The sequence below is a fragment of the Elaeis guineensis genome, chromosome 4, assembly GCF_000442705.2.
Source record: "Elaeis guineensis isolate ETL-2024a chromosome 4, EG11, whole genome shotgun sequence".
Lineage (NCBI taxonomy): Eukaryota > Viridiplantae > Streptophyta > Magnoliopsida > Arecales > Arecaceae > Elaeis > Elaeis guineensis.
Genome location: NC_025996.2, coordinates 23,911,802 through 23,983,890, shown reverse-complemented (window position 1 = coordinate 23,983,890; position 72,089 = coordinate 23,911,802). Strand labels below are relative to the sequence as shown.

The following is a 72,089-nucleotide window of genomic DNA, read 5'->3' as shown; positions in this document are numbered from 1 at the left end:
ATTGTCTAACATTCAAGCTCAATTGGCTCGGCAGGGCAGCTGACCAAACATCGAGGTCTGGTAGTGGGCCTGTGAGTGCAAGATAATTATCACTATCTTTTTCCGCCATTATCTTCCAGCTAAGCTGTAACAACAAACAAGTAGATCAGAAGTGCCTTGCATGCCAATAATAAATGCACAAACACGATCAGAAGGGATGATTATAGAAACAACAATCAACATGTACAGCTAGTTTACAAGCCACAGCTTCATATCCAGCTTTCTCCACAAGACAATTTATCTAACTCTAGTTTTGTTGCACTCAACAACAAGGAGAAGAACATGAAACTTGAAGTGAAAAGATGGGAAAAAAATAAAAAATATAGATATACTAATTCTAAAAAGATATTAGCGGTAGATGGAGTAGGTGGATGGATATGCCAATAATCAGAATGGGTTGATTGGTTGTTGTGACAGGTAGTAAATTGTAATACCAAGGGACCAGTTTGATAACATCAGTTTTTTTGGTTCCAAGGTTCTCGATTTACTATTTTCCTACATTATGACTCGAGTACAAAGTAAATAGATTAAAGCTACATGTCTGGTGCTTTGTAAGGACGAACTGTTTGATTCATTTGAGGGCTTACATAACCACTATCTGTACATATGACAAGGTTATGATGTGTTCATGCAGAATGGACATAGAAATAGTCTAATAGATCTGAAATCTGACCTGAGTGACTGGTTCATTCTTTTGTGCCAAATATCAAGAGGGATTAGGAAGGTGGTGCTGCATTGTAATCATTCAAGACACCAAGGATAGACCAGTCTAAGAAGCTACACCAAACATCTGATCAAACTGAAGTGATCCTCCTTAAATTCGTGATTTTTGTTCCACCATTTGAATCATCAACTTACCAAACTCTAATCGCATGAAAGCTAAATCATAGTGATTTTACTTTATCCACATATTTCAACAGTTCGCATACCTAGTTGACACGCATAATACTTTGTTTAAGGAACTCAAGAATATACTTCGCCATTCTCTTCTGCACTTTCTAAATAGCTAAAACAAAATTATATACACTATCATGTGACCATTTGTCCCAGTAATTCTTCATGTGTAACTATTGAGGAGGATACCCATTTGTTTACAAGGGCAATTTATCTTTCATTCATCTTGTAAGATCATTTTGAACACAAGTTATCCACCCTTTTCAGATTTCTGCAAGCCACTCTTAAAAATACTGCATACAATTTCTGTTCCAGCATTTATAAAATGAGATCTTGTGCCATACAGTGTGTTCCCATGAGGATTCCATGCAATGTGAATTAGTGAACTAGTCAGCTGTTCCAGCAATATTTTTTTTTTAGCCTTCAAGCATGAAAAAGACAAGTTATATCATCTATTTTTCTTATATGGATCCTTACAGGTGCCTGGCTTGACAATGTTGTTACTTTTATATCCAGTAGCTCAACAGCAACATGTTTCGATAAATCAAATCTAAAGAAAAGATGCAACAATATTTATTTGACAGCATAATAAAAAATCAATTTTGACCATCACATTTAGATTTTTGGAACGAACAATGAGCATAAAAATATTTTACAGCATTTTCCCCAATATCTAAAAAGGAACAGTGTATGACATTGGATATCTTGTAGTATGCCCAAAAGCAGACTGGACAGTGAGCGCAAGATTCACAATGTCTTGGAGTTTATAGGGATTACTTTTTTTGTAATGGTTGTACCTGGTAAGTGCTTGTCCTTTAGTGGTGTTAGTCCATGATTTCTCAATAATAGGATTCCTCTGAAAGTGTTTTAGCCAATGGTGACAGATTGCTGGAAGCAATGCAGCCACATGTTTCTATAACAAAGTATTCACACATCAGGATTGCCGGTAACTTTCTCCATTTCTAATTACTAATGAGAACTAGACATCAATATATTATAGTGGAAGCACCAAAATCTATTCCACATGACACTCAAGTCGAACAGAGGAATGAATTCAAGTGCCAGTGTGTACCTTTTGTATCTATGATACTTGTTATACCAGCAAATTATCAGTATAGTACAAAGGTATATGACTCTGTGTAATATGTATCATTATCCATGTTTATCACTTCATTAAACATCTGTATGGGCTGATACATAAAAGTACAGGTTTTTACCCTGCCTCTTCATTTTAGACATGTACCAGACCATCTTGAATAGCCTCTATTTACATTCTAACTACTCCCCATTTCTTTTCTTTATGATGATTTGAAGGTCCATCTTAAATTTAGCTTTACCATAACCATAACCATAAATATAGCCTTGTCCCAACTATTTGGGGTTTGCCCTACAGATCCTCAGTTACCAAGTATTCCTATTTAAGACCACTTTTGAGGTTATTCCAAATTTCACCATATCCCTCCTCACAAATCTCCGTTCATGTTATCTTAGAAGTTAGATTTTTCCCCCATTTCTTAAACCTTCAACAAAAACCAAAGTATCTCCTTACTGGAGCCTCATTAGATTTTTGTTATATATGTCCATACTATTTCAATTGATTTTTCATCAATTTATCCTTAATTTGTACAACTTCTACAACTCTCCTAATATATTCATTTTTTATTTTACCTGTTTTAGGTTTACCATACATCCACTTAACATTCCATTTTTGCCATATTCATTTGTTTTCATATTATTTTTTTTATTGCCCAGCATTCCAAACCATACAACATGAAAAGGCCTTACCGTCGTTCGGCAAAATTTGCCCTTAAGTCTCCAAGATATGTACACATTATATAATATTCCAAATCACCTCGAACGAAATTAGAATAATTGGTGGTACTTAGCTTCTAACAATATTTCCAAAATTTGCATATTTGCACAATTATGGCACAGAAAGCTGTGGATCAACGATTCTGCAAGCAATTAATAAGCCCATTAAAAATAATTTTGTTACCAAGAAAAATAAATTATTTGATGATTTCATGTTTGAGAAAACTCTCATGAATTATTTATATAACAAATGCAAATTATAGAATATGGTAATGTGAACTATCATCCATGAAAATGCCAAATTTAAGAATGGGAACCTCATAAATAAATAAATATAATATATATAAATATAATATATAATACATAAATATACACACACACACACATACATATATATATATATATATATATATATATATCATAAATCAATATTTTCTCATAAATGGCCTGAAAATATGGAAACAAAAATAGATGCATCTACAAAGGCATTATGAGCTCTTCCTATTTTTCTTATTGAAAAAAAATATCAGACAAAGGAACTCAATTACATAATAATCAAATAAAGATGTAGACCAGGAAGGATCAACTAATTCAGATAATAGCAAAATAATTGGCGGTAGTTGTAATATTGTCAGAATGAGCACTAAAGTACTGCAGTTATTCTGGATGGAGGTTGCCTAGAAATTGTTGCTGTTCTTCTGACCCCTAAAAGGTGCTTGTCACTCCCTTGGGCAATCATTCGGAGGTAAATGGGGAACATATGTATATGTATACCATCAGCTGAGATACACAGATAGGTGGTAATATACCTTTCCTGGAAATGCCTTGCATAGTGCCTTAATTGTAGAATTTTTCACCCAGGAATCAGTCGATAAAATCATTTCTGCCGTTTTATCTCCACTGCCAGATAGTTCAGAATGAGCCCCACCACAATTCACCATAATTCGACCATGGGGCATCAGCTTTCTTTCAATTTCGAACCAAGTGTCAACCTGTCGTGCACATAAGAAAATACCATTCAGAAATAGCTGATGCTACATGGATAAAAAATGAAATTGAATCAAATAGAGAGACCTAAAATGTAAAAAAATATAAAAGCAGTAATAACAGGGAAAAAAAGAAGAAAGGAATTGCACCGTACGACGATTCTAAGAAACAAGTATTTGCAAAAAAAAAAATCAACACAAGAAAAAATTTATAACAAATAAGAAGCAGACCAAGAAGTCATGCCTGAAATCATATAACTAATTTGAGCTACCACTTTCAGGACATGGTAATGTCCCATATATCTTGCAAATCTTGTTGCCATACCATCGTTGATTATTCATATGTAAGGATCCATGATAGAATGGCAAGAGTACCATAAAAAATAGAAATTACAGCTGCTCATTTAACCTCTAGGAGCCATACAAGGCCCTGACAATTTTTTTGGAGAAAATAAAAGGCATTGACATTAAATGCTGTAAATATGGAGTGTCGAAATAGATACTAGCAATTAGTCTTTTTCGGTGCATTTAATGGTTTAGAAGTGAAGATCTCAGCATTTGCATTAGAGTGTCCCGTGACATTTCTCTGGAACTATCTTCCATGTGTCAATACTCTTGTTATGTGACAAAGATGCACTATTGTCAAAGTACCCAAAAATATGCCTGTTGTGTCACATTTACTATCATACAGTGGCAAAAGGCCTGCCACTTTCTTGTATCCCGTGCTTCATTCCACTATGTTTTAAGTATTTTGGAAAGAATACCAAGTACATTTTGTTCCGCATGGCTGCCCAATTTTCCAAATGAATGTTTCTATCAAGAAGTTAAGCAAGCCACCATCATCTCTCCACTCCCACTGCTTGCATCCTCCAATCCATCCCTAACCTAACCTTTATGTAGCTGAAGGTCCACTATCCCAGTGTATAGTTTGGTCATTATGGCTTGTCCCCAAATACATCTCTGTGCTTACCACCTGCACCACATCTCCTCCATTCTCTCCAACTTGAACCACATTCACCAAGCCTTAACCTTCCCCAATGCTCACATCCATGCATGCATCACCCACTGCTGCCTCTCCCAGATCAGCAACTACACTACCACCTCTCCATTAATTCCTCTTGCCTCTTCAACCAACTCGCTATCAATGGCAAGCTCATGACTACCTACTCCAACGCACCACCTCTTGCCACCTGCAACATCAGCAGCAGCAGCAGCCCTGCAGTTGCTGGGCTGTTGCTCCAACTCTTTTGCCATTTGCAACAGCTACTCTAGTAATATTCTCCCTAAGCAGCCCCTCCTTGCTAAAATGCAATGTCTATCCATGCCTACTGCTCTGCTCTCTCTAGCAAACTAAAAACTCTGTTTTCAGCTGATTCAGCTTTACATGGGCTGCACTTTACATGCCATCCTATTCGAGAGAATCACAAAAATGCCTCAACAATATGCATGTTTAAAAATCACCAATCGATAGACTTATTCAGAGTGAATTGAGCCCCTACAGTGTTTATATGGTTGCAAATAGTTAACTTTCAGTTGGATCACTTAATAACGTTTGTGAAAAAAAAAAAAGTGCAATTATTGATGCTTTTCTATGTAGCTACTTGAGAACCTATCAAGCGAGAGATTTGAGAACCTACTTGAATTTCTAACCAACTATAATTTTATGTGTCAGGAGGCTATTATTGATGCTTTTCTATGTAGCTTGGCGTTAAAAAGTGCATCCCTGCCATCGACGCAGCTTTGAAAGCGCTATCTAATGACAAACTGTTGACGGTGTATCCTGTCAAGCTTTTGGTTCAAGCGGGCTTCTAGGAAATCAGGAATATGTTGGGGAGAAAAGTTGGTTCATCCTGGGCCATGCTGCTTTGGGATCTGCAGGAGGTGCAGCTTTGGGAACTTCTGGGCTTTTCCATCTCTACTTCTTCACATTCCTCACTCTACATTGCTCCTTCAGGCAAATGTAAAGGAGAATCTTCTCACTCAGACTCACTGGAGGAATTCTGGTTATAATTCCCACTGGACACAGAGAAAGACCACAGTTCCTTCAGTTTCAGAATAGGAAGATGAATCTCCCGACAGTGCTGCAAGTAAGGTTGTGGGCCGCCAGAAGCCAAGTCTTCGGGTGTGGGCAATGTGCCTGAAAGGTAGGACAGCTGGTCTCTGGGATGGTTCAGAAGATTAAGTAGTTGAAACTTCTAGAAGAGTTTCTCAATCTTTTGGCCTTTATGCTGTAACCATAGGCCCTTTAAAAAATTATGGACAATGGCTTGTTTATCTACTATCTGTTCCATTCCCTTCTACAGTCTGATTATTCTTCTTCTTTCATCTCTTTATCTTCTTTCATCTAGAAGCCTTCTAGTATAAGATTAAGTGGTTTAGAAGATTAAGCAGTTGAAAGTTCTAGTATAGGCTTTTGTCTTATGGCCTTTATGCCATAACAACAGGCCCTTAAAAAAATTATGGGATAACAGCTTATCGATCTAGAGATTGCATCTCCTTCTTTCTCTTGCTATCTTTTCCTTTCCCTCTTATAAAATGATGACTCTTCTTGTTTCATCTCTTTATCTCTTTCAATATATTATCAATCTACTGTTTCATTCGCCATTTCTTCTTTATCATGCCTCATAAGGGTTGTTTGTTAATTTATTTAGAACACAAAAAGCAAGGAGGATCAGAAGACTCCTTTGAAAGTATATCAGCATTAAATTTACTGAGATTTTTCCACATCTAGAAACCTAGCAGGAGGCCATCAAAAAGTAAACATAAAACTAAACACTAAACCAAATAAACTTGTTCAGAAAATATGCAGATTATCACAATGGAAGGTTAGAAAAGGGAACAAGCTACAAACCTCTTTCAATTGTGGTAAAATCTTTCCATCAGAAAACAAATCCACGATAATGCCTGTATTGCAACAAAAGAAACATATGATTTTGAGGGTGAGTAACTTACCAAAGTCATATGCTTTATTTTAATTTGCATTTACAAATAGAAATTAAATATTAAAGAAACTAATTATGTAACATGATTCTTCTCAATGCAAACACAAGATGGTGAGATCTACAATTTGATCCCTAGTCCAGCTAATTGTCAAGGCTTTTTGCAACATTAATGTCAGAAGATTTAGCCAAATTGATCCACTAAAAGAATTATCATCCTATGCCAGAAGAAATTCAGGAAACATGAAAGCTCAATAATGTGCATGGTTTAAGAAGCATTAGAAGATTACCTGCAAACCCTCCTTGAACTGTAGCAGATTCAGAAAGCGCATCACCAACGTGAACAGAAAGTGAACCACCAGCTTGTGTTGACTTCTCTAGTTCAGATAGACCAAAATACTCTCTCGCCATGTCGATCAGCTGCCAAGAAGTAGAGAAAAGTGATTTCCAAAAAAGTAAACTTCTATGCAAAAATGTAAGAAGTTAAGATCTTAGGAGTGCTTTGGATAATGACCAGATAATCTTGAAGAGCTGCTGCAAATATAGAGAGATGAAACGAAAAGTTCAAAGAATAAAAGGAACTACAGAGGCTTAAACAATGATATACTTGCATCAGAAAATGACATGCTTGCCACCAAAATTAGGGAGTACCTAAGATAGTTTGATGCAAAGTTTTAAATCTCATGGGATGAAGGTGTCCCGATTTCTCCATGGAATAGGATACCCCACTATCTCGTTCTGTCCTAACAGCAGTCCCAGTCATACATCTCAGTAGATATCCTCCATCTCTCTCCCCTTCTTTCTTTTCTTTCTTGTTTTTTCCTTTTATTTCTTTCTTTCCTTCTTTTCTTTCTTTTCTTCTACCCTCCTTCTTTCCTTTCTTTTTTTTTTTTCTCCTCTCTTTCTTTCTTTCTTTTATTTTTCTTCTTTTTCCTTTCACTTTTTTCTTTTCTTCATCTTTCCTTCCTTTTCTTCTTTCATCTTTCTTCTTCAATCCTGTGTGGATAGATTTCGGAGTCCCAAACCCATTCCAATCTCGTTTTCTCATAGAACAAGAGGGGACAGCTAGGATGCCCCCCATTCCGTCAGAACATAAAATCTTGATTTGACGTAATATAGAAGAAGTCCTTGCTTTTTTAGCATGGGCAATTTTGAGCAGATATCTTGCTGTTGTAAGAACCATACAGAAGTATGCACGCAAGACATGCAATTAAAAGAAGCTTTGGTCCTTTACATATAATACTCATATCTATTACATGATTTTACATGGGGCATACATACAAATGCGACAGCACAAAAAAGTCATGCACAAAAAAAAAAAACAAAAACAAAAACAAAACAAAGAATTTGCCAAGTAGATACTAAAGAAAAGTGGGTATGATGCAATCAAGTTTTAAATTGGAAAAAAGAGGGCAAAAGATTAGCTGCACGCCCTAAGTATAAGCAATCATCATGAACTAGGTATGATTTGCCAAACTATATCTAAAATAGATTAGCTGGATAGGCTGAAGTTTCTATTTTAAAGGATGAGCATCCTTCAGAAAGGGAGAAATCATCAAATGGGGATTTTAGAAGGGAAAGAAGAAAAGATAATTTCAGGAGAAAAAGTGGAAAGGGGGGTAGGCAAGTAATAAATTAAAGATGATATCAAAAGAAAAGGAAGTTATGATAAAATGGAGCATGGGACAATGTTTCATCATGTATTATGCAATTTGTCATTTGCAATATGATGACAGAAATCTTCAACCCTACTAAATATTACCTTCATACTTTAGGAAATCTAATCTTGGTTGGCATATATTGTATTTTCTTCAGATTCTAAGCCCTTTTGAGATAAGAAACCACTTTTGATAGTTCTTACATTAGATTGAATAAACTAGTACCATTGCTTTGCATCACAAAACAATGAATTTACATCTGTTGTTCAGTACAACAATAAGAACTTGATGAAAAACTATTACTCTTTTTTTGTGGCACAAATTTCCCTTGATTCCAATGATTTACATTTCATAATCTTTATAACAGGTTGTCTTATATTTAGAAAACTGAAACTGTGATTCTTTTCATTACTTGGCACAAAAGGTGCCTTAGGTTCCTGATCTGGCAAATAAAAATAATTCCTAATATTATGAAAACAAAAATAAGATGTTGAAGAGGAAGGATCATCCAATCCAGGAGAACAAAAAAATGGTAAGAATCTTTTATTGGGTTCATAATAACTTAAAAGGAATCAAATCAAAATATAAACAGGTATCATATAAAATTTAACTTAACAGAAGTTGGCAATGTCCCTTACTATCTCATCAATCTCCCAACCTTCAAGATGCAATGAAGGCCATAATTTAAGCAACAAGTGTGCTGCTGTGCCACCTCCCTGGAAAAGTTGCATCTTAAAATGTAAGTTTAATATATAGATCCTTCTAAAATGTCTAGTTAGAGACATAAGGGCCAAAGCAGAATTATTTTTAATATTTAGATTTTAGAGTGAATTACCAAACCTAGGATTGCTATGGGACCTTGCGGAACAATAGCAGGAAGACTTGCAAACTCATCCTGCAAAAGACATCAAGCAAATTGAGGTCAGAGGGAATAAAACTGTTAATTTGACAAAAATTGTGGTAATGGGCCAGGTGCTAATTAAAATGATTTGCCAAAAGAAAGCCATAAAATATGGAGGAAGAAAACTCAATATGTACATTATAACATTTACAGTCAAATAACAGTTTGGATTAAAAACATAGAAAAGAAACCATATTGTCAAAGGATTTTATAAAACAGCTCAACTGCATGCATCGATAAACACAACTATAATGTCTGAGGTGTGTATTGTAAGAGACCCTCAAGCAATTTTGGGATACTAAGAGTAGTCATGCAAAGCTCAGGAAATTGCTTCATACCCCATGCCAAATTTATCTACAACAACCAACTGGCCAAAAATGACATTGAGAACTAACATCTTATAGTTATATCACATTTTGAATTTATTATACTAGACCGTGCTATGCATGTAATTATCTCATGGTTTTCTCATGATGCAAAAAGCACATAAGAGGTAGCATGGATGGATCTGAACTTTACAATTATTTTTTCTGTTATTCATATATTTGATATACATACTCCCAGTTTTGGGAGCTGAACATATCTTGTTTCTCTCTTAGAGAACTGAATTTTGGGGGGATATATTTGGCTGGCATAGAAGTAGTCTTGCAGGGTGGAGACATGGAAACAAAAGCACATAAATTTCAGAGTTTTGGATATTAGTACAATAGATAACAACATGGCCTTTTAAAAAAGGATGGAACTTTCTAGGTTTCTAAGAATCAACAATAACTTCAAACCAAAAAAGGAGGGGGGGGGGACAAAAAATGCTTTGTTCAGCATTTCATGCTAGCAAAGGATAAAATTGGCCAATAATGTAGAGATAAAGAATGTAATTAGTTGGTTGGACAAATTCGAGGCAAGTCTTTGCAGAGTTGTATCTGGTAACGCCAGAAAAGATGTACTAAATTAAAGCATAGGTCCAACGGTTATCATTTCCACAATATCAAGCTGCCTTGCCTTTGACATAAGCTGTCATACATGAAAAGAATAATTGTAACCTCAGTTCGGATGATTATGTAAAATAAAAAAAAGGATTGACCAGTGAGCAGTTTCATACCCAATATGAACCAGTCCATATTTGATCCTTGTTAAGCATGCTATGGATATTATCTGTATAGAAAAAGAATGTTAAACTTAATTTAGAACAAAATCACAGTGTCAGTGTCCTAATTTTATATCAGGGTTTAAGCAACAAAAGATTGACAGCAAGAAGGATGGCAGAAGATATAAATTTGAACATATGCAATTCACTGATTTATGCCAACTATGCTAACAATGTTAGTTTGATATGCCTATTGGGCTTGGTATCCACCAGAAGATTATCTTGTATAATATTGTGGCAGCATGTATGGATGGATGAAGCCATACGGAACAGAAATATAGTTAGTGGATGAATTGGGGAGACTCTTTTAGTGCCTTATGCGACATGCATACCTTAATGGTTCAAAATGTTAAACAAATAAAGCAGGCCAAGCAAACAAGGTGAATGGAGCAGAGATTAGAATATGAGATGGATGGAATTAGAGTATGTTGAGTTTCAAGCAAGCACATCAAAGGAGAACTAGGACATTGGCTGAGCATGGCTAGTAAAAATCTGCACGATCCTAATAAGGCAAATTGTATTACTCTGTGTCAACTGGGGAAGGAAAAGGAGGAGACCACATAAAGTAACCTTCATACAAGTGAAAAAGATTTGTCAAAGAGAACAAGAAAACCAAAATGACTCTCTTCATAGAATGAGTAAGGATAAAAGATTATCAAAAGCAACCCATAATAGTTAGGAGAAGGTTTGGTGATTATGGTCAGCATTGGTTGTCCTCATTGAGTTTAGTCATTCACTTTAGTATCTTTCATGGCTTTTTATTGGTTGATGTTTCACCCATATTGCACCATGATTGAAACTTTCATAGCCTCTTTGCCATTAATTTTAGTCATGTTGTTCCTACCAGGTATGAAATACTCTCAAGCCTTATCCACACTTGAATCCATATTTCTGTACAAATCACTTCTTAAGCTCAGGTATCTACTAGTTAGCTAGATCCACATCAAGACCTGCAATTTTAGCCCATAGTGGTATCATTTAGCACTCCTATTGTTCATTTCTGCTCCTTCATGAAAAGATTAGTTAACTCTGTATGTCAAAAAGTAGAATTTTATAGAATCCACATCCAAGATAATAGGAAGCATGCCATTTTGCTGGAATTCGTTCGTTATAACCATATTGACATTCTACGTACTAGGATTATACTTAAATTTTGTGCATTTGACATCTGTGTGGTCAGTTTAGTTAGGACAAGAACATACTTTGGAAATTTATGTTTGCTTATTTAAAGTCAGCCATTTCTAACTGACTTACAACCTTGTGCCCAGAGCTTTCTCGTTATGAATCTTCTTGTTGCTCCATTGACTATAATATGGCCCAATATTCTTTCTCATGGTGAATCCAAAATTGCATCTTACTTTATATTTCGCTATGCATTGTTGACCTTTAATGCAATATAAGATGATGTATCAGCATCATTATACGTCTCAAGCCCTTTCCCATCAACTATGGCTCGACCGTGAAGCAGAATTTAGAGAGGTTTATAGAGGTACTGAATAGATTTGACTATCACCTGTCATTGTGGCATCAAACATCTGAAATTGTTACTACATCCATGGCCATGGCAAATTTAAGCAAAATGAACCAATCAAAAGGTAGAAAAATCTACCTTAATAGTCACAATTTATACTCATGCAACCAAGGAGCATGCCTCCAAAACATGCCTAATCTTGGAAAGAGACCAGGACCTTTGTTCATCTCAAAGGTATAAATAATCCAATATAGTGCCACCCCAAAAAATAAATGACCTTTCAAGATGAAAACTCACATTGTTAATCATAATGTACAAACCAAATACAATGTTCCCAGGAGGTTTCTTAACCATGCATTAGGTGAATACAAAACTCCCAAGTTTTATGGTACAACACCTTTCTTTAATTTGATTTATAGTTTTGAAGTATCTAAATCAGTTGTTCTGGTTTTGTGGATCACAAGATGCCCACATCAATATCATTAGATTGAATTTTAAATTATATCATGCAGTATTTTTAACTAACTAGATATGTTGCTACCATCCATTTTCCACTCACTTGATGCATGGGTAAGAGACCTCTAAAACACATGACTTTTGGTTTGTAGGAATTTAGAAATTTTTATGAGAAGCATTTGAAGCCAAAACTCTGGAATTCCAACTTTATTATGAATGTGGTGTGTGTCAGCATTCATGTTTATGTGCCACCTCTTATTTGCATAATGCATCACTGTTTACTTATCGGACAGCTTGCTAGTCTTGTAGCCTTGATATTTGATTTACTTTCTTTCTATTGGTTTTGCCCCACCAACTTACCAAATTTTGGAAGTCAAGAAACACAATTAGTCTCATCAACAACACCAAGTACTAAACCCTCTATGTCAGCACAATTTTTCTTATTATCCCATTAACACCCTTAACAGTTAAGCCTATTAGATCAACCATGCAATATAGACATAGTACATAACTTTGATCGTCAACAGGACATATAAGGGAATTGAAGTACTTTGATTAAGGAATTATCAACATGCCTCGCAACATATTCTAAAAACAACACCATCTAAAATTCTATAATTATAGTCTTAAATTCCTTTTCTTCTATGCCGTGGTTTAAAACTCATCCATTGCTCTGGTCTCACCATCCGTGCGTGCGTGCATGTCTGTCTGTCTGTATGTGTGTGGTGTGTGGTGTGTTGTGTATGTATCACAACACAGAACGAACAAAACCATTTCTTGGCCTCCCTACAATACTTCCAACCTATCCCCTACATACAATATGCTGTACTAATTTTATAACCAATTCAAGAATGTGCTCTATATGTACATGTATATATCACAGCACAGAACGAAGCGCATAACATCCAAGAATACCCTTTTCTTGGCCTCCGTACAATCTTCCAACCTATCCCCTACATACCACTTGTCTGGAATTGATTATAGAAGCATTTTCTTGTCAATCTACTAGAGATTTCTTCAATGAACACGAAATTCATGAACATATGCACCTTCTGTCCGATCAATTTCAAAACAAGATAACCAATTATGACACCGAATTTTGCGAAGAAAAACGGAAGAAGGAAGAAGACGAGGGAAATTCTTACGGGAGGAGTCGAGAAGAAGAAACCTCGATTTGGGAGTGTCTACAACCACGATATTGTTGTGCTGGCTCGTCATACAACTGAGGACCGAGTAGGACGAGTCGTCGTCCCCCTCCGGCGTCGCCGACGGCGACTTTTCCGTCTCCGCCGCCTCCGCCCGGGCGTTACGGTCGTCGTGGAGGGCTCTGGGAGGGCAAGAAGGGGAAGGGAGAAAGAATCGCATCCTCGGCCGGGATTTCCGCTGCATGACTTCGAATTCATGGAACCGGCCTGAAATTTATTGCCCCCTCGAGATTCGACGCCGAGAGAAGAGAAAGCCTTAGTTGCCACCGCTATCGCCGCTGCCATTCTCTCCCCCGCCTCTGTTTTTCAAGAACTGCTGTGGCGGGGTTCGAAAAATCCTTATCTTCAGTATCGTTTGGTAGCATCGGCCAACGATGGCTAGCTGCGGTTTTACGCCGTCAAGAATTCTGAAATTATTTTAAAAAAAATTAATATTTATAGATATTTTTTGAAACCAAATTTTTTTTGAGATTATGAAAATTAGGATAGCAAAAATTAATCCGATCTATCAATCCGATCTGCATTCGATTGATCTTAAATAAATTAAAATTAGATTAAATAATTTAGATTGTAAATAAATTGATCTATTTAATATATTTAATAATTAGATCGAATTCATATTTTACACAACTAATCTGTTTAATCTGTTTAATAAATGAGATGGAACAGATCGGATCAAATCGAATTATAACTCATAAACTCGTAATACTATGGTTTAAGGGCTAAAGCACTAAACGGTTTGAATTGACCGTCATTGATCCTCTTTCATTATCGATTCTTGAGAAAAGGTGACTGTATTCGTCAGTACTTGGCCGTCACTGAGGGAGCCCAGATCTACGTCATTTTTTTTCCCCTTTTCCTCCCCAACAGCCGTCGCTAAGGGGGCTTGTGCCACTTGGCACCTTAACTGCTCAAGATCTAAGATTTTTTTTCTCTTTTTCTCTTTTCGTGGTTGGTACTTTCTTTCCCAACAGCCATCGCTGAAGGAGTTAGCCGTTCGAAATCTAAGATTTTTTTTTTTCATTTTTCTCCTTCCGTGCTTTCTTAATCCTTTCTCAAGATATATTTTTTTATTTTTTTCCTCCTATTAGTTTTACTCACTGCTTGAGTCTAGGGTTTTTGAAATTTTTTTCTTGACGTCTGATGGAATTGAAAAGTTGAAGCAAATCAGTGCTTTCTTCCATATTTATTTCTTAATGTCGATGGAAATTAATTATTCTAATAACTAATTTTAATTTTTTTGATTAATTACTCTAATCGGCTGTCATTGTAGTTTCTATTTGGATTTGATGTGACATTGTATGGTAAATACCTAATTTTGGTGCTAGACATTTTCAACTATTGTATCGTTAAATCTTAGAGTCTTATATAAATAAATAATAATTATTTTTTATATTATATTATATTTGATTGTTGTTATTATTTAATTTTATTAATTTAAATTTATTTATTTTTGATTTTTGATTTTATATTTAAATTTGTTGTTAAAGTTAAACTAAATAGGTCAAAATTTAAATAGTATTAGTTAAAATAAATAATTTTTTTAAAAAACAGATTAAATGGTTCGAATCAGATTGGATTTAGTAAACAGATTATTTATTTTATAAACAGATTAAATGAATTAGATTGAATCAGTTAAATAAATTATTTATTTAATAAATAGATTAAATGGTCGAATTGGATGATTTATTTATTAGATAGATTAAGTTAAATTTAAAATTTTATTTATTTAATAAATAATTAAATTTAAATTTAATATTTTTTTATTTAATTTAATTTATTTATGATTCCAATCTAATCTGTTGTTACGCAAGAACGAGGGATATGATAGTTTCAAATAGCTCAAGACTAAAAGCAGTTGCCTTGCAGATTTCCTCCCAGAAACTCACGAATAATATTAAGTTCTGAACAATAGTGGCACTTGAAAAAGCCACCAAGATTGTACTGCTGTTGCAAGTTATTATACGTGTGCATTGTATAATGGAGGTGGTCTGAGACTATTTTAATCAACTTAATTTTATTAACAATCAGTATTTTTAGTCCATGTCGATTTTTTTTGCTTATTGAAATCGCTATGGTGATAGAGTTATTTTAGTCTGAATTAATTTCGTACCATTATAACATCAAGCAATACATGACACATCAATGTCATGTACTACCCTACACTATTGGGATCATCACATTCCCCTTGGCATGATCGCATACGAAGTCCATTTCGGATAATTGTATATGGGGCCATTTGTCCACAAAGAGTGTATATATATTGAAATTGGTGTGCTATAATGTGTGCTTGTGAAAAAAAGAACTTCACACGTGGAGCACCAGGAAGTTTAGTTGCATAATATAATAGATATTATCAATTTATCATAAAGACCATTATCTAAACAAATTTTTAATTATATTTTAGTTGTATTCTAATAATCACCCTTTTGAATAACATAATACTATGTAAAGTTTATAATATAATAGAAAAATATATTTAAATATTTTATAACATAATGAATGATGATGGTGATGATAATAAAGATGATGACAATTGTGTCATATATTTAATAAACTGTATATTCTCTAAAAAAAAATATTATTATTGTTATTGATGCCGATGTCATAACATATATGAAAATTATTATTTATAACACATATTATTGTCTAAAACATAATTGAAATGTCAACAAAATACTATAGTGGTTTTAGTAATAAAATAAAGACTATCATTTAATGATTGATAACTGCTTTAGTTGTTTTTGATATAAAGTTATCTTTTCACAATTTTGAAAACTAATTTTATGCAATTCAAACCTCAATATCCTATATCTTTTGTGTTGTTCTATTCCAAAAAAGTTTGCCTATTAATTCATTAATATTTGAACATGAACTTGTCAAATATTCTGATTCATCCTGGTTTGAGATATAATGGACTTAGTCACTGAGCATAATTAATCATCACCCTATATATATATATATATATAGAAGGATTTAGTTTATATTGTCAATATATTTTTGTAGTACTCACAATATTTATAATTTCAACTAATTAATGGTTGCATCATTAGCACATAGAGAATGTCAAAAATTGGTATTGAGAATAATAAAGCGAGATTGATCATGTGGTACGATAACTTTTTACATATAAAATCTTAGTTACCATCCTATGATCAAATCCTCGACAAAAGTATATGTTCCAAAAATTAGTCAAGACTGACAAATCTTTGTTGCATACTTTGGCTAATACTTCCGAATAATATTTCTCTCCTAGCTCTAGTTCTTAAATATCCATTTTGACGAAAAGTTTGAGTCATAATGGAAGTTTTTATTGAATAAAGGAAAGACTTCTATGCATCTCCATCAACCTTGCCTATCTAACATATCACTTTTCTAAATTAAATTGCCTAGGATTTCATACTTGCTACTTGAAGAAAGGAACAAGTTAACGCAATCACACATTGAACTTGATGAAAGAAGAAAGGAATCATGATATTCCTTGGAATATCTTTTCATGTGTAAAAAGAGATGATTTCACTCCATTATATCTATTGTTTCAATCCAATAATAATTTTAGAACAAAAGTTCTGCCAATAGGGCCTAGTCTATCATCATCCTTTCACTTAACAAAGTAGGAATCCTAATATTAACCTTCCAGAACAGAAAATATTTTTCAAATAGCAATTCAGCACCGAGAATTGTTTATCATATTTGACCCATTATAATGGTTTACTCTTTCATCAAACTTTTATTTAAAAGATCCACAAATAGATGCCTCTCTGCAAGACAAATCAAACAAGACTAGTACACGTTTACCCAAAAAAAAAAAAAAAAACAAGACCAGTACACCTTAGATGGATGACGTATAGATTAGACAGGCAAAAAAATATATACACATATCTGTATTACTAAAAATATCCAGATATTTAACTTTTTAAAAAGAGAAGAAAAGAATCATGCAGAGAAAATGCTAAATCCATTCCAAACTGATGCCACATGGTTCGGTGGTAATAGATGAAACATTGCAACAGCATTTCAGGCATCAGAACACGGACTCGATGGAATGAAAACAAACAACAAACAGCTAATGGGCATGGACATGGCCCATTTAATTCCGCACACAGGACCCAGCATCCACGATGATTCCCCAATTTGCAAGTCGTCCGAGTCCGCTTTGTCCTTTCTACCCCACGAGCACCACAGCAGTGCCATGCCATGCCAATTCCTTCCACCTCAACCGCTACGATACTTCAGAATTGCCAATGCTACCACCACATTCCCAAATACTACCCAATATTTCACTTCAGAATACGTACACAAAAAAAAAAATCAAAATAACAACTTCCGTTTATGGATTCATCCATGGCAGAAGAGTAGCAGAGAATGATTATTAGAAGTGCGGAGGTTGGGAGAAAGGGAGTAGGTGCGGCGAAAGAGGAGATCTGGGGTGTTCTCGTAGGCGGAGAAGACCTCCTCCCAGATCTCGGCGAAGGCCTGGAGGATGAGGTCGTGGTGGCAGGGAGAATTGAGGGAGAGGAAGCGGCGGAGGAGCTCCCGCAGCTCTTCCCCGTCAACGATCTCCTTCTCTACGATCATCTGCAGCATCGACCTCCTAAAATCCCCCAATGGGTCGGCTGATTCCTTCACCACCGCCACGCTCTCCTCTAGTCTTCGTCCTCCGCTGCTGCTCCTTCGATGATGAGGCCTTCGCCACTTTTCTGCTTCGCCTGGGGGAGGAGGAGGACTCGTTCCCCAGGCCAAAACTTTCTGCTCCAGCTCGTTGAGCTGGCGCAGAAGCCCGGAGAACCTCGGCGTGCTCGCCGAGCTATCGGGCTTCTCCCCCGCCTCCTCCCAGCAAGAGGAGGTGGAGGAGAAGGGGGAGGTCAGGGTCAGGGTGTCCGCCGATGATGGACCCCTGAACCTGCGACGGATTACGGTGGACTTGTCGGAGGCGTCGGACGCCAACACCGATTTGGAGTCCTTGCAACCGCATCCGAGGCCCAAAAACGAGCTGCTTCTCCTCCTCGCAACTGGAAACATTTTCTCTCCTAGATCTTCTCGGACGGCCGCATAGAGAGGCTCAATTAAATGACAAGCTTGGGAAAGGGAGAGTTACCAAATGGCCCTCTCTCTCTCTCTCTCTTATTGGTGGTTCAATGCTCTTCCATAAATTCTCATCCCTCGTACGCCGAGATGGTCCCTTCTCCTCGAGGTGCCATATTTGTTGCGGACGGCGGGCCTCCATGGTTCCAACGGTGCAGCTTATTCTTTCGATTATAATTTTTTAAAAGTTTTTCTTTGCTTAGTTAAGTTGTTTTCTTTTAATAAGTTTCGGTGATGATAAAATATGTGCAGGTTGGGATGAGGGATGGTTCTGTAGGTCGTGAGTGTATATTTCTAAATAAACCTTCTTGTTTAGGGATTACTGTCGGAATCGCAGGCTCCAAATCTTGTTTGATTTGATCTTTGGTTTTATTTGCTTATTTTGCTGCATGGAGAATAGTTTATGATTAAAGATCAAGCCTTTATATTCGACAGACAAAAGATGGTGGAGGTGTTCCATGTTCATGAGAGCCAAGCCGTATGGATTTTAGTCCGATGTGATGTCCTAACACTCTCGCTCCCACTTTCCAAGTAAAAATCACAGAGTCAGGGACTGGATTGGAGAATCTAGTAAAGGAGCAGCCCTGGGAATTTTTTTTTTTTTTAAATCACACCCTTAATTTCAGTGCTATTGGATGCGAGATTTTTTTTGGGGTACAACTTAGGATGGGATGTTAGAAATTTATACAACGAATAGAACGAAGAAATTCATTAGTTTATTGCTCCTTGCGATCTTCTGCATAAATTTTTCCCACAAATTCTCAAAGTCAAACATCCTTGGGTTATGTCCGGTGTGCAAATGGAAGAGCTCTTTTAACTAGGCTTGACCGATTCTATGGGGACATCATCACCATGTTTCTGTATTAAGAAAAGAAAGCCTTGGATCAATGGTGGGAGATCTAATTGATCAATTCATGAGACTATTGATCAGCTTAAACCATGAGATGAACTGCTGCGGCCTAATAATTGTCTCGTCGATCTAATTACCTGCATCATCTAATCTGAAGGTGAAATATATATATATATATATATATATATATATATATATATATATTATATATATATATATATATATATATATATATGAGTGTGTGTATATATAGACCTTTCTTGAGGTAATTACATATTTCCACCTAATATTTTACAAATATACATTCTACTTTTTAACTTATACTACATGCATAATATGTAACCTCCAATTAATATCTTTCTATTAAATAAACTAATGATCTTACTAGCATCATCACTATCTAACTTATTTGTGTCAAAATATCTTATACTTCTTATTTTTTAAATTTTAAATTTTTATATTTGATTGGCGGGTTTTATGTATATTTTCTAAATATTAGATAGGATTATGTAATTATCCCAAACTTCGAGAGGAGTTAGGATAATTTACTCAAAAAAATATCTTGATTCTAGCATTCAATTCCAGAATTAGATGATTATGGAACAGAGCAATGCTTATCTAAAATGGCTATATAGATGTTAACTATCATGGAAAATTCAAAAAAAACATCCTTGAAAAGTAGAAATTTACATCCTATTTTAAGAACGTAACATCTTACATACATTCAAATACACGTGTTTTTGGTGCTGGATGATATCAATTAAGCTCAAACTAATCATAAATTTTTCAAAATATACCGAAACGTGTCAGCTATCCAGATAAGTCTATAGAACTGCTGGTAGTCCCATCTCATTTAAGAATACACCCTTTCCTAATCAATTTTGTACTTTACATCCCCCAAACAAAAACTAGAAGTCATCTTATGTTTTCACAAAAAGTATCAGTATATTCAAATTTTAAAGTTCATTGTCCTCTCTGCAACAAACTCTACACCTGCAACACATCCATACATGGAGGCCCACCAGAGGCTTTGCTTCATTATTGCTTGCATGGACTTCAGGCCAGCATGGTTCTTCAAATGATTCAGATTAACTGATACAAAGCAAATGCATCTGAGTCTCTGAGATGCCAATGGACGTCACTGCAAACTTTAATCCTGTAGAACCATAATAACTGGACCTACATTGCAGCGGTAATCGGTCCGACTGCCTGCAGGCTGGCAAGCAGCCGTCGTTGTATGATACCAAATCCATTTCTGAGATGCTTAAACCGGAGAAGAAAGGCAGAATCCATCATAAACTATAAACTGTGGGCCAAGTTACCAGACCTGCTGTGAGTAAACAAAGTGATCTGGTCGGTAGTTTTGCCCACTGCTGGTGTCAGTATGGGGCCTTTTAGGTGAGGCCGGCATACCATACCATGAGGCATGACGGATAGATGTTTGGGTGTTCCTTATGCTCACCCTCCACCTTATTATAGTAGTATAACTAATGATCTGATTGATAAAAGAAGACCAAAACCTCCTGCTTTCGTTCCTGATGAGATTTGAGAATGTGGGGTTTGTTTTATATATCGTCCTCTTCTAATAAAGGGTGATGAAATATTTATACGGAGTATGATATCTAATGCTAAGATATGCAGGGCAGTTAGAGAATTCAAATTTCCAACCTGTCTTCTATGTTCTTGTCCCTTCCCATAGAATACAAGCAACAGGGAAGCTTTGAGGCTGGCCGGAGAGTTGTTTGGGATGTCCCCAGCATCAGCAATTATTTTACCTCTTGATGGGAGGCGTGGCCATGAATCACACCAAAATGGGATCAGATTGAGATTAGGGGTGGCAAACGGATTGGATCGGTCGTAAACAGATCGGGTCATAAATGGATCGGATCAAAAAATGGTCAATCCAAATCCGATCTGCTTATTAAACGGATCAAAAATTCAAATTTGAACCCGACCTATTTATTAAACAGATAATCTGATCCGATCCATTTAATCTGTTTATTAAATAGGTCAAATTAGATTAAACGGATTAAACAGATTAAACGGATCAAGTTAAATGGGTCAGAAACAGATTAAACAGATTTTAAACAAGTTAAACGGATCTTAAATGGTTAAACAGGTTAAATGGATTATTTGACTTAACCCAACCTACATATTAAACAGATTAAACGGGTCAAATATCTAAAACCTATATCCGACTCACTTATTAAATAGATTAAACGGGTCGATCCATTTATGACCCAAATCCGTTTAGCGTAAACCCAAACCTGTTTATGACGGGTCGAATACGGATCAGATTGATGGGTCGGATCATATTTTGTCAACTCTAATTGAGATGGGGCATAGATACTTGAAAAAAATTTTCAAACCAAATCAAATTTATTTATTAAATAGAAAACAAATCAAAATATGAATTCGATTTTTTTTATCAAACAGGTGAAACAAATGAAGCATATTTAGTTATAAGTCCACTTTGACAACAATAACCTAATTATCTTAGGCCGAGTTAGTGTTTGGTTGATAGATCAAATTATGGATAGTTAGCTCCAAATTTGCCATACCGTGTCGATACTGAATCGATATATGATGTTGCATCGTATAGACACTGTATATACAATATCATGCATCGATATTATAATAAAATTATATCGATATGGGATCCATAACCAAAATGACGAATCTTGGTCAAATCTATTTCTAAGAATTAAATTTTAATTTTTTTTCTTTATATTTTTTAAACAAATCTTATACAGGCAATGTCATTGTCCTTCTTTCTTTCTCTGAAAAAAAAAAAAATCTTGTTAGAAAAGCCTCATATGTAATGAGCTACGTCACAAAGATAATCCGTTCCCAAATATCTCTAGCTATCCAAAGCCTCAAAAAGATGGGATCCAAAATGCTAAACTACATCTTTGTATTTGTTAAACAAATCTTAAACATCATAATCTCGTCATCTTGGATCATTAGATAAGTCAAAACCTTCGTCAAGAAAAAAAAAAAAGTCAAAATTGGATTAAATGGATCATGAAATTTGAACCTTATTTGTTTAATGGATTTGTTCTATTTTTCTTCTTTCAGTTCTTCTCTTGTCTAGGCATTTTACTGAAATGGTGTTGATGTCAGAAACTGTTTTCTTGAATAATAGGACCATAAAGTCAGCGATCCCAGAGTTTTAAGTAAAAGCCCAGCAAGATATTTTATGCTTTGACTTCTAAATTGTAAACAAAAATTTTAGAACGTTTTCAAAAATTTAAGTCTTGTTTACCACTAACACAAATATTCTCAATTATATAGCATATAAACTGCTATGGTTTACATGTGACAAATAGAGGATCGGTGAACAATATATGAATTTGGTGTTCTGGTATATTTCATCATTATATCATTTTTATATTGTAAATGCATAATAAAAATATGTTAATCAATTGCAGTTTATGCTATGATGGGAGAGACAAAAGTATAAATTTCTGGGATGAAAAATTCACAAGTAATTGGGAAATCAAAAGGAAAAGAAGGAACAAAAAGGAGAGATTTGCTATAAATGTCAAAGTTTAACGGCTTAAGATAAATTTAGGTTATGTATGGGCCATCGTCACTTCTTTAAGTTATCCTTAAAAACTAGCTCAAAGACTACTCTCCTTAATATTTCATGGCCTTGTATATGCAATATGGTTATAGAGACCCAATCATCAAGAAGTGAATCTGATGAAAACGCAAGACTTATATGTAAATTCCAATAAAAAGTTCTAAAAGTTTTCACTATCTTTTTATCTTAATAAATTAAAAAGTCTAAAATTTAGGACTCTTGAGTTTAAAAAATTCTGGAGAGGGAACATGGATTTGGTAACTCCCTCTCCCTCTCTTTTTAGTCCAATTTTATTCTTCGACTCATATGCATTGCACATGCCTTTCGCTAGCATATCGCTAACTTCTTGCTGACAATTTTAGTTCTTACGCCACACAGCAATCATTTGAGTTGAGAATTTCTCTCCAAAAAATTATTCCATAGACCCGGTCTAGTAGACCAGGCCAACGGTCACTCACCACATGCCATATGAATTAACACTCTATTTTGATCTCGAAGAGTCTAAATATGTAGAGTGAATTTCTCTTACATGACTGAGTGATCATTGGATCGGTCTACTGGACCGACTGTATCTAATGATATCTCCTACCCTCCTATGTCATCACCACATCCATAGGCCCCTATGCTAAATAGAAACAAGTCCATAGCAGGCTTGACTAGGTCCAAAACTTCCAATCCATCTTCTCTCCACAGGAAGGCCGGGACAAACTGGCCCGGTCCTGAGATCGGATTAGCCTAACTTGAAACAGCCCATGTTTCTGCTCCATTTGCCTTGGAGCTAATGCGACCCCATGCTTCTTAGACGCAGACTAGTAACGGTTTCAAGACCTTTTCTAAAGCTCGGCAAGTATAATCATATGATTGCTGATTATGCTTAATCAATCTAAGGTTGAGCTGATTAAGAGTTTAAAACTATAATTATCTCTCATGGGAACTTCGATTAGAACTATAGTTTGTCCTGTGACTTTATATTGCGAAAAAACTTGGTTATTGCCATCGTAAAATATGATCAAAAGTACAATGAGCTTAATAGTTTTTATCGAACTTTCAGGACAGTAAACAAAAAGGAGCATCTTTTAGGTTTGATTCTTCTTTTATTTATTGAAAATAGGTGCAGAAGCAACAGCAATCGTTTTTACTCAGATCAAATTGTTGAGGAGGTATCTCCTGGCCTTGAATCTTGAACCATCTCCAAATGGAGGAGAGGTGCAAATGCTACCACCATGCTATAACCTAGGTTGCTAATTAATTTTTCAATCGGGCAACAACAAGCTGTTTTTAATTCGAGCAGTTCCTCTTCTGTAAAATAATATTACATATCGAAAAATTGAAATCTTCAATTGCTGAGATGGCAAAAAATTGGAAAAAAAGGACCTATATCTTCAAATTACTTAACCTAAAGAATACAACCGTAAATTAGGCCTTTTTTTAACAAAAACATTGTTTTTTTTTTAAAGGCTCTCAGACAACGCAACAAAAACTGTCATCAACCCATTAGCTAAGCATTTTTCTCAAAGCTCAAATAGGAGACTATTCGACACCAGTCCAAGTTTTTTTCTTTTTTTTTAAAATATTTATTTGTTTATTTTTTGAGAGAGAAGGAGGGAGGGGGGGTGGGACTATACCATAGCTACCCAAATTTAAATACTTACGATGGATGCTGGGAATGGACCAGTATATTGGGCCTATGCGGCGGATACAGGCTTATCTCCTTAGGTCCACGCTGACACGATTCGGTCTTGCATTGGGCCAAGTCTGTGATTGGTTGGCCGACTTTTCTACAGCTATTCTCCCTGCAACATAAAAGATGAAAAGATGAAAAGTTTTTTTTTCTTTTTCTTTTTTATTTTTTGGCAACATGGTCCGCAACTAAGAGTCTGAAACGCTTCCCAACTTTCATATGCTTGGGATTAGACGAATTTCTTGGCATCATTTCCTCCAAACTGATATGCATTGTAGGCATATAGATCGAGTAGAAACATTTGCTATTAAAAGACATTACAAGGGGGGAGATCTTTATTTTCTTTTATAGAAAGGCGGAAACATTTGCTGTTACTGCTGCTGATGCTTCTTCTTTGAGTGTCTATAAAACTTAGATATATAGATTTTAAGTAAAACAAAAGGATGAAATTTTTTCTGTAGAGTATGCTGGTCTATTATAATTATTTGTTTCCATACAAGTTTTAGAAATATATGAACTTGAATATGGCTTTTTTACTTTAAAAGAAACAAATGCACATGGAATATTATTTTTATCATTAAAGTTTTATTAAACTTCTAATGCATAAGATCAAGTCTCCTAAATCATAAGTGAATTAATGTGCATCATACATGTGATAATATTTCTTGGATACGAAATATCCAATCTATAGAAGGAGTCATTAGGAGTTTGAAAGCAGTTTTTCATCGTGGACTCCTACGTGTCGTCCTTACAACCCTTTTCTGAATTGAGGAAAGAGCTTCTGTACATTTTAGCCACCAACCAAAAATTAGGTTAAGAGGGGTCACAAACCCGGATCATTTATATCAATCTCCAATAGCTTCAACAATTGGCACCTTTGTCGCATATCATATTTTAGTAAATAATAATCATCCTTTAAACATAGCTTAAATATCTCCATTGCTGAGTAATTGCATATGACAAACTATTAAATATTATGCTCAACTCTATAAAATGAGATTCTAGAGCCTCTGGAGTTGGAGTTGATTTTACACTTTTGCTGAATGGAGAACAGACCTCCTGTACTTCATAATAACACCACAACAAATACAAAACTGCATAGACTCCAGAAAAATATAGCCAATCCTCCAATTATGCTTCAATCTTTTAATCCATCAGTAATTTACAGATATACTTATTCCAGCACTAATACACCGAATCCTATCAAAACTAATTAGTAGCTGGTGTGATCCAATAAGTGATGAGGCATCAAAATGTCATCAGTTATTTAACTGAGCCGATATCCCAGCATTGACGACCTTAACATCGATTTCTCTTGATCATTTTATGCGACAATATGCTTGTTCCCAACACAGCGTATGTACCGAACCCCTTAAAAAAGATATCTACCCCCAAACGTGGAAAGGATTAGAAGCCTGGATTGAGGCTTCATACCAGGCAACCTTGGCCCCCCTTTCCTTTCCTTCAATGATCAGCTTGTCGTATTTTATTTTATGAAATAAAAACTTCTATATAACTCACATACTTGGAAAAAAAAAAAATAAAAGGAAAGAGAACCCGTGCTTGGTGACGCCATGTATTGGGTGCCATTTCTCCATCACATCCCACCGAATGTTGTTTTGTTTGTTTGGAACCGTGGGTAGTGGTACCAAATCATGTGAAATATATTTAAATAAAGTTTATTATGTTTTTAATGATATACTGTTATGTTAGTTGTGCTTAAATATCTGGATCGAAGCATTTGACCATAATTGGATAGTCTATTCAGACTAATAACTCTCTCTCATTAGTGTCACGAAGGAACCTAATATTAGGGATGCCCCCACCAAACCGAATTTTCAAGAGAGAGGCAACCAGAGCAGACAAAATTGACCAAAACGAGAGTTTTTGTCGGTCATAAAATTCAGAAAATAAGCAGTCTGCGAGATGATTTTAAGGATCATAAATTTTTCTTCTTTGCTAATCTTTTCTAATGTGCTCCATAAATTCCGTACTAGGGCATCCAAATTCTTATGGAATGGAATCCTCTGTGGTACTCAAAAAATACCACAAGATGCTGTGCATATATTGAGACATTCATAAAAAAAAAAAAATAATTATGTTTATATAAATTATTCAAATATTTTTGAAGTTTATCTATTTTTTTTAATATTTTAACGCACGTAGGGTTACTTATTTTTTGATGAATGTTTTCTAAACATGTACAATGTAGATACTTTTTAAATACGATAGAGGATCTATTTTCAACATAGATTTCATCCATAAAGAAATTGTTGGGATGTGTTTCATCGTAGTAAGAAACGTGGTTTTTTTTTTCCCTTCAAGTCACAAAAGATGTGATGGACAGAGGACCCTCAAGATTCTGTGTTCAGTAAACGATGCGTCTATTAAGTTCTACTTTGCAACGCCTTGTCTGTCTTAAATCTCAAAATCCTTGTGTATTATGACCAACTCCACTATAAACCTTTTGTTTTTGCTTTAGCTAGCATAGGCTATAATGTTCAAATGCAGTGCATCAGGAACCTAGCTAGCTAGGGCTTCACGCTTGACAGATGGTTGCTTTAACCAGCTATTGGCTTTCATTATTTGTTACCATACATAATACCTAGTTTCAATGGAAACTGTTTGTTTCTACTGTGCAATGATTCTATGGAGGTGGATTGGAATGCATGAAGAACTCATGTTTACAATTGGTGATTTGCTGATGATGCAAGTTATTCTGCATCCATAGCTATTCGATCATGCACCAAGAGCAACTGAACCTTTTTGGTTTTTCGGGGTGGGGGCGTTAAAAAACCATATTATTTTTTTAATGGAAATACTTGAACAGATCTTTTAATAAGAATAGTTAATCGAAGTACATGCAGTCATTATGTTAATGTGCTCTCTCTCTCTCTCTCTCTCTCTACTTTTGTATTGCTTTGATATTGTTTTTTGTAAGCCATCTAGTTTGAAACCAATGATATAGATTTAATTTCTGAACCCATGAACACTGGCTATATATGCCTCATACGTATCTAAAATAACCTTACCTCGTGAAAATCGACGCTAGTATGTGTAAATTATAACGTATGTTCGCATGATTGTTAAAATTTTAAAACAAACATTAATTGAAACCTCAACGTAAGGCTCAGTTGGCAACTTTTGGAAGGTATCATAAAATAGTTACATTCTCTCGTCTAAAGTTCAGTGTAATTAAAGCACATAATTTGTCACTCAAAAATCTACTCTAACCTCATAACCTTGGAATGAAGAGGTGAATGCCTGGGCCTTGTATCAGACCTAACACGGTGGGACTCCACCACGCATAAGACATGAGAACATCTAAAATATTTCCATTTGAGGTCATGCTGGTGTCATGTTGAAAGAAAAAAAAAAAAAAAAAGAATCTGCCACACCATCGCCATTTTTGGGTGTCATATCTTGAGTGTTGATCCCAACGTGGTCTCATCTCCAAACTTTAATTTAAACGGGTGAATCACAATGGATCTAGAAATTAAATTGCTGAACCACGTTTGGTGTTGGAGGAAGTTGGTTGCCTAACAAAGAACCAATAAGGGTCGCTTCTAAGAACTGGTCCAGTACTTGACATTCTTAAATTTTTAAGGATGCCGTCGATATTCTTTCATCTTGACAACTTTTTCTTTGCCTACTGGATGCGGATGCTGACCGCTTTGGAGAGTGACATCGGTCTATCCTGGATTGAAGTGAGATACGTAATTAGAAGTGTATGGCTCTGAGATGCTCGGTCTAATCGTATAATGTTGACCATACATACATGCAATCTATTTGGCAAATTAAGTTATTCTAATATATTTTCTTGAATCTGTTTGATCCAACTAGATTTGATTAATTTAGATTTAGTGAAAAAAAATCAAGATTATACTGATATTGTTTTTCTTTCCCAGTTCTAGTTTATTCCTAAACTTTGAAATTTAGTCAAAAGAAATCTCACGGATTTCGCCTCTTGACGAGCAAACCCGTGCGGCGCCCCGATGTCACCTGCACAAAGGAGCCAGCCAAAATGCACCCAGCAAGATGCACAGAAAAATACAAGAAAAAGGCACGGCAACACGCTCAGATATGGCACTGTAAGAACAGTATTTTCATTAATGAAATCAGAGGAATACAAGCCTATATAACCGCTACTCAGACTACAATTAGGGGCTCAGGAGGCAGGGGAGGCAACAATGGACACCGCAAGAATCCACAAGGAAACCGGCCCACTGGATTGTTTCGCCCACCCTCCCAACACTATACAAGCGGGGCATCCACCCAAATCCCACCCCGGGGGTTCCAAATGATCGAGCGGCATTGTATTTTCATGGCTCGCCTTCGGAAGCCCCGACATGATGAAAACACCCCAAAACCCACCCAAAATAAGGAAAAATGGTATGGCGGCGGTTGTTCATGCCATCTTGTACAAAGCTTCTATTTTTGATCGAGGAAATTTTACCAATATCTTTTTCATGTTTGAAAAAGGAGTCACTTTGATTTTTTTTTTTTTCCTTTGAAAGGAGGCAAGCCACAACTATTTTCTCACATTGGCACAATCTGGAATCTAGCAGCTACGTCATGAAACAAAATAAGAAAGCTAGCTAGCAGCAGATTCCCATGGCGGTACTCAAGATGGCGCTGAGAGACTCTTGCCCGCCGGCCTACCTATTGGCTGAAAAGTCGCGAGCCTGCGAAGAAGAAATGGAATCAGAGACTTTACCAAACTATTTTGCTGAATATTTGTGGAGATGTATCGACTAAACAAAATCTGTAGACAAAAAATAAGGATCAAAATAGACTGCTTCTGCCCAAATTTATATGTATGAAAATGATTTTTTTCCTTCACCAAATTCTACGAATGAAAGCAGCCGAGCTGATTTTGACATCAGCTGATAACTTTCCACCTATTCATATATACATGTCATACATACATACACACACATATATATGTGTGTATGTGTGTTGTGCTGTTTCTGTCCGATCCTTAGAAATATCTTTTTATATTATTAATAAGTAGAATTGTGACTATATTTTATGATTTTTTAATCTAGAAAAGGACAAGTCATTTTGACATCACTGGCTGCTGCTGACTTTATTAGCCGCCCAGGACATGTAGACCCCTCTTTTGTTTCCGACTCTCTCTCTCTATATGAAAATAAAGCAATCCTCCGTCGTCAAAGAAGATAAGCTTAATTTGACATGCATCACTGGCTGCCAACTCTAGGAGCCGCCTAGCACATGCTCTTATAATGCATAGATGCATCTCTAAACCTGGATCAGGAACAGCCGAAAAGGCTTGGGTCCCCTCGATTACAATTCTTCATAATATAATGCCTTAAGTTCCTTAATACCGAGAAACATATACACACATGATAAATTATCCTGAGAAAACAAAGTTCCAAAAAGGCTTAAGTCCCCTGGATTACTATTCTTCCTAATATAATGTCTTAAGTTCCTTCAGCACATGCAATGCCGAGAAACATACACATGCATGACAAATTGTCCTGAAAAACAAAGTTCCAAAAATGCTTAAGTCCCTTCGATTACAATTCTTCACAATATAATGTCTCAAGTTCCTTCAGCACATCATCGAGAAACATACATATGACAAATTGTCCTGAGAAAGTTAACTTTGTTTCTGTAGGAATCAAACGATCTGTGCCAAAATTATGTTCATAAATGATTATCCAAATGATGAGATTTTAAAGTTCTGTATTTCTTAACAAAAAAAAAAAAAAAAAGAAAAAAAAAAAAGAAAAAGATCTTAAATTTTTGGTGTTGAAAAATCCCTGATCATTAATTATTCGTATCATGAGCTTGATCACATCAGAGAACCAAGGTATCACTGGATCATAGCCAGGTGAACCAGACTGAGAACAAGATGCATGGTTTCAGTATCACTCCTTCAGTATGGCTTCAATTTATAAGCCCATTCCTGTCATACGTTTAGATAGAATAAGCTTCACCTAGCCCTATTCCCAAGGCAATTTGATTGAGGGAGTTACTACTTTGAAATATATTTGCTCAATATGTACTGCTACTGATCACCACTGTGTTCACCAGTCTCACGTAAAAGTCCAAAATTGATCCAAAGCATGGAAGAAGATGGGTGCCAGTTGGTGTCGGCATGCAGCTTTGTCATTGTGGGATCATTATGCCGGCACCCAATGAGGAGTGGTGAACCAGGCAGTTGCCTTCAAGAGTTTTTATTAATGAATTAGAGTTCATGGTATAACTTACTTCGATCAAATTAGGTCATAAAAAAATCCATTTTAAGTGCAGATCGGATTATTAATTTATTGATTGATTGAGAGCAAATTATTCATTTATTTATATTTAGGTACGTCAGAATCTAGCCCATATCAGCACATCCTTTTTAAATATCTTAAAAAATCGAAGAGCAAATATTGTCTTGTCTTCGTACCACATGCAAAAAGCCATAAAACCAAAAGATATGCTTTTAGATGTATAAAAATTTTATTTAAAAAAAAAACAAAATGAAACATCAATCCAACGATGCACGCATGGTTGGCAGAGGCACATCATAGCCGTATTTCAGCTAGTTCCAACGTATTTCAAGCACATACCTCCTTTCAAAGCAACCACAAAGTTCAGCCACGTATCCATACACCTTAAATAAGAATTCTGTTATTAGCAAAAAAAATTCTGGATATTTAATTTTACACATACAGACACACACAGGTGTCTTGTTATACCAAAATTTACTATCTCGATATCGGGTTGATATTGATACCATTTTATTGCAATATCTGTATGTTTAGTTAGAGGACCAGATTAATATATCAAGTATTGGCATGCCTTCCATATCTTATATTATTAAGATACCATGATATCGGCACATATCAGTATCCATTGATACAAAAAATATTATTCTATGCCATATTATCTATGCTAGCAGATTCTATGCGCATGCCGTAACATTATGGTCTCTTGTATATGGTATGCATGACACACTAACTAAAGTGAATATCAACCATTAATTTGAAAGATCAGGGGTGAAAGGTACCGGGCCTTGGGTGGTGAGTGCGGATTCTCTGCAAATCTGTGGTCCAATCTGGACATTTCTGCCGTCCATATATCGCCGAATTGGTGGCCAATGATAAGATAAAATATATGCCATCTGTAGGACAACAACCTGTACAATGTACGATCCCATTCATCACAAGCAATCGTACCATGTGGGGCCCTACTTTTTGGTTGCCGAACGGGTGAGGATTACGACTCTTTTAATGGTGGCAGTAGGTTTTTTTTTTTGGATGCTAGCCCTGAATTTTAGAACGTGTTCATCTAGAGATTTGATGGACATTAGCTTGGCATTACTTTTTTAAATTGGTGCGATTGGGCCCTAATTTTTTAGTACAAAATTGAGAGTAGATGGAATCTACTCATCCTAAGCTATGAAAGCCCATTTCACTCCGGAAGATTCTAGAGTCTACTGGGGTCCGGATATTTCCATTAACCATTTCTCTCTCCTGCCTATGGGTGAAGTCGGTTGGTGAGGCTCGATTCTAAGCTTTAGGCCCAACTCCACCATCGACCATCAGCGGAGATTTAGAACGCCTGAAAGAGACACCGCACCAACTTTTGCACTTACAAGACACGTCTCTCTCTCTCAATCTCACATACGTACGTAGCAAAGCCTTTAGAAGGGAAAAATATTAGCAGCGTTTTGCCGTTTTCCATCAGAAGATGGTGCTAACATCTTGAACCATCCTTTAGTTTCATCAACATTAATTTTGATGGCGGCGTTCTAAATGAAGGTGAATGAGATAGAGCTAATTTTGTTTTAAGAAATGCTTGTGGAGCTTTGGTTGTGGTAGATAAAGTTGGATTATCTCGCACTATAGTCTTGATGGCAGAGCTTCAAGCTACATGAAAATTAAGATGTGTCATGTATCGTCAGAAATCTGAAGATAACTCAAATTGTTCTTGAAGGTGATTTATTGATGGTTGAAATATGGTTATTTGGGCCTGTATTTTTTAATATTGGTCATCATCTATTTTGATAGTATTATTGAAAAATGAAGATAGCACTATAATTTTTTTAAATTATACATATTTATAGAGAGATAAATAATACTGTAGGTTGCATTATGACATGTGTAGCTAACCATACTTGATGCACGCTATGAATGATATTGTTAGATGCTCCTATTGAATTTTGTCAATATTTTAATTATTGATTTTTATCGATATTTTTATTCTAGATTGGTTTAAAAAATCTGATTTTATCTAAAAGTTCTTGAAAATCTTTTGTTTTTTTAAGATTGTTTTTTGCCATCTCAATTACTTTGGGCTATTGGTAAAATTATTAGGTTGTAAAATTTACTTCTACATCAAACTAATTATAATGGCTAATACGCTTATGAAATTTAAATAATATAAATTAATTTTATAAATGATATGGCTTTATTTTTGGTACATGCAACACATGCATGTGCCGCCTATCTAGTAAAAAAAAGAAAAGATAGTGTTATGACCGCACAAGAAACGCTAACTATAACAATTTTTTCTTTTAAAAAAAAGAGAAAACAAAATCAAAACTCATACATGCAAAAGTATGACAAAATTACCACAAAGTTATGATCCCACAATCTTTAAATTATATATTCCAAATTTTGGAAGAGAATAGAAATTACAAGTCATCATTTGACAAGGATAGAAACGAAGCTTCCTTGAAAAAGTTTTGAAATGGAATATAAGTAAAGCAATTGCTGCATGCAGAGTATTGTATATTTTAGCTTCTGTTGTTTTGGTGTTCAAGGTGATAATTAGGGGTATAATCAAGTCGTTCTTAATTGAGCTTAGGTCCAATTAAGCTTAGTTTGAACTTAATTTAAAGGTTGAAAGTTAAGATCAAGCTTGACTTATTTACCGTTCTTCGGAGATTGATTCGAGCTTAATTTCAAACTAATCTAAATAGAGCCTAATCAATTTGCTTGAAATTCTAAATTGATCTAAAAGTTAAGTTCATGCTTGGTTCAAATCTGAGTTAATATTTGATATCTTCTAAAATTGAATAAACAATGAAGTTGCTTGAAATAAACTTAATATTAGAGGCCACTGGATGTAATTATATAATATATTAGAGAGAAAGAGAGCTTAATCTATTTTTTGGCCCAGTTTGAAATTAATTTCGAGCTTAAATTGCTGATACAAGATGGGTTCGTTCAGCTTCAAAGGCATCCCAAATCGACCTTTTCTTTTTTAGAGCCAAGCCTAGGTGGAGTAGCGACAATCTTCATCATCGAAGGCACCTTCTTTTGCAACTACTCCATTTGGATGCCGGTACCGAATAAAAAAGAGGGGGAAAGGCATATGACATTGGTTGTATTAGAATAGAGAAGGACAATTGCATGTTGCGGAGCCCCCCAGTGTGGCATTCAAGAATTTTAATTTAGTATTAAAATAAATAAAATCCTAATAGTACGTTTAGGTCATTTACATATGTCATTTGTTTGGCTTCTAGCAAAGAGTAACTAACATCATGCCCTATTTTATAGTTTTTATGGTGTACGATACACATTTAGATGGCTGTGAGTCTAGAACCTCTCTCCAATCCAACCTCTAACCGCAGATAATCCAAACCTTTATGGAATAATATATACATAAATAAAATAAACATAAAAATCCTCTCCCTATGATGTTGAAGTAGAAAGGTCTAGTTTCCAGATCGCAACTACCAGTCTACTTGTTACCGTACATGTAATGAGTGCGATTGAGCAGGCTCTACATGATATGGTCTCCCATGTACCACTCTGGGTTCACTTTGTCATGAATATTGTGCAATAATGATGCCTGTGATTAGAAAATTGGACCTCTCCGGTTAATTCCACGGAAATGTTGCCCCATATGCTCTTGTAACCTTCCACTAAGTCCACCAAATTTGATTTCAAGGCATTTATGATAATCTATAGATAGATCAAGTTTGTGAAAATTAAAAAGGGATTTGCTGGAGGCAAATCTGCCGAAAGGTAGGCAGGGTGAAGATTTGAAACAAGATCGAGTCCAAATTTGCAGAAGTTGTCGGCCTCCTTTCACGAGAAAGAGGTTGTCCTTTTCCTCGTAAGATATGATTCGGAGTGGAGAATTCAAGCTACCGGAATCCAGAGGAATAGAGGGGCTGGAGATAAGCTCTGACCCACAAACATGGTATTTGAAGCTTAGGGATGACTTCTAGGAGGCTAGAGTTCTATGGACATCACCATGTCGTGGGTTATAAGAGCTCTCCTTCAAAAACTCATTTCGACAAGATTCTCTTTGATGCTCGGGCTGTAGGCTTCACTTTTTTTTTTTTTTTTTTTTTTAATTTTTTTTGATTAAGATGAAAAACTCATACACAATATGAATACAATGCAAATACTCAGAAAAAAAAATAAAGGAGATCTCGAAATGACATCGATAGATGAAATCCATCAGTCTAACTGCACCTTGATATAACTATAATAAGAACCTTAAGTTAGATGAGTCACCACACCACTGGCAAATGCTATAGTCAGAAGTGCGTGGTGTCCAGCTCATACAATCAAATGGATCTCACGATTTGGGATGCTTTCCACTTCAATCTTAAGAATGATTGCGTACCCGTGCCAACTTGGAAAGACAGCTCATCCAAATGGATCCAAACTTTAAATGATTGTCATTATGTTCTAGATTTATAATGATCATTAAAACAATTTCAGATATATACATCTCTTCAAAATATACATGTGAAATATGCAACTATATTTTTTGGTAAAAATTATTCAACTACATAATTATATTATCACTATCATCTAAATCAAATAACAATATTACACTAGAGCTCTATCAACTGACAAACTCATTAATTTTCGTAACAGCGATTGCTATATCTCTGTTATCACTATAACAACGACAAGATACGGGTCCATTATTTAAAGAAGGTTGGCACTATTCATACCTTGTGATGAACCAGCGCCTTATAAGCTATCTGCCCGAGCGGCAATAATAGAGTTCAAGATTTTAAGATAACTCTAACATTGCCTAGATGATTAAACAATGATACTGCAATGCAAGTATAGACGTGGAGCAGCCGTTCCAGAGGAAGAGTAAAAGAGGAACAAGGAAAAGAGAAGGAGAAGCTAAGAATACCAAAGATCAGGTGTATTAGTAGATACGAGTGCCCAACCCCAAGGGTTAAGATGTAAAGAAGTGTGCTAAAATAATATATATAAAAGAGATGTTACTTTAACCGCCCCGGATCAGCGAAGGCTACGATTAGGGACAGTGCAAAATAGGGACGACACGTTGGACAGATGTGACTGCGGGGCCACGTGAAGATTGTCAACAAGAGGGCACAGAAAAAAGAATGGAACCCGACCCTCTCCCTCTTGGCTTCTTGGCCACGTACGTAGAGACGGTGACCCACTACCTTTTTTAGCCTGCATACAACTAGCCACCCACCTCTCTCACTCCTCACATTCTCCCCTGCTTTTTACGTAGTGGACCCTCTCACTCAGATCCACTTCAGCATCCTCCCTACCCTTCTCCACCTTTCTTTCTTTGACCCTCCCATCAGTACTTCATTCAATTCTATATCTGCCTCCCCCCTCCCCCTCCTCTCTTCCCCTCCTCTCTCTCTCTCTCTCTCTCTCTCTCTCTCACTGGCCTTTGCTTTGGGTGCTGTTTGGGGAGTTCGGAGAATGAAGGTTAGATATTTGTTATGTTTGATTCCTTCTTTTTGTCAAATGAGATGCTATTCTGATGGCATGGCTTCTTTATGGGTTCTCTCTTCATCTTCATCACTTTTCAAGATACATATCTTAAAACGGAATCGTTTTTACCATCTAGCTTGTACTTTTCATCTGGGATCCGAAGAATGATTCCTCATTTTCAAATGCTTTGGTCTTGTTTTTATGCAGAGTTTTTTTTTTTTTAAATGTGAGTATGTAGTTGGGTGTGGTTTTATCTTTGTGAAGCCTTATGTTTTGGAAAGCAAGAGTCTATTTTGGTGAACTGTTACAAGAAATTTAGCTATCAAGTAATGTCTTTGTTGTTGGTTCAAGCTTATGTTTGCTATTTCCTTTTCTTCTTCCCTCTCTGTTCTAATGATTATGCAAGTAGAAATCAGGGGATGTCTCTGTTTTCCTCACTCACCTCCACCAGTGATCAAATTATGACTACTGGCTATTCTTTCATCATAAAAAAGGAATTTATTTGGGGTTTCATTGCAGATAATTGTGGTGAAACTGGACTTGCATGATGACAAGGACAAACAGAAGGCTCTCAAGGCAGTCTCCACCCTTCCTGGTGTCATGTCCCCTCCTTCCCTACTAATTGCCGTTATAGTGCTCATATTTTTTGATTGTATCATAAATTTCTAACATACACACATCCAAAAATAAAAAAACCAAAGGTTGGCTACATGTTATCCTATATTTTCACTTCACAGGAATCGATTCCCTTGCAATGGACATGAAGGAGAAGAAACTGACGGTGGTTGGAGCCGTCGACCCTGTCAAAGTTGTGAGCAAACTCAGGAAATTCTGGCCGACCAATATATTCTCAGTGGGTCCAGTGAAGGAGCCTGAGAAGGAGAAGAAAGAAGAGCCCAAAAAGGAGGAACCCAAGAAGGAGGAGGAGACCAAGAAGGAGGAGCCCAAAAAGGAGGAGACCAAGAAGGAGGAGCCCAAGAAGGAGGAGGAGACCAAGAAGGAGGAACCCAAGAAGGAGGAGGCCAAGAAAGAGGAACCCAAGAAGGAGGAGGCCGAGAAGAAGAGAGATCCCCAAGAGCTGATGATGATGGAGCTCGTCAATGCCTACAAAGCTTACCAACCTCACATGACCACACATTACTACGTCCACAGTGCCGAGGAGAATCCAAACTCTTGTGCCATCTTGTAAGTAATAATTACGTGAAAACAGGTAAGGTTTTATCCAAGTCTTGAGAACCAATACTGTGAGCCTTCCCAACCACCCTGATGGAAGGCTGCAGATAAATTAGAGAAGCGACTCTGTATGGATGGTGGGTGGTTGCTTCAAGATTTCCCGTTCGGTTAGAAGGTATGTTTGATGGTGAATAAATAAGTTTTAGGTCGCTTGAGCTTTTGATTTCTAGGAATTATGTACAAAATATTTAAATAAACTTTTGACATCCTGTCTGGTTGATGAGTATATACGTCTGTAAGAAGCGGCCTTAAGAAACTTTGGTTTCTAATTCTATATGGTATCTCACTTTTGGAGTTGTATCTTTCACTGAAATAAATGGGAACATAAAGCTACGGCAGGAGTTTAAAGACAGTGGACTTCTTGGATGCTGATAGAAAGTTACACGAATTGGTTCTATATGATCGGCTTATATGTGGAATTGGTATTTTAATTTCAATAATTTATTCAAAAATGTTCACGATCAACTTCGTGGATTGTCTTTTTTACACAAATGATGAAGATAGCCCATAGAGGCCTTTGGCCATGTACAGCAAGCGTTTGGAGGAACACAAGGATGCATTTTGGGAGAAAAAAGACAAGCAGAAATTATCTTTTAATTACTTTTTTATCAAAAAAATAACTTGCTTAACTACATTTCAGTTTTAATATTTAGATTTTTTTTTTTTTATTGGGATGGATCTATTATCCAAATCTAGTAAAAATATATATATGAAAATCAAAAAATAAAATGTGCAAGAAACAAAAGAAATGTCTGCCACAATGTTTGAAGATTGATAGAGGCTTCATAACTTCCTGCGAAAATGCCACAACCACTTCATTAAAATAATTTGTTTAGTATTGAAGGCTTCTATATATATTCTTGTTGCGAAAGTAAGCAATATAGTGGCGGCATTTTGAAGAACAATCAAATGTCACTAGGTAGCTGAAATTTTGTCCAACTAAACGGCGGAAAATTGTGTTCCCCCCTGAAACATTCTTATCATTCTACCAAACAAGCAGTTCACAGTTGACATCTCTTACGATAGTGCAAAGCCTTCAGCCCACACTTGGACGTGGCACACAAGGGACCCTTGACAAAAAGAAAAGAAATAAAGGCAACGAATGACGTCTCGAAGATTCTCATCACTTTATAAAAAGTATGAATATAAGAGCATGCAACTTTGTCATGCATGCAATCAAATGGATCGTAAACTCTATCGCGAATAAATCAATAGCCCTTGTCACTAATCTTCTCCATCACTAATCATACTGCGCTTAGCGTGGATATCATTTCCTCAAGGATTTGCCAAGTGGAATGCTATGCTCTTGTTACATTTAATTTATTATGTAAAGGTCACTTTTTCTTTATGTACCAACCTTTTTAACCCACATCTTCATGACATCCACGTATTTCTGTGAGGATAGGGACAAAAAAATAAAGAAATATTAAAAATATGACATTAAATAATAGCCATAATCAAGGTGCTGAAAATTGTCCGGCAAGTTGGGGTAGATGAAAATTTTAAATGGAGAACGAGCGGGCGTTTAAAAATTATTTAAAAATAATTTTATATAACTATAAAAATTTAAAATATGATAATTATCATCAAGATACTGACAACAGTGCAAAAAATTTTCACAATCGATATATTTAAAAATTTTAAATAAAATGGATAGACATTCAAAAATTAAAAATCAAGAAACAATCCAGTTGTAAAGGTCTGAACTGAGCGTCTTATCTGAGAGTGCTTTAAGATTCGTACTGATATTTTTTTGGATGTGATCATCGGTGTTCTAGTCAGCTATCGGAGTCATCGTCGTGGTAGATGATGGTGAAGAAGGTGCGAGACCAATCAAGTACTTCCAAGGGTGGCGTCCATCCGAAGATGAGCTGGAAAGGGGCATTGCATGGACGAACGATGTAGATTTCGTCGAACTCAACACCGAAGAAGGTGACGGAGCACACCCAATGGTTTTTGGAGATGGTGGAGGTCCCGACGGAGGCCCTCCGAGAGCGTTCGATGCGCTAGGAAGCGACAGCATTGATTGGAAGGAGTCTGGGGAGGCCGTGTCGCTGGACTTGGTGGCCAGGGAGTTCCAACTCTGGAGAACAGTCCAAGGCGAAGTAATGGCGTTCGGATCGGAGAGGGGGATGCTCTTTTTTCGGTTCGCGAAGGTAGTGGAGCATGATCTGGTGCTCTGATGGCTATGGACCGTGGCAGGGCAAGCCCTTGCCCTGGAGCCATAGAAGTCGGACTTCTTCCCGACAGAGGGGGCAATTTCGACGGCTCTGGTTTAGGTGCGCCTCCCTCAGCTTCCGATGAAATACTGGGATGCGGAAGCTATCTGAGAGGTGCTGCAGCTCACCGATGCATTGGTGTACCTTGACGACTGCACGGTGGATCAACGACGACTGGGGTCTGCCCGTGCTTGTATCAGAATCGACCTCGGCCTCCCAACCGCTCATCGGATTGGAGGTTCTGGTAATGGGACCGACCGGCCTTTCTGGCAGCGGTTTGTCTTTGAATGCCTCGACGAAGTCTGCCTTCATTGTGGCCATTTCCACCTGCCGGAGGAACGATGTCGACTGGGGGAAGGAGTTGCGGCGGCGAGACTGGGTCTGGATAACCTCTTTCGACCGGAGGAGGTGGAGGGTGATCGGAGGACGGCGGGACCTCCTCTTGGGCCTTGGCTGCTGGCCGTTCGGTGGTGGGAGTTGAGGCAGGAGGATGAAGCGGATGAGAGAAGGAAGATGAATGGGTTGACTAGGCTGATTTTTGGACAAGTCAACCCCGGACGGGATGCGTGGAAACTGGCTCATATTGCATGAAATCAGTGCCTGGGGTCGATGGATGGATCCAGCTAGCGAAGGTGGCATGGCGGAGGTCGCCCGGCCGATCACAGTTGGCACCAACGGATGGACGATCGATGGGGGGTGCGAACCCCTTCCCCGTTGATTGGTTAGGAGATGGCGGGAGCGAAGGGCTGTGTGTCTGTGGTGGGCGCTAAGGTGGAGCCCAGCTAGCCACAAATGGGCCAAGCGGGTGAAGAGAGGTGGGCTCATGCAACAGGCCAGCTCAAGTGAGCCCGATCCTAGGAAATGGATGCAGGCCGAGCTCTAGTGAAGCCACAAACTTGGAATTGGGTCTGGAGGGCCCCGAAAAGGTGAAAAAAGAAAAATAAGGGGAAGATAAGGTTGTGGCCCAATCACCTATGGATTTGGAGGCCTTAGTGGGCTCCCAGGGCCCTGGACTCTTCATCTTTGGGGCCAGGGCCCAGAGGGAGGCGGAGGTGGGCGCATTGGAGCGTCCACCTAGGGGGATGGCGATTGAGGGTCTGGAGCACATGCAAGTGTCAGACGGCGACTAGGGCCTCACTCACGAGGCTGCTGTGGCTAGGATCAGGCAGGCTATCCATGATGAGGGAATAGTCATGGAGATGGAGGAGCCTTCGGTATTGTAGCGGTGATGGACTCTTTTGGTGAGGGGGGCACAAGTGCAAGCCCCCTTCCTAGTGAGTCTTCTCCATAAGGATCCTGCTCCGAAATTGTCGGGGGTGGAGAAGCTTTCCTTTCGATCGACTTCCGATGATTGATCCAGCAGTATGATTCTGATATTTATATTCTGAGCGAGACTCGTTTCTTCGGAACTGAACTAGCCTGGGCCAGATGCAACATCTCTATGGCCTGGAGTTCTTATGCTATGGAGTCTCGAGTATTGTCGGGAGGGATCTTGGTGATGTGGCGTCGAGGCTTGATCCGAGTTGATGCTTTTCACAGATGTGAGCAGCAGGTGATCTTTATTATCATGGACCAGTTCGGGCAACCCTGGTTCCTCTCTGATATCTATGCGAGCACTGAGTATAGAGGTCAGCGGGTGCTTTAGGGCAAGATCTCTAGACTCTTGACGCAGGGCTTGCCTTCTCTGATGGCTGACGATTTCAATTGTATAGTCAGCCCTACGAGAAGCATGACGGCAGGCAAGAGATGGACAGTGTGGAGTCCAGGGAGTTCAGAGAGTTAATCACCAACACTGGACTGATCGATCTAGGATTTACTAGCCCGAGATTCACCTGATGTAATAACCAGCATGGCTCTACTCAGATCTGGGAGAGGATCAATCGTGCTCTAGCTTTTGCTGACTGGATCCAGTGCTATCCAAGGTACTCTGTTCAGCACCTACCGAGGATTACCTGGATCACTACCCTATTTTTATTTTGATGGATGACCTGGACCAACCCAGGGCCCCCTTCCGATTTGAGAAGTTCTGGATCTATTATCCGAGATCCTGGGACTCAGTTCGAAAGATATGGAGGATATCGATCAATAGGGATGTGAGGTATAAGGTGACTTACAGGCTGGAGCTGGTCAGACACAGACTCCTCAGTTGGAACTGCTTAAAGGTGGGTGATATCTTCTGAGGATCGAGCAGGTCGAGCTGACATTGAGGAGCTGTAGCTGAGGGAGGATTGGGGTGGTGGCTTATCCGAGACTGAGTTGGGAGAGCTATGAGGTAAGCTTTCTGAGCACCATTCTCTTCTGAGGTAGTAAGAGATTTTTTGGAGGTAGAAGTCTAGGATTCAGTGGATTCGGGAGGGAGATTGGAACACCAGATTCTTCGATTAGTCCACTATGATTCGGAGGTCTGCCAACCACATCAGGCAGTTACGGAGGAGTGATGGTAGTGTCGGGGATGATAGTGGAGGGATCCTCACTGAGATCTTTCATTTTTTTCAAAGATCGATAGACGAGGTTGCTGGGTGAGAACTATCCCATTCTATGTGCCCAGTCGATTGTCCGCATCTCTATATAGGAGAATGAGATTTTGACTAGACCAGTGTCTTCTGAAGAGGTGCGTGGTATCCTTTGGTCTCTGGGTGAGGATAAGGCCTCAGAGCCTAATGATTTTTCTCCACTCTTCTTTCGTTGGTACTGGTCGATTATCCGAGAGGAAGTGGTGGATGCGATACAAGCTGATGGGTCTGAAGTGCTCAGGAATTGAAGCATCCGTCTTCTTCGGAATAAGGATAATGAGGGTCTGCTTCCATGCCACTGGAATGCCTCTACAAAGTATGTGCATGGATTCTGATTGGACGACTGAAGCTACTGATGCCTCGCCTGATTAGCTAGGAGCAGGGTGCTTTTATTGGAGGTCGGTCGATCACCGATAATGTTTTGCTTGTCCAAAAATTTATGCACAACCTCCAAAGAGCTCTATATCGCCGTAGTCTATGGCCATCAAGCTGGATATGGAGCAGGTATATGATTGGATGAGTTGGGCTTTCTGCGGCAGACGTTTTAGGAGCTGAATTTTGAGGGGTGGATTGCTTGGATTATGGACTATGTCGAGCGCCTAAGCTTCTCTATCCTCGTCAATGGCACTCCGATGAGTTCTTTCTTTCTTCTGTAGGCCTTCATCAAAGTTGTTCTCTCTCTCTCTCTACCTATTCATTTTATGTGCTGATACCTTATCTAGAGTGTTGAGAGCAGCAGTTAGGGACAGACCCTGGAGCCGTATTGGCCTACCCCTGATGTCCAGCCACTCTTGCACTTTCTCTTTGCAGATGACGCCTCCTCATCGGATGTGCCTCCATTCGAAATGTGGAGTATTTTGCCTCCATTGTCACGGCCTATTATCGACATCAGGGCAGCTGGTCAATATTCAGAAGTCCACTGTCATCTTTAGCCCGAGGATGAAGGCCCAGATCAGATCGACGATCAGGGAGATCTTAGGGATTCAGGAGTAGTTAGAGACCCTGACCTATCTTGAGTTTCGATCACAGGCCGTTGCTTACGGTGGGCTGAGTGCAAACCCTTAGAGCAGCGATTTAGGAGTATTTTTAGGGATGGCAGCTAGCACCCTCTCCTTTATGGGCAGGACCACTTTGGTGAGATCAGTTTTATGCTCTATTTCGGTTTATCTTCTGTCTCATACAGTTATCCCCATTGCTTGTATCAGAAGGATGGAGCAGCAGCTTCGTAACTTCTTATGAGGATCTGGTTGCGATCATCATCGGATCCATCTGCTCTCCTGAGAGATGGTGTGTCAGCCTACAAGGGAGGAAGCCTAGGGATCCACTCTTTATTGACGAGGAGGGAGGCTTTGCTTGCCATGCACTGGTTAGATTTCTGATCCAGCCAGACTGCTTGTGGAGCACAGTGATGCGGGCTTGCTATGGTGGATGGAGCCATGGGACTCCCATCCAGGCTGTCCGAGATGCTCCTTCATATGGAAGGAGATTTGTGCTTAGGGGCCTAATGTGATGGATCAGATCAGGTACTTGATTGGTGAAGGTCGTTCGGTGGAGGTAATTCAGGATGTCTGGATTTCGAGCATCCCTTTATCTCGTTGGCCAACCCTTGTCAGCAATGAGGTGGAGGATTATACGAGGGTGTTGATCTTATGACTATTGATGCCTCCGACTGGCAAGCACAAGCAATCACCCGACTTTTTGGGCAGCCATTTACAGAGTAGATCCTTACCATCCTGATTTGATGCATCCCACTCAGGATACAGGGTCTGGGAATGTTCTTGCTGCCTGAGGGTTTCTTGAGGGATCTTTCCCTTTTGTATAGACCGATGCCTTCCAGATGGATTGAGATTGCTTGGATTTGGAGAGTTGCCGCTCATCCTAGGGCGTGGATTTTTCTTTGAAAACTTGCCTGGAACCACCTCCTTATTCAGACACTTCTCAGGGAGAGGGGCATGGAGGTTCTGACCTTGTGTCTGGTTTGTGGCATGGAGAACAAGTCAGCAGAATACGTAGTCCTGCGGTGTCCTAGGGCAGGATCATTTGGAGACAGACTGGCAGCTACCTATGGGAGACGAGTGTCGATCCATGGTTAGTATCCTTCTTTGGCTTCATCCGGCAGAGTGTGACTGACAGAACATCTATGGTTGGTAGGCGAATAGTTTATATTGCTTACCAAATTTAACTATTTAGGAACAGCTTTGTCTTTGACAATGAGGTCATTCCTGCTCATCGGGTGCTGGAGAGAGTGGTCTGTTTTGCTCAGGAGTATTGCAAGTTTGACACTGCTATTCCGTCCCTTGATATCTCCGATCTTTGGAGCTTCTTGCCTGCCCCGGTAAGGATCCGCAGAGTCCTATCCATTTTCTGGGTGCCTCCTCCTCCGGGATTTGTCAAGGTTAACTTTGATGGCAGTGTCAGAAACGGAAGGGGCGAAGTGGGCTTTGTTATTCGTGGCTCGGATGGGAGACTTTTGGTGGCTGGTGGGTCTTACCTTTTTGAGCCTTCAGTTCCGGCGGTGGAGCTTCATGCCACTTGGGCTGGCATCACCTTTGCTAGACAGCAGCTTCATTTAGAGAGGATTTTCTTGGAGGTGACTCTGTTACTGTTATTTCGTAGATTCAGAAAGACTTCAAACAGCTCAAGGGTCATCCGTTTATCCAGGATGTCTGGATCTCTCTTCATCAATCTGCTGTAGTGCGAGTCCGGTATATCTATCAGGAGGCGAACACTACAGCAGATTGGATGGCGACTTTTGTTGCTGAGCACTCCGATGATTAGCTGTAGAGACAGGATGATGATTGTCTGCTGGTTCTACGAAATTTTATGTATCTTGACCTTTAGGCTACTCTCGCATCAGATTGATGTGACCTTCATTTGTATCAAAAAAAAAAAAAATGTTTAAACGCTTAACCTCTTACCACAAAAGACCGTCACTTTAATTCCTAGGCTTGTATAAAGAATGGAGCAATGCACAGGGGGATGTTAAATATGATTAGCACCCCTCATTTCATCCTCGGTCCTTTGGTGCACTTAAACCCTTTAGTTTATGTATCTCATTTGATGTTTAGATGTTGAATATCTACCAAAAGGTATCTATGCCTTTAGGTTTGTTTCCTCGGTCAAGTAACGTAGAACTACATGGAAAAAATATGGATTTTTGTTCTCAAAACTTAATTTAACTAGGCAAATGCGCTACTTTGCTTACTTGAGTTCGATGGTATAATCAATGTAAAGCTTTTGCAACATAAACTATACAATATGCTTGAAATGGTTCCCACATTGACCACCTTAACATGCTGCTTTCATAGCCAGATTTGCAAAAATTGGTATGTATTAGCGATATTTGCTTAACTCTGCAGCCCAAGAACCTTGAAAACCAACTACTCTGCCACATGAAAAATGATAATATAATCTACAAGTTTACAACCCTTTCAAACAAACATAAAGATGTAGGGCTAGCCTGAGTCATGATTACTTCAGCTAATCTTGTTTTTTTCTTTTTGGTAACAGCTAATCTTGTTTATTTAGGGTTGTTTATGAAGGTTCTCTGTTATTGTCCCTACCATGTTTAAATAAAGCGAATGAGAAGGGAAGAGGGTTTGCACCTACCGGATTTAGATAATAGGCATCCCATTACTTCCTCCATTGAAATCAAAGTACTAGATTTATCAGACGACGCATTCATACTTTTTGATGAATTTAGCACTTCACTAAATTTATCAAATGGCATCAACAGCTGTTAGGTTGGTTGGCACCTATTTTTCCATGAGAGAAGTTTTGGGTTAAAATCCAAGAGGTGGCAATTTACCTGCGGTGGTGTGAAAAAATTGACGAATCTAATTCAAACCAGTTTTTTTGATTTGATTTATGCTTTTTTTTAAAAATTAAAAAATTTAAAATAAAAAATTAATTTAATTTTAATTTAAATTAAAAAAAATGATTCAAACCGATCCAATTTAATCTAACTTTTATATATATATATATATATATTCAAAATGATCCAATCTAATTAATCCATATATATCTATATATAAAATTTAATTTTAATTTTTTAATAATTTTTATATAAAATGAAATATCAAGCCGGGCCGAATTTTTTGGAACGATTTCAAGTGCTTTTTATGGATGATCGGTTCATTTTCGATTTTGATCTTTAAAAATTAATTTAAATCATTCAATTTCGAGTTTAGTCCCCCAATCAATTCGATCCGCCCCATGCACATTCCTAATTTACCACCACATCATCTTAAAGAAAATATATATATATATATGCGATGGTGCTTGCAACCTGACATTCTCACTCATTCAGGGTATATTCGTGTCAATCCATCAGTCAGCAGACCAACGCCCAACATTAGACGCACCTTAAAGTTGACATAAGCTTACAATGGAAAAAGAAGCTAACCTCGTGTCAGTCCATTCATTGCTTCGGCAAAAAGAAGGGCCTCTATCCTCCCTGGCTCGGACAAAACAAAAGAGATACCATCCCCTACCTAAATTTGTGAGCTTGTGCACATGAAACGGAAGTTGGGCAACCCAGACGTAAGGGCAACATTATTCTGGCCCACCGATTGATTGGCGATACAAGTTTCTTGCTTGGATATGCATCAATTTGTTCGAAGGAACAGCTCGGAGGGTAAGCGTGAATTCAAAACCATGATGATAATGGCATGGGCAGATGAACGATTCTTTGCGACTCCCCCAAACAAAACCATCGCCCTTAGCCAGCTTTCGGTGGGTGACTCGGATGATTTGACGGCTAAAGTACAAACGTCCAGAGCTCTCCAACGTGGAAGAGATGCTACCTGTAGCTTTCTGAGGTCCAAACTTAGGATCCTTTCCTTTTTCCTTGGCAGGTGGAGATCTGATGTGTCCTACTCTCAAAACCAACATTGATTAAAACAATGGGCCCTGATCATAATGGATTATCTTTTGTTTTTTGCCCTTTTTTTACCCAGCTTTTTATTGAAGAGGTAATGGATTTTCACTGCTTGAGATAAAACGGAACATAAACTTTTAATTATAACATACGTATATACATATACATATACATACATACATGCACTTATTATATTAATATATAGATACACATATATGTATGTAGGTATAAATGTATGGTACGTATGTAGCAAGAAAGTAATCTATATTATTATAACTTAAAAATTGATGAAGATATTTACAAAAAAAAATGAATTTTTGAGATATTCAAAAAGTACGGTATGATACTGTGCATATTTCGGAGACATCCATCAAAAGATGAATGATCGTGTGTGTTTACACGTGCATGTTAAAATATTAAGAAAAAAAAATAGATAAATTTTAAAAATATTTAAATAGTTTAGATAAATATCACATAACCATGGACGTTTCAATATATGTACAGTATCGTATGATATTTTTTGAATATTGCAGAAGATTCTATTTTGTTTATGGAAGGCAACTTGTCTCTTATAAAAATTTATATTTATCACTAAAAAGACGTGCAGTAATGATCCGTTTCATACCCCGTGATGGCCGCATTACCGGTGACATGGTACCGTAAATATTGGTTTTTCTCGTTCTGTCCTCTGATGTTTATAGATATGGCATTCCACTTGTTTCTAGACATTAGTTTCCTCACACAAAACACAATAAGAAAAAGGGAGGTTCATATTCCATTTTATAGTGTCAGCGTATTGTTTTAATTACTTTTCTGTTCCTTTAAATAATGATGGGAGTGCGAACAAACAAAATGTTTCATTAAATTGATTTTTAAACAAATCATGCATGTTAAATATTTAAAAGAACATCCCTTATAACACAAAACCCTTTACTATAAGATTGCATGACAACATATTGCCGGAACCTTTCAAATTGAATGTTTTTAGAATGATTGTCATACATTTACTGGGCAAATGTTGTCTAGAATCATAGAGATGAAGCGGGATATTTTGTGATGCATATTTTGCACCGTAAAAGATATCACCACCCAAGATAGCTGCCACCTCATCGATCCTCTAGAGGGATCATTATGGCTCAACTTAGGTGCACGTCATGTTTGACACCCAGCACCACTGTTTGGATTTTAAAGATGACTTCGACAATACTAATCCTTGCGATCATGTACTATAACGGGTCTAAACTCAGGTATTGATACGAGTGACAGATTCACTTCCTAAGGTTTAAATGTAAGACTTAGGTTAGGTCATTTGCACAAAAGACTTGGTCTTTCACATACACATGACCGCTTACTTTGAGATACACGATCATGCATGATCAAGTATGAATAGGCGTAACCACGCAATTTAGAGTGCCTGATTAGGTGGTCTCATGTGTATTAAAAAATGGGAGGTATTTGGCGTGAAAGGCCTTACGACGTTCCTTAAACTAAAAGTGAATGATGTGCTGGGTTGGGCACAGATAATATGAAGATTTTAAACTGGGCCGCCATAAAGCCCGACTAAACATTAATATAGTTTACGATCGAGATAGGGCCCATGATCAGCTCTTTGGAACCAACTCCAGGGAAAAGAGTTGCCACCAGACTATACGCCCACTGTTCAAGCCTTCCTAAAGGAAAACAAACCTATGGCCAGCCCACGGCCTAATTGAAGATGCCCTTATTTTCCCTCATTTAACGCAACGAGGCCTTAAAAAAAAACACGCACAAACACACGCACAGAACCGTTAAAAGTCAAGCACAGTACAGAAATCGGGCGTACATATATGAAAAAAAAAAAAAAAAAGAAACTTTTATTTGCCTTTGTTTTTTTTCTTTTTGGAGAGAAACATTTTGTGTCAGTGCTGGCTCTTTTCATTCTTTGCTTTTTTGAAGAAATTATTTTTTAAATTTATTTTGTTTGCAGAACTTATCATAGAAACTTCTGAATCTATTTCTAAATGGAGTAAAACAAGATCCAACCACAAGTCCATGACCAAACCTACGCTGATTACAAATAACATACGATCAAAATCCCAAGCTTATCCGAACTTTCGTGAATCCAACCATAGCGGTTCTCTCCTCCAAGGCCCCAACCGCGACAAGCCACCACCGACCTTGTCCACGGAAGACATGACATTGATAATAGCTCAACTACTCATTGGAATTTTCATTGACGAGTTGTAAAGCCTATGCATAGGATTCTCTACTGGTGCAATCTCTGTTTACATTATCAATGTATCACTATAACATTTCTCCTAGCACCAGTGCGTAGGTCTGTCTCGTTTACAATTGTTAAATTTAACGATCTAACTAATATAATTAGACGATTAACATATGCATCTTAGATCAGGATTATGAAGTAAAGATTCATCATAGTCATACAACGATCGTCACGTAAAAGTAATGTGCTAAAAAATGAGCCTGAATATTCATACAGAGGATATAAACATATAACTTATTATTCAAGGATTTAAATCCTATTAAAGATTTCCCTCATTCCCAGAAAAGATATTTGATTTATAATAATATAAACTATAAAAATAATATAAGCTAGCTCCACATGCACGGTTGTGGTGGGCACCTAAATGGTTGATAACATAACAAGCAAGGTCTATAGAACACTATAAGCTAACTCCACATGTTGTGGGTACCTTAATGGTCGATTACATAGCAAGCAAGCCACTCTAGTGACAACTACAAGTTTACACGCCTTCTGATGCCAGATAGCCGTCTCTTGCGGTAATTAACTTGCCTAAGCTATAAGTAATACCTATGTTTATTGAAAACTGAATTGGTGTATTGGATCTAATGCAGTCCAACGGTCTGGTGGGTTGAGTCCAAGTCAACTAGATCCAAGCCTGAGTTAGCCGGACCATCATTTTCGTGTCCAGATCTGGGACTCATGTCCAACCGATGGGTACGCATCCTGGGCACGGATTGGGTCCGCATCAGGTCATTAAATATTGTTCACGTGAATCCTTGAGGCATTAAATATTGCATGTTATGGTTTGGGTTGATACGAATTAGGGCAGAGAGAGGGTGACAAACGGCATCATTTGGTCCCTTGGCGCCCGAGACTTTAGCATGCATCGCTGGAGGTGGCCATGGCTGTCTCTAAATGGTTTCACTAATTGGGACATGGGGACCTCCATTGCTGTCCTATAAGAAGAGGTTTAGCCGTACAGGATAACTTGGGCAGTAATTCACATTGTTCCTCATCGATGGATCACTGTCATCTAACGAGGTTGTACTCTTATTAAAGTCTGAATTCTGTCTAGCAGAAACTTGTATTACTATTTTCTTAGGGAAAGAAAAAAGAGAGCAACACGTGGATGTATATATCTTCATTTGAAGGTCACAAACAGACTATATATATTATTCAATATTTTTTAGAAGTTCATATATATATATATATTATATATATATATATATTATATATATATTAAAGTTTGATCTTGGTTCTCCAATGGATCGTAATAAAGTCTTAATTATAAGGGTTATTTTTAAAAATCTCAGATGAATAAAAAAATAAAATGATATTTTTGACACTCATTCGGGTTTAACTAAATTAGACCTGTTCGGGAGAGAGATGGTAAATAATTTTAATTGGTTAAAAAGCAACAAATATAGTTTATAAATTAAATTATTTAAATATTGAAATTAAAATTATCAGAGAACCAACCATCTTTGGGAATATAATTTTTTGGATTTGAACATAGTTTCTCTCTCTAGTGTATTTATTGAAGAGTACAATGCCAATCTGACAGGTCCAAAATTATATATGTTGTAATTTAATTTTATAAATAAAAATAAATTTAAAATAAAAAATATAATAGAATATGATTATATTTTTTAATATTATTAAAAATATTTAAATAAATAATAATGATAAATGTTGGATGAGGACCTTGAACCTTCAATCTCTAGGTTAAAAATCAAATATCCTAGAGTTATCTGATTTTGATGGGATAGGAGATGTTGGTGCACTAAACCAATCTCAAGCCACGTGGCATCATCATGTGAGGTCAAGAAACTATCAATCTCGAAGCACCAAGTTGTAGCACGCTAACTTGCTAATAAGCAGACTTCGATCGGTATTTTACCGATATGAATTGAGATACTCCGATATTCTATGTATCTGAGATGACAGGTCTCAACTGATAATAACTGGACTCTATTTCATCTCGATCTTTTACCGAAATGAATCACTATATTAGCGGCAGCAGTCATCCTACAAGAGCCAGCCACAATCTATACAACTAAGCTCCAGCTGGCCACGATCTCATATATAGTTGACAGAAACGTCAGGTATGGCCTCACTTCTAGCTCATACATACAGCTGTATGCTGGCTCACTTACAGATCGCTCGAACTGCCTAATCAATTCTTCTAACGGTCTAACAAACTCTGAAACGGCCTCGTCAACCCCTTTATAAATAGAAGATCAGGAATCTTCCATCAGTAAGTCCACAATTCTAAGACTAGGAGAGACTCTGTCGGTGGGAACTCCACCTATTTTTGAAGAAGAACTCTAGTTCTCACTCAATCTGATCTCTCCAGTTCCATTCAAACCTTCTTCTCATGTTCTTCTATTTTTTTGAACTCTCTGTTCTCGAGGTTTGAATTGACTTAGGCATTGGAGGGTCAAAAATCGAAGAATCTCTATCTGATTTTTGACTAATTTTGCAGGATTTCTCAAAGGAGAGTCAGATCAGATCATTGCAGCCACTCCAGTCCAGATTCATTTGACCCTTCTCTATTTCAGATTTGAGTTTCGCAATAATAGATTGGCGCTAGAGGAAGGGGCCGCACTTTTATTTTTCTTGTGAAAAAGATGGTTAAACCATGGACATAGCAACCCTCTCCGTCCTCTCTAGAAGGAGGAATGCCAAAGGCATCGCAACAACAACCACTTACTATTGATCTTCAACAGTTCAACTTCTTGATTCAATAAGTTTAAGCCCTGATAGCGGCTGTTCAATAGCTTCAAAAGGAGGAGCAATAGCAGAAAGAAACTCCTTCGAAGGCTGTATCTCAGCACAGTCATCAACCAGCCCTTCAAGATGAACATCACATTGATGAGGCTGGCAGTGAATTCACCTGCAGTGTAGTGAAGGTTCAAAAGGGGGTGATCTGGAACACAAGATCCTATATCTTGAAAGATGCCTGATGAAAATTCAGGTAGGAGATCGATTCTAGAATAAAGATAGTTTCAATCTTGGATCTCCTCTCTCATAAAATTCTGAATGAACTGATTTCAAATTGATTCAAGATGTCCACCATCAAGTCTTTTGATGGCTCTACTGATCTAATGGATCATATCAAGGGCTATAGGGCCCTCATGACTTTACAAGGGGCTTCTGACATCCTACTATGTATCGCTTTTCTCGCAACCCTTAATAAGGTAGCGAGGGTATAGCTTTCTGAACTCTTGTAGGGGTCCATTTCCTCTTTTGAGCAATTCGAAAGGCTGTTTGTCACTTATTTTGGTATTAATCGGCCTCATTTGAGACGTGGATAGTCTTTTTTCTGTTCAACAATAGGAGGGAGAAGACCTCCAGAAGTATGTGGCTTGTTTTAATGCGGCCAGCCTTGGAGTAAAAAATTTTAATGAGTCAGTTACTATGTCTGCTTTGAAAAGAAGACTCCAGAGCAACCGTCTAATTTTCTCTTTGAATAAAAATTTTTCAAACAGTTATGATGAAATACTAGATCGAGTACGAAAGTACGCTCAAATTGAGAAAGAAGAAGCCATCTTAAGGCAAGCAAAGAAGGACAAAAATGATAAGAAAAGATCGAGAAAAAATGGTGAAGCTCTGTAGAGCAAAACCGTCGATCGACCTTGAAAAAATCTGAGGTCAGGAAGTTTGCCTCATCATTTTGACTCTTATGCCCCTCTGCTCACCCTCCGAGCAAAGATTCTAATGAAAATTGAAGGAGAAAGATATCTTCAAAAATCTGGTCCTATGAAGGCTTCTCCAGAGAAGAGGGACAAGTAAAAATACTACTGTTTCCATCGAGATCATAGCCATAATACCGAGGAATGCAGGCAGCTGCAAGATAAAATAGAAACCTTCGTGTGCCGAAACTATCTCGATAAATATGTCAGGCCGGCCAAAGTCGTGGAAAACTGGCCTCCAATGGAAGGAAGTTCTGAGGATCATAATTGACCAACGATCGGTGTTATCAATATGATATCTAGTATCCTGTACGACATTGATGACCCGTCTTTCAAAAAGCAGAGAACTAAAGATGTTATTTCATTTTCTGAAAATGATGTAAAAGAGATTTAAACTCCTCATAATAATGCTGTTGTTGTTTCAATGATAATAGCGAAGTATGATGTAAAGAAAATTTTAGTTGATAATGAAAGCTCTGTCGATGTGTTGTTCTACAATGCATTCTTAAAAATGAAACTGACAACTCGACTGAGGTAGGTCGGCGCTCTGCTCATCAAATTTTTAGGAGATCCGATGGCTGTTGAAGGAAAAATCACTTTGCCAGTCACAATAGGACAAGACTCAAAGCAATCGACAATACAGCTCACCTTTTTGATGGTTAAAGTTCCATCCGCTTACAATGTTATCCTTGGCTGACCTGATCTCAATGCCCTTAAAGCTATCATCTCTACTTACCATCTGCTGGTGCGATTTCTGGCCAAGAGAGGAATTGGTGAGATGCATGGTAACCAGACAGTGGCTCGACAGTGTTTTGTGATTACCTCTAAAATGAAGCGGCCTACAAAAAATATGCTAGTCGATATGCTAGATCCACTAGATAAGCTCAAAAAAGTTTGAGGTAAACTAGCAGAAAAGCTTGAGATTATTCTTTTGGGAGATGATTCGAAAAAAATAGTGCAAATCGGTGTAAACCTCAAATCTAATTTGAGGGACAAAATGATCGAGTAAATATGAGCGAACGCTGACATCGTCGTCTGGACAACTTCTGATATGCCTGGCATCCCTATCGAGGTGATTATTCATAAACTGAATGTGGATCTGAATTTTAGGTCGATTCAGCAGAAGAAAAAAAGTTTCGCTCCAAAGAGGCAAAATGTCATTGATGAGGAAGATGATAAACTTCTAAAAGTCAAATTTATCAGAGAAGCTCATTATCCAAAATAGATAGCTAATGTTGTCATGGTCAGAAAGACCAATGGTAAATGGAGGATATGCATTAACTATAAAGATCTCAACAAAGCTTATCGAAAAGACAGTTTTTGTTTATCAAGGATTGATCAGCTAGTGGATGCCACCATGGATCATAAACTTCTCAGCTTTATAGATATTTTCTCAAGCTATAATCAGATCAAAATAGCTCAGAAGATCAAGAAAATATGGCCTTCATCATTGAAAGAGGTTTATATTGTTATAAAATGATACCTTTTGAACTTAAAAATGTAGGTGCCATATTCCAGCATCTTGTCAACAAAATCTTCAAATGATAAATTGATTGAAGTATGGAGGTCTATGTTGATGATATGATAGAAAAAAGTGCTGAAGAGGACCAGCATATTGCCGACTTGGAAGAAGTATTTGGAGAGCTTAGGAAGCATCAGATGAAACTCAATCCAAACAAATGTACCTTTGGGGTGATCTCGGATAAATTTTTTGACTTTCTTATTAATCAAAAGGCGATAGAAGCAAATTTCGAGAAGATTCGAGCACTGTTGGAGATAAACTATCCGACTGCTATCAGAGAAATTCAGCAGCTTATGGGGCAGGTTGCAGCCTTAAGTCGATTTATTTTCAGATCAGTTGAAAGATGTCTCCCATTCTTTCAAATACTAAGGAAGATCAAAAATTTTAATTAGATGGAAGAATGCCGAGCTATCTTCGAAGATGGAAGAATGCCGAGCTATCTTCGAAGATGTTAAGAAGTATCTTGGCTCTCCATCTCTCCTCTCAAAATCAATCGAAGGTGAAGAATTATATATGTATATATCTGTCTCACCATATATTGCCAGCTCGATTCTTATCTGAAAAGAAATGGGTATCCAGAGATCTATCTATTATACTAATAAATTATTACGGAATGTCGAGACATGATACCATAAGGCTGAAAAAATGATATATGCTTTGATTGTAGCAATCTAGAGACTTAAGTCTTATTTTCAAGCTCATACAGTTATAGTGCTAATAGATCAACCACTCAGGTCTGTACTCCAGTAGGTTGACATTTCGGATAGGATTGCCAAATGGACCATTGAACTTAGTGAATTTGATATCCAGTACCAATCCCAAACTGTAATTAAAGGTCAGGTGCTAGCTAATTTTATTATGAAATGTACTATCCCTGATGATGGATCAGTTTTCAAAAATCCTAAAAGTCTTGAAAATGATTCATTCTAGGTTCTGTATATGGACGGAGCCTCAAATTCTCAAAAAAATAGTGCTGGACTGATTTTAGCAGGTCCTGAAGGATTTATTACTAAGCAAGCCTTAAGGTTCAATTTTAACACTTCTAATAATGGGGCTGAATATGAAGCCTTGACTGCGGATCTAAACATGATAAAAAAATTTGAGATTAAAAAGCTAAAGATTTTTATCGACTTGCAGCTTGTTATCAGTCAGGTACAGAGTCAATTTGAAGCTAAAAACTCCACAATAGCTCGCTACCTGCAGAATGTAAAGGAATTATCTAAAGGCTTTGAGGAGTTTGAAGTACTTCAAATTTTGAGATCAGAAAATGCTCGGGCTGATACTCTATCACATCTCACCATGTCGGATTTTTTTCGAGCTGAATCAGAAGGTACTTATCGAATAGCTGAATAGGCCCAACATTAAAGTACTACACATTTTTTAGGTCAGTCATGAACTTAGCTGGATGGATCATCTCATGGATTATATATCTAAGAAAGTTTTACCTGATGATCCAACTAAAGCCAGAAGCATCAAAAGACAAGCTCCATGATATGTCCTCCAAGAAAATCAATTATACAAAAAGTCCTATTCGCTTCCTTTACTTCAGTGCTTGACGCTGTCTGAAGCTGATTATGCACTTCGGGCGGTACATAAAGAAATATGTAAGAATCATCTGGGGGGCAGATCACTTGCTTATAAAGTAATCTGGTAGGGCTATTATCGGCCAACTATCTAAAGGGATGCAGTCGATCTTTTTAACAAATACGATCAATGTCAAAGATATGCTAAAATCTAATATTAACTTGCTGCTGAGTTTATCTCTATTAACCGCCTCTTGGGCCTTTGCAATTTGGAGAATGGATATACTAGGACCTTTTCCAATGGTAGCAGGTCAAAGAAAATTTTTAGTTGTAGCTATTGACTACTTCACAAAATAGATGGAGGTAGAACCTTTAGCCCAGATAATTGAGAAAAAAATACAGGATTTTGTTTGGAAATCTATAATATACCAATTTGATTTACCTTGGATAATTATCACTGATAATGGTCGGCAATTTGACAATCCTAAATTCAAAAAATTTTGCTCTAAGCTTCATATCGATTATCGATTTACTTCTGTTGGACATCCACAATTAAATAGTGAGGTCGAGGTCACTAACAGAATAATTATTCAAGGCCTCAAAATGAGGCTCACTGAAGCAAAGGGTTTGTCGGTTGAAAAGCTTCACAGTATTCTATGGGTATACAAAACCATATATTGGATTTCGATAGGAGAAACTTCTTTCAAACTTATTTATGTGGCCGAAGCTGTGATTCTAGTTGAGATCGACTTATCCTCTGGTAGAGTTAGAAATTTTCATGAAGCCACAAATTTTGATCGGTTGAGAACCGACCTGAATCTTCTTAAGAAAATAAGAAAACAAGCCCATATCAGAATGGCAGCATATACGCACAGAATCGCTAAGTATTATAATGCCTGGATAAAGTCAAGGTCATTTTAAAAAGGTGATCTCGTTTTAAGATGAGCGGAAGTTTCAAAGCCTACTAAACATGGCAAGTTTGCTCCAAATTGAGACGAACCTTATCGAATCACTGATGTTATTCGTCCAAGGGCTTATAGAATTGAAAACCCAGATGAGACTATTATTCTCTGCACTTGAAATTCTAAAATCTTCAAAAATATTATCCATAAAAGTACTCTAATGAGTTTATTCTTGCATATTACCTTTCAATCTGCGAAAATCTAATTTTCAGATTGGTAGAGCCTTGAGAGGCACAATTGGAGATAAGATCCCCTCAAATCCAATCTTCGGATTGGTAAAGCCCTTGGAGGTATAAATAGAGATAAGATCTCCTCAAATACAATCTCCAGATTGATTAAACTCCAGAAGGCACAAATCGAGATAAGATCTCCCCAAATTCAATTTTCAGATTAGTAAAGCCTCGAGAGGCATGATTGGAGATAAAATCTCTCAGAACTCGATCTATGAATTGATAGAGTCCGGAAGGGCACAATCCCCCCATAAGTAAATGAATATCGATCTCCAGATCAAAGTTATCTTTAGCCCTATGGAATATCGATCTCCGAATTGAGGTTATCCAATACCGATCTCAAGATCTAAGTTATTCGATTTCGATCTCAGAACCAAGGTAATCTTATAATGGTCTCAGGACCAAGGTGATCTTATCCCGATTCTAAGATCGAGGTGATATCACATCGATCTCCGAATCGAAGATTATACTTGAAGGTCAGAATCAAATAATGATCTCTGAATCAAGATTAGGTCTTGAGCCAGATCTACCCAAAGCCATGCTAACTAAGGTACGTCAGAACCTTGATTTTAAGTCAATTGTTAATTGGTAAGGTTAAAATTATCAATTCTTTAGCTCTGTTGAATTATAAGATATATATGTAGTTATTTTTGGTAAGTCATAAAATTTGCTAAGTAATAGAAACATGCACATCGAATCACGACACATTGGAAAATATTTTTTTCATTGATATGGAAAGAAAATACAACGAGAAAGTCCCATATTGGGGCGTTACAAATTAAAAAGACCCCTGTCGAGTCAATGCATTTCGAGAAAAAAAAATTCTATAGGATGACTACCAGGGTGTTGGAGTTTTACTTGATTGATTTCTCTTTAACTTGCTTCGGTTCTTTAGCAACCTCAGCAGTAGTGGGCTCTGTGACTATGATCGACTCCAGCTCCTTGACGGCTTCAGGGATTTCTATTATAACCAGGAGCACTGCAGTTATTGGCTCTGCGGTAATGGCCCTAACGGTCTTCACCTCAGCCAGCTCCTGACCTGCTTCTTTAATTGGTTCCTCTACTGCTTCAATGGTCGGCTTAGGATCTCCCTTTATGCCCATATCAATGGCAAACTTTGGAGTCACCTTGGAAATATCGATTTTCGAATACAGAGTCTTGATTAGATTTCTGCACTAATTGAATGCATAGTTGTATGCCCCCTTGGAGCTCTCACTCACCCCCTCCTCAAATTCTTTCGAGGCCCTGTACAGCTTTACCACCTTCGCCACCTTATTCTGTTCCTTCTTGACCTACCTCTTCAAGGCTTCTATGGCCTTTTTATGAGCCTTATTAGCCTTGATTGCTTCCTGTAACCTCGGCTCCAACTCCTTATTCTTCTCAGCTTGAATGTGTAGGTTGAAAATCTTCATCTCCTGTTCATTTATTTTTCATTGAAGATTTAGGAGATTCTGATTTTTCTCTTTCAGTGATTTCAACTTCTCTTCAAGTTGATTTTTGAGTCCCGCGACAAGCTCAGACTCCTTCTCCTCTTGAAGAATGATTAGGTTGGCATCCATAGCCTCTTTATTTTACAATAGGTAGGTCATATTTTCATACATGACCTTAAAATCAATGGTGACATGTAAGGCAAAGGTTCTGGTCGATCATACCTCGAAAAAAAAAAAAAAAGAAGGGAGAGAAACTTACATGCATGAGATGCTCGTAGTAGTGATTTGCAATCTCCTCTAGCTTGTTCTTCCGATGTGTCTCTAGATCAACTGTCGGCATCGCTGATTCGAGAAGATCGCGACCTAATCGAGGCTGCTCTAAGAGTGACATTCGTGTCACGGTGTCTCCCTCAACTGAAGTTGATGGGGCGATAGTAGTTGCAGTCGATTTGTATCCTGACTTCTTAGGAAGGGGTATAGGTCAGGATTCATTCTTCTTTCTCACCTTGGTTGGTTGACGAGGTGGGGGCACAATTGATAAGACCCGAAGAGAATTTTGTGGACCTCAGGAAACATCGCTTCTCTCCGAATTGATCGAGGAGGGCATGGCAGAGGTAGACCCAGATAGTGCTTGAGTAGGTGGAGGTTCTGTCGCTCCTTTGATCCTTTTTGGTGCCGGAGCAGCGGCAGATTGCTTTGGCTGTTTCTTTCTTTTCTTCTTTTCCATTCTATTCTGATTGAGCCTTATTTTTGCACTAAAAAAGTTATATATTTAAATATATATATATATGATGATGTGAGGAGAAAGAAAAGACATAGAAAATACATTGATCTTATCCTGAGGAGAGTACAGACTGATGCCAGCATCATACAATGCCTAATCATTAACCAACAAGGATAACTTGACCACTTTGGTGGTAATTAGGGCTTAATGAGCTACTTCATCCTTGGGGAGAATTTTATCTTGAGAATTATACCTAATATCTGGGCATCCCTAAGAAGTCCTAAAATCTCATAGAATAAAAGCTCGGATGAAGAAAAAATGATCTTTTCAATCGTGGATGGAGGAAGAAAGACTAGATTCGAACTTATAATTTTTCCTACATGAGGAGTACCACCAGTCCTTCTCGCTTAGATGCCCTTTTAAGAGGATTAAAGATCTAAACAGAGAGATCTTAAGTTCTATATCTTGAAAACTGCATATTATTATGAATACTATGATCATTCTAATTGCATTCGAGGTTATTTGAGTAGGATGGATGCTATAGAAATTGAAAACGTTGTAGAAAAATGGATGCAATAGAAATCGAAGCCCGGATAGAAGGGACTCATCATATAAGGCTATGCAGCCCTCAGGAGGTTCAAAAATCTGACCTTCTGGATTTGGCACTAACATCTCATATTCATCAGGTATATCATATTTTTCTTTAAGATTTATGAGATTCTCCTCGATCAGAATGGATCCCTCCATCTCTAGATCAAGGTAGTCCGTGAGACCACGTATAGGAGATTTTGCACTATGATCCGAACTCTCCTCACTTACGGGACCAATTTCAAGGTTCTCTTAGGGTGGACTTTCTATCTCAATGGCTAATGAAGGCTGGGTCGACCTAATCTGTGGGTCATCTACAGTACTCTCTCTCTTTCTATTTTTCTTAGACATATTTCTCAAAGGTAAATGAAAAGAAGAGATGCAAAGAAGTGAAAAGGAAAAAAGGCTACTCTACAGTTGAAAAAGAATAGATGGGGGAGGGTCGGTACCTAAAAGGGACAGGTGAAATCCTCTCAAGAGATGAAGAACAAGCTCTTCTTCTCCTTCTCTAGTGAGCTCTCCACTATTTTTGACGGCTGTTCAGCACAGCAAGGTCTCTGAAAGTAATCTGACAGCACCTCCATACGATAATAGCAAAAATAAACGGTGATCGGGGGGCAATAGCCTTTTATAGGTGAACGAACGGCCTAGATTAACTGACTTTATTGCTGATTCATGACCTTGGTGCTAATCCAATGACTCAGTCAGATGATGGTTGGGTATACCCCCTCCAGATTTAGCCATGACGGATCGATCCATGCTTGGGCTGGTAAGCCAATTAAGTGTCGACAAATGGTCCACTTTTATTTGGTATTTTCAAACCACCCATTCAAGCAATGATGGTGAGAGATATGGCGGATCATTTTCTGAAAGGTCTGGCCTCTTCGTTTTCATCCCAAATATTCAATTTTGATACTATTGAGATGCAACACCTTTATATCTGGCAGCGGAACCAGCGGATCATTGAGCCCCAGGGGCAAAAAAGAATCTAATTTTCAGTCCGACAAGATCTCAGAGAGGTACGAGTCTAATTTTCAGTTCAAAAAATCTCATGAGGGCAAGTATAAAGATAAGATCTCCTAACCAATAAAAAATTAGACTAAAAGGCAAGTATGGAGACAAGATCTTTTGACAGATAAAAATCGGACTAAAAGACAAGTATAAAGAAAAGATCTCCTGATCGATAAAAATCGGATCAAAAAATAAATATGGAGATAAGATTTTCTGATCGATAAAAATGGATCAAAAGATAAGTATAGAGATAAGATCTTCTGATCGATAAAAATTGAGCCAGAAGGCAAGTATAGAGATAAGATCTCCTGACTGATAAGAATCAGGCCAAAAGATAAATATGAAGATAAGATCTCTTGATTGATAAAAATTAGATCAAAAGACAAATATGGAGATAAGATCTCCTGACCAGTAGAAATCAAGCCAAAATATATAAGTATGGAGATAAGATCTCCTAACCAATAAAAGTAGAGTCAAAGGACAAGAATGGGGAGAAGGTTTTCTAGCCAGTAAAGTCCGATCTCGATAGCAAAAATCTTCTAAACTGGTGAGCACCTAATCTATGAAAGGTAGATGTGAAGATACCTTTACTTTCTAGTCCAATCTGAAAGTTATCACCCTGGACATAGAAAATGGGGGGCAAAATGTTGGTGTACTAAACTAATTCCAAGCCACGTGGCATCATCATGTGAGATTAAGGAACTATCAATCTCGAAGCGTCAAGTTGCGGTGCGCTAACTTGCTAATAAGCAGACTCCGATCGATATTTTATCGATCTGAATTGAGATACTCTAATATTCTGTGTCTGAGATGACAGGTCTCAACTGATAATAACTGATCTCTGTTTCACCCTGATCTTTTACCGAAGTGAACCACTACATTAACAGCAGCAGTCATCCTGCAAGAGTCCACCATAATCTCTACAACTAAGCCCCAACTAGCCACGATCTTATGTATAGTTGGCAGAAACGATCAGATATGACCTCACTTCCAACTCATACATATAGCTATACACCAGCTCACCTGTAGATAGCTCTAACCGCCTAACCAATTTCTCTAATGATCTAATAAACTTTGAAATGGTCTTGTCAACCTCTCTATAAAATAGAAGGCAAGGGATCCTCTATCAGCAAGTCTATAATTCTAGGACTAGGGGAGAATCTGTCGGTGGAAACTTTGCCTGCTCTTGAAGAAGAACTCTAATTCTCACTCCGCCTGATCTCTCCAGTTCCATTCAAATCTTCTTTTCATGCTCTTCTTTTTTTTTTCACTCTCTATTCTTGAGGCTTGAACTGACTTATACATCGAAGGGTCAAGAATCGAAGGATCTCCATCCGATTTTTAATTGATTTTATAGGATTTCTCAAAGGAGAGTTAGATCAGATCACTACAGCCACTCCAGTCCAGCTTCATTTGACCCTAACTTCTTTTGTTCTAGATTTTGAGCCTCGTAGCAACAAGAGATATGCCACATGAGGAGCAGAGTTTGGGAAATAAAAGAGGGATGGAGAAATGTGGACAATCAGTCACACCTCACGCACGAGTACATCATTGGGTATTGGTGTTACATAATAGAATAAATTACAACGAGTAGTAGGTTACTTAGGAAAAGTGAATGTCCAAAAAATTGAAGAAATAAACAATACCCAATTGTTTGATAAAATTATTCAGTTGTTCAATACATTAAAATATAAATTGATGGATTTTTTTGAATTTTCATTGCTTACCCTAAGGGTTGAAAAAGATTGAGTAGATTCAAGTCCCAATATTTAATCCAACTTAACCCAATTCATGTCTGTAAGGTCATTACGATGACCAATTGATCATCATGCTTGGGCCCAAATTAAGACTCAACCTCTAATCTAGTCAAGCATGGCCCTGTTTCAGAAAACAAATTTGACTTGGCCAAAATGAGTTAAAAATCTCGATCCCCTCCTATCTTAAACCTAACATCAAATATATATTCAAATCCTGAACCCAAAGTTAATTTGGGTCATGTCTAGGCTATGCACGACATGAACCCACCTCGACTTAGTTGTAATGAAAATATAAAATACTGTAGCTTTAAATGGCAACATCAAATTAGCCATTGATTTCTTAAACCAGGCCAGTATAAAAATGATCAAAGCCCAACCAAACACATTCTAATAATGAGGATTGGATCAGGTCTAGCATCCGATGCAAGATTTATTTTATTTTATTTTATTTTTAAAGCTCACAATCATTATTAGAGATCAGTTGCCTCCGTTGTCTTTTCGCTCTTCTTTTACCTGTCTATTTGGTCAATAATCACTAACGGGGGAGAAACCACAACAATTTGGTGGATCAATTAAAAAAGTGCAGAAATAATATAGCATATATCCAAGAATATAGAGATATTCAAGGATGGTACTTGTTTACAAAGGAGAAGCAATAAAGATATGGTGGAGCATTAAGCCACTTTATGGAGCAAGATATCATAATATTTGTTGCCGCTAATTTTTTGAAGTGCCTGACGTCAAGAAAGAGCACCTATAAAAGAAATCCATACTGATCGAAGTTGTATCCGACGGAGATTCTTCGATATTTAAATCAGTGAAGAGTGATCGAACATGAAGTGAAATATCAAAATTGGTAGAGTATCAGTCCAGAAGCATTTTACCCATACTGTTCATTTATCATCTTTTTATAGATGAATTATTGATAACCACTCATAACGATTAGGTATGTGGGTCTCACTTATTCTGACACTATATGATCGTGGAGTGGGTAGTTAATGCCCACTGACGATCGTGGTATATAGTCGTTATGTGCTTTATGCACTAACGGCTTCTGATATGTTGACTTTATGTCGGTAAGCATGGTGCACCGACCATATGTCAGTGCTATTGATATTCCGACTGACCATCAGCCGGTAATTTCGATATACCGACTGGTCAGTGTGTTGTAGTTGATCAAATCGTTATGTCGTATCTGCCAGAGAAGTCAATCGAATGTTATCAACAATTGGTTGGCTTGCTGGTTAATAGTCGACCATTTATCTCCTGACACCGATTGAAAGTCGGATGTTGAGATCCATAGAAGCTGTAGTCGAATCGGACCTCCTTTTTATGACTTGATTTTGATGGTCTGTCATCTGTCACCGACCCATAATCGGGATGACCGACAATAAATCAAAAAGCTGATATTAAATCAGGAGGAGCAGATTCGATTGCCCTAACAGTTGCCCCCCACTCTCAAGTTCAAGGTGGCCTGTCACATGACTTGACACATGGCCTGACATGTTAGACGATGGAAGTTATCACGTGTCGTCTTGAGCCCTAATTCTACGATCTATTCGGCAGTAGGTATTAATAATTCTCTCAAAAATCAAAAGATTTTCAGCTATTTTATCATTTCGATGGTCGTGCAGCCATCATTGGGATGTCGATTCGAGAAGATGGTTAGGCGGCCAGATGATTTGGTCGATTTGATTCTGACTAATCGATTGCCACCATACATCCATTTGTTATTGGCTCTCAACCGTTCGTGCAGATAGTGGTAACATGGCACAGTCAAATGGTAGGTGCGTCGAATCATCCGATTAATAATCAGTTTTAATGTAGCCACGTGTCAAAATCCAAGACAATCTCATTTTGAACGAGTTTATCCTGACCGTTAAGGGATTCTATATATGTAATGTCACTTTCTTTTGAAGATTTTTTGTTGCATTCTGAGAGTTCGAAGGTTCTTCTTGTAGTTGCTGAGGGTTCTGTTAAGTTCCAGGGGAAGTCATGAGCCAGGATTTTCAGGTCTCTCTTTAACCTTCAGGTTAGACTTCTTCTTTCTCCTTCCTTTCCTCGTTTATTTTTTTCGATTTTCTGCCATTTCTGATGGCTAGTAGCAGTAGGAAGGGTAAAGCTAGGGTAGAGGATGATAGACCTATAGGTAGAGCACCCAACCCTCAACCTTCTCAGGGTAGACGATCGACTGGTTTGGTCAGCGACTCTCTTTCGGGCCCGATGGTAGAAGTTTCTTCTATGATCGAGTCTGTAGTTATCCACCTTCGGGAGCAGTATCATATCTCAGAGCAGTTTTGGTTGTTTGCACTTGGTTTGGATGGTCGGATGATTTTTTCTCCTCCAAATCAGGTCACTTTTTATGTTGAAAATCTTCGGTCTGTCCTTTGTTTTTTGATTTTGGAGTTCATTCAGAACATCCTGGACTATTACTGACTCTGTCCAGCTCAGCTTGCGCCAAATTCCATTCGGTTCCTTGTTACCTTTGCTTTATTGTGCCATATGATCCTGATCGTGCCTTGGATTTCTCTCTTTCTTCATCCTTCACCCCCACCCTAATGTTGAGGATTGGTGGTTCTTCTCTCTGAGGAAGGGTCTATCTTTCATCACCGATCTTTCTTCTTCTATTCATAATTGAAAGACTCAGTTTTTCTTTGTTTCTTCTTCCTTACCCTGGGACTTTCTTTTTATCTAGGAGAGTCCGAATACAAGTCCGAATGAGAATAATCAGGTTGATGTCACTGACAGAGAAGACTTTCTATGTCTGAAGGATATGGAAGTTCCTCCATAGAAGGGACTGTTAACGGAGCAGGCTCTCTACGATGCTGGACTTGGTTCGGCATCCGTCATAGGTATAGCATAATGCAGTTCTTTAATTTCTTACTTTTATCTGCTTCAAATTATAACCAAATCATTTTATTTTTTGCTTATAGCTATACGACCTGCTAGACAGCCTTCGATGGAAGAGGTTCGATTGTTTGCCACCAAGTGGAGGCCCGCAGTCGGTGCGGGACCCACTAGGGCATTGAAGAAAAGTCGGATCAACACTCAATCGATAGGGTGAAGCTCTCTTGTTGGTTATTGACCGATTCGATTCAGCTGGAGCTCTACTTTTTTTTTTGTTTCTTTTTCTGATCTTTTTCTTCTATTTGACGTCGGACAGTAGCGCCTTCATCCACATGAATGTACTTGTACGTGCACTCCAGAAATTTTACATAAGTCTGAGGGAGAGTTTTATCCAGGGAGTAAATGAACCCGGATCCCCTCAGATCTTTCTTCATGGCTGAGATGATCATATCTTCGTTGAGGTCCCAGACCTCATGTGTGGTGGTGTTGAAATGTGCCATGAAGTCTCTCAGTATCTCTCCTTTATCCTGCTTGATGGAGAAAAGACTATCGAATATTCGTGGCATCTTTTGGTTGGTGCTGAAGTGGGCCATGAATGATTATTGCAGTTGCTGAAAAAAGTGGATGCTTTCCAGCTGGAGCACAGAGTATCAGGCTTGAGCAGCTTTTCGAATGGTAGCCAGAAAGTCAATGTATAAGAGAGCATCGGTTGTCTCCTGGATCATCATGAGAGCCTTGTAGCTCTCCAAATGATCAATTGGGTCGGTGGAGCTATCATATGGCTCCATCTGCGGTATCTTGAACCTTGACAGAATCGGCTCATTCAAGATGTGTTGGGAGAAAGGCGAAGCGGTGTAGATGCTAAGGTTATTGGAGGACCCTCGACCATCCACTCGAAGTCGAATGAGTTGGAAGTTAATTTCTTTAAATTTACGTTCGTAGTCATTGAGCCATCATTGCTGTGAGAATTCAAAGATAGATTTTCCTGAAGAACTCAAGGATCGAGAAGTCGAAGGCATGTATGGTCTCTTCTCTTTCTTAATGCTATGATGTCGAGAATGAGAGGGAGACCATCACGAGTGGCTGGCAGCACAGTAAGAGTGCTGGAAAGGTGATGGCTCGGCATGGCAAAAATGTCGAGACGAACAATATTTTGAGAACGAAGAAAGAGATCATCATGGAGCATGGCAACTGTGCCTGGATGGCACTATATGCGCCGCCGGCTCCTCCGCCATCGGTTGCTACTACTGCTGTGTCTGTTGTTGTTGAAGGCTGTGCACTACCTTCGTCAACACTTTTATTTGCTACATTAAAGCAGCAAGTTGGACGTCCGTAGTGATAACAGAATACGAAAAATTGGGCTCTGCCATTAGATGTGGAGGAGGGAGGTCTTCCTGACGAGAAGATTGCTTAACAGAGTCAGTGAAGTTATTTTGAGCTCTTATTTTTGCTATAATCAGACTTTTTTGCTTCTCCCCCTATCTGGCGCGTCAATTTATTGCGATCAATCTTTTAGAGCACCTGACGCTGGAGAAGAGCACCTACAAAAGAAGTCCACATCGATCGGAGTTGTATCCGATGGAGACCCTCCGATGTTTAAGTCAGTGAAGAATGGTCGAACAGAAAGTAGAATATCAAAATTAACAAAATATCAGTCAAGAAGTATCTTATCCACACTGTTCATTTATCTTCTTTTTATAGACGAATTATTGGTAACTATTCGTAACGGTTAGGTATGTGAGTCCCGTTTATTCCGACATTATGTGATCGTGAGGTGGGCAGTTAATGTCCACTGACGATCATGGTATGTAGTTATGAGCTTTATGCACTGACGGTTTCTGATATGCCGACTTTATGTCGGTAAGCATGACACACTAACCATATGTCGGTGCTATTGATATTCCGACTGACCATCGATTGGTAATTTTGATATACTGACTGGTCAGCAGTTATGCAGTTGATCAAATCATTATGTCGTATCTACCATGGAAGTCGATCGAGTGTTACCGACAGTCGGTCGGCTTGCCAATTAATAGTCAATTATTTGTCTCCTAATGTTGATAGAAAGTCGGGTGTTGAGATCCATAGAAGTTGTAGTCGAATCGGACCTCCTTCGGCGATTTGGTTTTGACGGTCCATCGTCTGTCGTCGATCCATAATCGGGATGATCGGCAATAAGTCGAGAAGCTGAAATTAGGAGGAGCAGATTCGATTGTCCTAATAATATCCAACCCATTAATTGCCTAATATAAGTTTTTGAAACCATAATTTTTTCATAGGGAAATGAGCAATATCATTATTTATAAAGAATTTTTGAAAGGAGAAAAACTTGAATCGACTAAGCAACCTTTTAGCAGATTATTGCATAAAATTTTAGTTAGCCTTGAAAACAATACGAAAAATAGCTTGCATGATTGACTATTGCACCAACATGAAAAGGTCCGTTGGTTTACTCATATATACATATACCAATAAGTCGTAAATGCATTCTTATTTGTTAGCAGACTGATCCGATTGGAAAGAAAGAGAACTTCTTCAGCTACCTCAACTCGAACGGAATAAGAAGGGAACCGATCCAAATAAGATCTAAGACATTGTTTCTTTCATTAAAGATAGACAAAACTGAGGTAGAAAAATTATTTGTACTAGTAAAAATAAATTCTTATATAATCTAGATTAGATTTTTTTTTTGTTTAAAAAAATTACAGCTTTTCTAATAGCAACCACTAGTAAAAATAAGCATGAAAAACTAAAATCTACCAAAATAGATTTCGGCTCTTATATCAATTTTATTTTTTTTCTAATTATATATTCCTCAAAGATGAAACCCTCATCGATTGGCCATTTCAAGGCATAGTAAAGGAACTTGTATTAATTGCTATGTATGGTGTACCTTTTAGAGATAGATACAGTGCCATAAAGTTTGAAAAATTATTTATATTTAAAAATATGAAAAAAATTATTTCAATCAGAGATCGTATGATTATAATTTTCAAAAATATTGATTTACAATTTGACTTTTGATATTATTAATCTTATTTTTGAACCTTATCCATGCATACGGATCAAAATGGCCTACATGAGATGTAGTGATCCTCTGAATCACTAAATAACATCCCCTTTCCACTCGAGGGAGATGTATAATTTGAATCCTAGTAGAGATTCTCTCACCTTATTTCTCAATTCTTTCTTATTGTTGAACTTGTCGTGGACCTTTGTAAAGCCAACTGCTATCATATTTAATTTGAAACAAACGTACATCACTACAGTAAAAAGGGAAATTAACTATCATTTTTTGTCGATACTTTTTGGAAGCATCGGCAGGTTGCGCTGACCTGCTGACTCTTTTAAAAAGTATTATATTTTCAACGATACTTAAAAACATAATAAAATTTCAGTATTGTCAACACCGATGCTTTTAGCAAAAGCATCGTTAAATAAAGAAAATATCGATATTTTTTTGCATCATTATTTAACGACGCTAAAAAGCGTCGTTAGATTCGCTTAATCCGACCCCCATTCTCCCGTGCCCTAATTTATCTGCCGCCGCCCCCTCCCACCCATTCCTCCCATTCTTCCGTGCCCTAATCTCCTCCCAGCCCCTATCTCCATCGATTGTCCATCGCCGATGCCGCACCTGCCGTCCACGCTGCACCGCCGTTCGTCGCTCCCCTCTGCTGCCACATCCGTGCACGCTGCACCCACGCCGTTCATGCCGTATGCCGTCCGTCCTCCTCGAAGCCACCCCACCGGCCCTCCTCCCCTCTCCCCACCCGACGGCCATCTTCGCAGGCCCAAAAGACCCCCCGATCCCCCTTCCCGACCTGACCGCATCCCACCATCTCCCTCGCCGATGCCGTACACCTTTCCGATTTGCATCGAAAAGGCTCGTGGAATCGCCTTTTGGCTTCGCCAGACTGAGGTATCCGCCCTCTGCCTCCTTCTCTTCCCTTTTTTCTGCCCCTATAGCCCCTGTGCTTTGGACTGGCAAGCTGTCGGATGTTCGGGAACAGTGTCTCCCCTACTTTTTTTCCTCTTCTTCTTTGCTTCACCGACAACCACTGGCTGTAGTTGCTACAGGGGTCGTCGCCTCTTCACTGCCGGACGCCTTTATGGGGTCACGGGACATTGGTCTCTCGCGGTCGTCTTTGACAAGAAGAGGGAACTCTATTGAAGAAGAAGAAAGAGTTACATTTTTCTCTTGTATCTATCCTCTGTCTCACCTTCTTTCTCTCATCTGTGGATCCAAGTGATTGCCAGAAATCAAAAGGGCTAGGGATAGACCCCGGCAGGCACCAATAGATGGTCTACATTGTTAAATCTACTAGAAGATATATATATATATATATATATATATATATATATATATATATATATATATATATATATATATATATATATATATATATTTGATTGAACTTAATTTTGTAGGAGAATGAGTTTTTAGATAGGAGAACGTTTAGCAAGTTTTGACACTCCAGTTCTCAAATCGAGGTGTCGATCGAGTTTTTGAATATTAATCACTTATTTATATATATGCTATTTTTATGCATAAGCGATTTTGCTCTATATAGTTATATTTTTTTATTAAGTATATATGTTTTTATATGAATTTATATATCATATATTGTTAATCCTTTCCATACTTGTATGATTCAAATTTTATAAAATAGAATGATCTTGAATTATAATTACATAATAAGTACCATATTTTATCTATATTAATTGCTAAAATCTGAGTAACCAAAAATGTCAATGAATGGGCATTTAGGTCAATTCCATATATTATATTTGTAGGACCCAAAAAGCAAATTTCCTATGAGCTCTTATTAAGGAAGTCATAATTAATTACTAATGGTGTTCCATTTCAAACGATAAATCAAGCTTTGGATGGATGAAAATGATTATTGAGAGGCATGAACTCTCCCTTCCACCCAGTCTTGGATCAAATCCATGGATCATCTTACCTCATGGGGAAAAAAAAAAGGAGAGATGCGGTTGAAAATCTGACCGTATTTCAATGTTCATTGTTGATTAAGGCAATAAGCTATCGTATCGACAGTGCTTAACAACTTTTTTACCACATAATTTATTTTTTTTTAAATCTATACCTGTCTCAAATTCTAATTGAATTGGATAAAACTCACCTCATTCGAATCGAATTAGATAAGATACCCGATGAATCGACTAAAATTGCCACTCCTATTTTAAAAGATTAAAAAAATTAATAAAATCAAAAAAAATGAGAAAAGAAAAACAATGAGGAACACTAACTATTTTTTTATGCAGCTCACATTTATCATATGATCCTTGATATTATTTTAATAATATTTTAAAAATATTAGGAAATATCACTGTGCTCCACATTCATGATAAATTTTCATGTATTAGTTTGTAGCTCATCTTCATTATATAATTCGTGACATTATTGTAGTGATATTTTTAAAAAATATCGAGAAATAATATTTTACCCTATATTTATGATAAATTGTTAGGTATTACATTGTATATCGCCTTTAATATTTCATACAGTTAACTTAGAAATACTTTTTGAAAATGTGACTAGCTGACACAAGATAAAAATTAATACTAGTTGAAAGTATACATTAGTAGCTCGATATTAATTTGGCCCAGGTCTTAATTATTGACTATCATATTTTTTTATTGAATGCATGTATTTGACAAAAACAATATCGTCCAGTATTTTCTCGTATTATTGTCCATTGTAAGTAATTCATTTCTCTAATATTGTTTTGTTTTTTAGATTGAAAGATTATTCTCGTGTATGGCATTATTTGAAAGTGTACGTAGTAGTTAGAGGATTTAGATAATATTTTAATTATTTTTGTTAATTATTTTAGATTTAATTGTGATGTCTTAGCTTTTGATGGCTAGACTGACTTTGGGAAAGAGATTGTTTGTTTTATTGTATATGAGAATTTTGAACGACTTGGTTAGGATGCATGCTAATCCTAAGGATTTATTTTGTTGATTCTTTTGTTATTTGGTTACCATCGAATAATTATCTAATTTAGTTGTTAAAAATTTATGACACAGTGCACAATATTTAATTAACATGCACGAGACTTGGGTCTCGGCCTTGCACACTCGAGTCTTTGGTCCCAGTTGGCGTCGAAGGCATCCAGCCCTACACGCTCAGACCGATGAAAGATGTCAGGCAATGTTAATTATGAATTAATTTTAAAAAAAAATATATTGCATAGAATCATAGATCCATCTTTTGATTAATGTACATATTCTATTGTATCCGTATATTTATTTATTTTTGTACGGATAAAAGAATTATGTAC

General features: G+C 37.6%; 2 protein-coding genes and 1 non-coding gene across 3 annotated transcripts in view; 1 reads left to right on the top strand and 2 right to left on the bottom strand.

The window, feature by feature from the left end:
• Positions 1 to 13,874, bottom strand: part of LOC105043329 (uncharacterized) — a 15,394-nt gene extending 1,520 nt beyond the window's left edge. Inside the window, exons 1-8 of the transcript XR_012140761.1 lie at positions 13,446 to 13,874; positions 10,329 to 10,381; positions 9,164 to 9,223; positions 8,967 to 9,044; positions 6,961 to 7,090; positions 6,583 to 6,635; positions 3,555 to 3,737; positions 1 to 124 (exon numbers count right to left, since the gene is read on the bottom strand). The exon at positions 1 to 124 is cut by the window's left edge and continues 1,171 nt beyond it. This is a non-coding gene — a transcript (uncharacterized protein). The remainder of the gene's footprint in view (positions 125 to 3,554; positions 3,738 to 6,582; positions 6,636 to 6,960; positions 7,091 to 8,966; positions 9,045 to 9,163; positions 9,224 to 10,328; positions 10,382 to 13,445) is intronic.
• Positions 13,875 to 17,466: 3,592 nt separating this feature from the next.
• Positions 17,467 to 19,078, bottom strand: LOC105037123 (uncharacterized). Its single transcript, XM_010912823.3, is given in 2 exon segments — positions 17,467 to 17,903; positions 17,906 to 19,078. Coding segments are annotated over 2 exon segments (648 nt in total). The 5' UTR covers positions 18,528 to 19,078; the 3' UTR covers positions 17,467 to 17,877.
• A 17,778-nt stretch (positions 19,079 to 36,856) lies between these two features.
• LOC105043330 (heavy metal-associated isoprenylated plant protein 39) lies at positions 36,857 to 37,859 on the top strand. Its single transcript, XM_073255871.1, has 2 exons — positions 36,857 to 36,995; positions 37,138 to 37,859. The coding sequence occupies exon 2, from the start codon at positions 37,155 to 37,157 to the stop codon at positions 37,587 to 37,589; it is 435 nt and encodes a 144-aa protein (XP_073111972.1). The 5' UTR covers positions 36,857 to 36,995; positions 37,138 to 37,154; the 3' UTR covers positions 37,590 to 37,859.
• The last annotated feature ends 34,230 nt before the right edge of the window (positions 37,860 to 72,089 follow it).

Excerpts from the sequence above, each read along its gene's own strand:
- LOC105043330 (XM_073255871.1), top strand. The coding sequence starts at position 37,155 with ATGGACATGAAGGAGAAGAAACTGACGGTGGTTGGAGCCGTCGACCCT.